The sequence below is a fragment of the Perca fluviatilis genome, chromosome 10 (assembly GCF_010015445.1).
Source record: "Perca fluviatilis chromosome 10, GENO_Pfluv_1.0, whole genome shotgun sequence".
In the NCBI taxonomy this organism is placed as follows: Eukaryota; Metazoa; Chordata; class Actinopteri; order Perciformes; family Percidae; genus Perca; species Perca fluviatilis.
The window spans coordinates 9,821,946-9,894,034 of NC_053121.1; positions in this window are offsets into that span (position 1 = coordinate 9,821,946).

Consider the following 72,089-nt stretch of genomic DNA (forward strand, 5'->3'; position numbering starts at 1 on the left):
TGAAAATTGTGATTCTTACTCATTTGGCTGATATTTATAAATGTGTGCTAGATTCTTCAAATTGAACTGTTTTTTTAAGTTTTGTTTCTGTATTCTCCTCCTGCTGTTATTTCTATGTAGTTGTATGCAGAGTTACAGCGGATTACAAATCAGAACCTGCCCAACACATGAACTTGACCGCCATCTTCCTCGACTGATGACCTTATTCAGACAGAAGGCATAAAAAACTGGGAAGACAGCAGTCTGAAATTTAAAAAATCCACGATGAACAGATAAATAGATTTTTACACATTTCATAGGTTGAACCAGTGGAATATTGAACAGGTTCAATGATTCAAATGAGCTTTGTGAATTTTGCAATTAGTCCACTTTGTGTTTGCCATTTGTCTGATTGCATTAAAGATGTGAACAGATTGTGGACATATGTTCTGATTGGACTGTTTAAAATCAGCTTTGTTCAGTAAACTCTTCAGTATATACAATTCTGTTTTTATCTGAATAGGAAATCCATGACATCCACACCAAGCGCATTACTGTTCTCCACGCCCTTCCTGTGTATCTGCGCGAGGACATCTCTGGACTTTTAAGAACCTGCACAGTGAGTCTCCTTAAGTCACTAACAGATTCTACTGTGTATTATTTAAACCGTTCATCTAAATACTTACTACAAAGGATCTGTATTGGCATTTTATTAAATGTTCAGAATTTTTTTTTCTTGTAAATGTCCTTGGTTTCAGTCACCACTTAGATTCTCTGGTAATTTGGCTGATTCATGTGTGCAGAACATGGTTCTTATGTTTTTGAACTCTTCAACAATGAGACCCAGGTCTCTTTTGTAAAAGAAGTATTGGAGTTCAATGGGACTTGGTTAAAGAAAGGAAAAATGATGTCATCTGTTCTGTTCCATGTGTTTGTGATTAGTATCTCTTTTTCATTCATTCAGGATGAGTCCGATGAGCCAGAGCTTGATGGTGTTGCAATGGGCCTCAATACTTTCATCAGTGACCATGACACAAGTCCAGTTCACTACCACCCTGTGAGAATCACTGTCGTCATTGAAAGGGATGCCGTGGTCAGCCTCCCCAGACTTGGCAATGCCTTCCTGGTAATCTTTGGACTGATCTATGCACTACACCTCAGGTATCCCATAGCACTGACAAACACTTTTGAATTTGCTCAAAAGATTTTACTTGGTCTAGAAACTATGACCAAGGTTGCAGACCCTCAAGAATGACTTCATGATGTAGAAGCTCATCTGAAAAAAGGCTGCAGGGTAAAGCATTATAAAAGGCTAGTTCAAAGTTATCTTTTTCTGTCTAAATAATGCCTCACAAAGTTACTGCACTACTTTGCAGGTGGTCAGCCAATAGGCCCAAACTAAACAATATGCCTTTGTTCTCATTAATATAATAATAATAATTAATACAAAAGTAACGCTAATGTTTTGTATGTTTTAATGTTTTTCTTAACCATTGTGGGCTGCGCAAGATGACCCACATTCCACTGTGCATTTGATATTGGTTATGTAAAACATTTACATTTTAGAGTTTTAAGTGAAAATGTTTCAAAATTTTAACTCAACATATTTGACTGTGTACTTAAACCAATGACAACACAAACTAAACATTGACTTTGGTTAAGAAAGTGGTGTGGTTGTGTATTTTTTAAAGTTCTGTGAACTTATTCCTGTGGTTTGAAAACTCAAAACGTTAAGTCATAACTTGAAAATAATTGAGTTGCCTTAACAGAAAACTGTAAGTCATATTAACTGCAAATTTTTTGAGTTGAGCTAAATGAGCACTTTTTATTTAACTGTTATGGTACAAGTAGCAATTCATCCAACCTTTTAAGTTCTGGAAAATGTTGACTTTTAAGTTAATCAACTTTAAAAAATGTAGGCAATCGATTGCCTACATTTTTTGAGTTCTGGTAACTTATTTGGGTTTACTGTGTACATTCAATTACACTTTTGTAGAGCATGTCAATGTTGATGCAAATGCAATAATTGACAGAAATCTTATTTCTGCATCACATCACAGATTTCTAAATGAGAATGTTGGACCATCTGTCTGTGAGCTGAACCTTAAGCTCAGTTGGGTCATACAGAAAGATAATGATCCCAAACACACAAGCAGTTCTACACCAGAATGGCTGGAAAGAAGCACATTTGAAGTTTTGGACTGACCTGGTCCAGACCTAAAGTCTAGACTGAAGCCCTATTGTGAGGCTCTGGCAGAAACTGAGGTGAGCAATGAATGCTAAAAACTCTGGCTGAATTCAAGAACTTCAACCTGTATGATATGGATGGATTTGGTATCTATATCCTTATCACTTGTTGGAGAAGTTAAACAACAGGACGATTCTGCAAAACCTCAATGTAGCTTCACGATATGAAGAGTGTGAGGTGATACAACCAAACTTGAAGCCTCCAGTTTTAACTCACCTCAAAAAACCCTGCTACTGTTTAGTTCGACCTACCAGTGAGTGTGTGTGTGTGTGTGTGTGTGTGTGTGTGTGTGTGTGTGTGTGTGTGTGTGTGTGTGTGTGTGTGTGTGTGTGTGTGTGTGTGTGTGTGTGTGGAATAGTTTAGCTTGAATGTCAGGGAAGGTGGTAGGCAGGCAGACTCAAAAGACATCTTGAGTTCCCTGAGGTGAATATTTATTAACAGTGCCCTTGATTGCACATGTAATTTAATTTTAATACTAAAACCAAATACTCAACCTGATCTCACAGAATTCCGTGAAATGAACATGGCCTCTTAACTCAAAATCTGTGTCAGTTTCACGGAATCACCAAAAATTCTGTGATGGGCCCACGGAAGAATTACGTGAAATGAACACGGCCCCTTAAGTTAAGGAAAAGGTTGTGGGTGTGCTTACGTTTCCATGACATGCGGGACAACAACGTGACTGTTGGGTTTAGGAAAAGAAGAACGGGACGGTTGGGTTTAGGAACGTGGCACGTGGGACACAATCCCCGGTCTCCTGGGTGAAAGTCCTGTATTGTTTAACCCATCCAACACCCCAACGAACCTCCCTATGCAGATTTTAGGGCTTTCGTACTACTCGCTACCGTAGTCGCTCTTAATATAATAATGTAAAGTCAATAATCTCATTGACTTTAAATTGGCATTGTTTTCCATGGTGGCCACACAGAATTTTCACCACCATGTAATGCGGTGTTAACAGTTTGTGATCATTTCACAGAATTCTGTGAGACCAGGCTGAAATAGTCATGGCAAATGAAACAAACAGCACGTGTTACTGGCAGCACTGGCATCCCCTCTTCATGAGCAAAAGTCCAACTACTTATAGAGGGTAAAGATGATATTTCCACTAGTTGACATCACCATTGTCCTAGTTCAACAAAAGTGAATACTAGTTAACATGTACTCCATTGGTTCAGCTAGTGATGTAATAAAATTGCACTAGTTAACATGTATGACAGTTGCACCACCACAGTAGTAGTAATTAAATCAGTCTTGAAGGAATCAAATCATCAATTAAATCATGTTGTTTTTCTCCAAGGAGAATACTATGTGCCTATTGTGGGAAATATTTAACACTTTGCTTAGGTTAATGGCATATTTAGTACATTGTCAATGAGCAACACTGTCTCATGGCAGTTGATCAAATGGTCATGTTATTTTTAGTCTATTGATTCGTGTTCACGGGGACGTTTTTCTCGCCTCCGGGGTGAAAGTCCTGAATTGTTTGACCCATCCACCACCCCAACCAACCTCCTTATGCGGATTTTCGGCATTTCATACTACTTGCTACCGTAGTCGTGCTGTGACCACGACATATGCTTCCCATTTAAATACATTAGTTTACATTTTGGTGCTGGCCACCACGAAAAAAAACAACAAAAACGTCCCCGTGAACACGAATCAATAGATTAAATGACGTGACCATTTCACAAACTGCTGTGAGACTGGGTTGCAATGAATGGATAGAGGAGTGTTCAGGAGAGTTCCAGGTTGGGATGCACCGATACAGATACTATGCTCACGTACTCATAATCGTAAAACTATCATACAACCTCAACCGATACCACTTTATGAATCACTGCATGTGACGCTACCATTAGCTAATAGCCAGCTTAAGCAAGGTTAAAAAGCTTAAAGCTAAACAATCTACAGTGTGGCTGTATTTCACTCGAAAGGGTGCAACAGTCTGTAGCTAAACACAGCATAGCTTAAAATCCTTCTGTTTTCCTAAAGTCACTAATGTGACAACATTTTGCCTTGCCCATTTGTTATGTAAACACACAATGAACAGTAAGCATGTGGGCACCACAGGACTTCATGGTGTATTTAGGGGCTCCTCTTAAACTCATGGTGGATTCAGGTGCACCTTGTAAACCTTTGAGACATTCTTTCTGCCATCAGTTTGTTTCCAATTGATTAGTAAAATACGTTAGTACATTGTTATGTACTGTTATGGTATTATTAAGTACTCATATCGGTACTCAGTATCGGCAAGTACCCAAATGTATGTACATGTAGTTGCACTTGGTCTAAAGAAAAGTGGCACTGGTGTATCCCTAGTTCCAGGAATATAGGAACCATCTTGATGGGGCATTCCATGAATCAGTACTGTCAAAAATATATTAAAGGGATATTTGACCGCTGGAAAGATGAATATGTATTTAAATTGGGTAATTTATGTAGTAGAAATGTGAAATAATTTTAGAAGTTGCCTTCTAGACTGAGAAAAGCCAGAAAATGTATTTTTGGCTCATGTGGATGAAAGTCAACAACTCCCAAAATACACTTGCTTTGCGTCCCTATGGGGCCACTCCCAAGCCACGCCTACCGGTTACAGAGGGCAGTCAAGTCAAGTGTGTTTTATTGTCATTTCAACCATATACACTGTATATAGTGAAAAGAAACGTTTCACCATGCCTCAAGTGGTTTTCAATTTAAAATATATAAAAACGATATTGTATAAAAACGACATATGAAACAGGCTACATTTAGTGCACACACACATTATAGACTATACATAAAGTGCACTTAAAGTAGAGTATTAAGGACAGACAACAGACAACAAAAGACAGGGCATAAGTAGACTTGTAACAGAGCACTGATTGTTATAAGTTCACCGTGAGGTGAAGGTAGAATATAAGAACTTTCTTGATATATTTTCTTCATATATGCACAGCCCAACTCCACGAGTCTTACCCGACAGAGCAGCATCTCTATCTGCTCGGAAGGCTAGCAGGCCTGGTAGCTGGATAGCGGAGTCCAGTACACTGTTGTTCAGCCATGTTTCCACAAAAACAAAAACACAGTAGTCTCTGAACTCACATTGGGAGTTTCGTTGAAGTTGGATGTAGTCCAGTTTGTTGTCTAATGAGCGGACATTTGCAAGCAGGATGGATCGGACAGGTGGCCGACTAGCGTTAGCTTTCCACCTAGCTCGAACTCTTGCCCTTGTTCCACGTTTTGCTTTCTCGCACACTACATTTGATGTCCACTTCCCCGGCTAGTGGCAACAAGCGACACCGCAGGCTGAGGTGCTGGTCTCCGTAGCAGGCGAAGCTCGCATAGTGTGTTGAGTATTCCGTCTGTAATAAAGTTTCCTGCACACGTGGTACACATGTGCAGTTGTTTGAATGCCCATAATTGCAAGGTTGCTGCTGAAAAGAGAGAGCCTGTTAGCTTAGCTTCAAGATGGCTGGCATCGGGTGGTGACACTCCCACCCCCTATGGGCGGGTTGAAAACACGCGGAACTAGCTGGCTGTAGTCTATAGCATCTGGCTGAGAAAGCCTCCAATGACGTAAAATGACAATTTTTGCGTCATCAGTTATTTTTTTTCAGACACAGAATACAGAGATCTTTCGTCTCAGGGGGACATGAGGGAGGGAAGCACGGCCATTCTATACTACTGGGTTTCTACTGATACAAAGCTTAATGCTAATCAGTGAAGTATCCCTTTAATGGTGTAAAACAAAGATCACATTTTCATGGATTTTTTTACTGTTTTAACAGTAGCGTCTGGTAGCTCGGCAAGCCTTGCTAGTTTTGGTGGCCACGTCTGTAGCTAACCACGGTCCAGTTCTCCTCATGTCCCTGTCTGGAGCTATGCTAACTAACCTTAACTTAGCCTTAGTTGAACAGCTTGTAAAAACACACAGAGATTTACATTACATTACATGTCATTTAGACGTTTTTATCCAAAGCGACTTACAATTGCTATATATCTTAGAGGCCTCTGGAGCAACAATGGGTTAAGTGTCTTGCTCAGGGACACATTGGTTGATGTGTCGCAGTGGAAATTGAACCTAGATCTCCCACACCAAAGGCATGTGTCATATCCACTGCGCCTCCCATCACATAGAGGTATACCTGTCACTAGGCTAAATGTCTATGGGAACAAACCTTAATCACAATGTTTCAATCCTGAAAAGGACCTTATTCAGACAGCAATGCTAAAATCCTGGTAATTCCAACCTACAAAATTATCCACCGCCTTCTGCTCCCTCTTTTCATTACAGCAGAGCTCATTGTTAATAGCCTAAATACTAAAATGAAGCAATTAGAGTTCATTAGTGAATAATAACTCTTTCTGGTTGTAAAAAATGCTCTCCAACCAGCAGTGTGGTGATGATGACATGACTGTTGTACTGATGGAATTAGTTCTGTGGAAATGTACATTATTCTGAATTGGAGTATGTTTTAAGTTAGCAGTAACAGTAATCAGAAAATTTAAATGAGAGCCAATCAAAAAACTAAGAGGTAACTTACTCAATAAAGATATCCTTAAAAAAACATGGAAGGTATAATTGAGGGTCTGATTTACTCTGAGGTAAATGATAACATGCAACTGTTTTGATGATATTTTGAATATATGTAGAAATGCCTGCCTCAAGCACAGCTGACTGTTTAACCACAGCATAATAAATCAAGTGAATAAAATCATGCCTATCCACACTGTCCTTAGATATACATTCACCTCTCTTTCTTTTCCCTCTTCCTCTCTCCAATACCCAATTTTACTGTCTCTCATCCTTTCAAAGTGATATCAATCACTGCCCTCTCTCTTTTCAATCAGTTTTTTTGTCATGCATCTCCTGGCTTTTAGCTTGTCTCTTACCAAATGTCAATCAATCATCAGCTCACATTCTCTTTCTCACTCTAACTTTTTCAATCTTCTTCATTCTCTCCTTTTTACTTTGGCTTATGTATTATCAATCACTCATCCCCCCCCAACATTTCCGCCCCTCTTACACAGTCTCCTGTTATTGATCAATCAATCAGCCTATAGTTCCGCCTCATTGACACCCAAAAGATGGAAAAGCACTTTATATACCTACCTCTCCTACTTCGTACACACATACACACAATACATACAGCATATTAAAGCTTCTCACGTCATGTCAGGTCAGCATATTTTCAAAGATGTGTTCTGGAGCAAAGAAGTTCAGTACAAAAAGGAGTATCTCCATTGGAAAACTGCATTCAGCACAGGGCAAACAAAGACATCCCATGTATAAAAACATCACTAAAAGGTCCACTAAATGTTCACCTTTCTTTCATTTAACTGCTCACAAGTCTGGAGGAGGATTATGAAGGATTTGTAGTACAATGTATACGGTTTTATGAAACAAGTGAACCAATATCCATTTAAAATGTAACAAAACTGAAAAGAGCTGTCTTCTGCAAAAAAAAAAAAAAAGAGCAGACAGACACAGTTAGAGACCAAGTAGAAAACATACTGGAAAATTTAGCAGGAGTTGGTGGAGATCAAAAACAGAGCTAGAATAAATATTGGACTTAATAGGGTGACCGTAACATGTCTCTAAATTAATGATAATGTTGCTTTGCTGGCTATTTAAATTGGCAGTGTTGGGAAGGATACTATCAAAACGTATTCCGTTACAGAATACATGCCCAAAAATGTAATTTGTAACGTATTACTCAATCTGAGTAACGTATTCTGAATACTTGGATTACTTTCACATTGAATTGCATTTTATAAGTGTAGGAATGCAGCCATCACATCCTGCTTTAAACAGGCCTATTCTGTTATGTTCTTCTGTTCCAACTGGCTGAATGTGTACCTAAACAAGCAGATAGTCCATCAGGATTGGGGGTGTGAGAGGACGCTGGCATCGTGTGTTCGCCGCTTCTCAGCCCTCTAAGAACTTGCTAAAAAAAACTGCTATAATTATTTTGTGTATCTGTTCTACTGAAAACAGATATTGAGCCCCTTTTTGCCCTGTATCTTGGATACTAAAACATCTTGACTCGGATGTTTCTTACCTGGAGCTGCCTTTACTGCTGGAACGGCGAGCGATTTGAGTCGTTCATCGCCCTGAGATATAGCTGGGGATCTTGTCAGCCGGACTGGTTTCAGTAAATCGAACATTGATGGAGCAAACCCTTGGACAGTCAAAATTCAGTAGTTGGCTGAAGCTTTCCCGTTCATCGAGCTGCGATTGCCCGTGGCTAGGCTAATCGGCTGCCACTACCAGATACTGTCCTGAAACCAAACCTTTTACAGTCCACATGGGCTCCCCTCATTTCCGACGTATGCCACACTCTTCCCATGGGTTACTATGGGCACTGACAGTTATTCTGGTGTATATAGTCATCATTCAACCACGTTTGCCGGATCCATGGATAGCTGCTAACTGTAGCATCACAACGACTTCTACATCCACCATGCTCCGGTACCTGCCAAACCAACTCTTGGACCTTAACACTCGCCTTGCCCCATCAAACATCTCTGCTCTCAAGCAACTGGGCATTCTTCGCCGACCACGCTACGTCCACAGAGGGTCACGGCGGCGTCTTGTTTACTCCGAGCATCACCGAGCTCAATTCCAAGCCTGTGGACAGCTGCTAGCATCGGCGCGACACCAACGAATCATCATCGGACGCGTCATCAGAGCGCCCATGGTTCAGGACTAAAAAACTACAAGCGACCACATCCAGGCCCCCTGCTGGAGGAACCACGTACTGCGCACATTGGGAAACGCGGAGTGGACTTTACTGTGCTGCGCTCTCTGGTAAAGTGGACTCCATCTTCAACGATTAAAATAGAACTGTTAAACTGTCAATCACTTACCAATAAGGCATCCTTTATCTACAACTATATATTGGATCAGAAACTAGATTTTATGTGCCTCACTGAGACCTGGCACAAACCAGAAGTGTATTCTGCACTTAATGAAGCATGCCCCCCTGCATACACATATCTGGAAAAAGCTAGGGGAAATGGACGTGGAGGGGGCTTGGCGGTTATTTATCGCTCTGATTTGCATCTGTCCTCCGTGACCTTGCCAAAGTTGTCATCATTTGAATGCTTGGCTTTTACGTGTGAAAAACCCATCCCACTTACAACCCTCCTCATATATCGGCCACCGAAACCACACCCACATTTTATTTCAGAATTAACAGAGCTACTCTTGCCACTGTGCACCATATCAAACAATGTGGAAATTCTTGGAGATTTTAATATCCATGTTGATTCTCCCACAAGTCCATATCCTACAGAACTATTACAACTCCTTGATACACTCAATCTCAGACAACTTGTGACAGTCCCCACCCATACAAAAGGGCACATATTGGACCTTATTATAACAAATTTTCCTGTTAACAATGTTCATGTACATGATTTAGGCATATCCGATCACAATGCCATATCATTAAACTTTTCATTCCTGACCTCACTCAATAAGCCTAAACACAAAATCTGCTTTCGCAAAACAAAAGAAATCAACCCTCAACACCTGTCCTACGACCTACAAAACCTGGCCATATTCGACCATCACTCTGCTCCTGACAAGCTTGTTGACCACTATAATTATGGTCTGCAAGAGATACTTGACGCCCATGCGCCCCTCAAGACACGGACTGCAACATTTACACGCTCTGCTCCATGGTACACCGGTGCGCTGCGTAGACAGAAGGCGGCAGGGAGGGTCCTTGAGAGGCGCTTCGTTGCCTCTGGGCTGACTGTCCATAAATCTGCGTATAGAGAGCACCAAAGATCATATTCCAAATCACTCAGCCAGGCACGGTCACCATACTATTCCAACATCATTAACAATAATCCAGGAAACTCGAAACAGCTCTTTAAAACAATAAATTACCTTCTCAGTCCACCAGTCCCAAGGCAAATTAACAGTACTGACGACCAGTGCAATAAATTCCTTGATTCATTCACCACAAAAATATCTACCATCCGTTCTTATTTAATACCCGGCAATGTCATTCCGTCTATTCCCCCAACCTCAGTACCAACATTCTCACATTTCATTCACCCCACACACAGACAGGTTGAGACTCTCATACACAGTATGAGACCCTCAACATGCTCATTGGATCCCTTTCCCACAGCCCTAATTAAATTAAATACGACTTTCTTAAGCCCTCTCATCACCACCATCATAAACTCTTCCCTGCAATCTGGTCATCTTCCAATCTCTCTGAAAACTGCACTCATTAACCCTCGGCTTAAGAAACCCTCTATTGATCCAGATATTTTATCAAATTACCGGCCCATCTCTAACCTTCCATTTCTCTCCAAAGTCATTGAAAAAGTCATTGTCACTCAAATCCACAACCACCTTCATTCACATAGTCTTTATGAAAAATTCCAGTCTGGTTTCCGATCCGCCCATAGTACAGAGACAGCCCTGGTCAGGGTCACAAACGATTTGCTTGTGGCTGCTGACCAGGGCTCTCCATCCCTCCTCCTGCTCTTGGACCTCTCAGCCGCCTTCGACACTGTTGATCACGCCATCCTCCTCCACCGTCTGCAACACTTCATTGGAATCTCACACACAGCACTTCAGTGGTTTCGGTCCTACCTGACTGATAGAGTTGAGTATGTTGCCCTGGGGGGAGCCAGGTCAAGGCCCCACACAGTTACATGTGGAGTGCCTCAGGGTTCGGTCCTTGGTCCCACCCTTTTTTCCATCTATATGCTCCCCCTGGGCAACATCATCAGCAGGCATGAAGTTGCTTTCCACTGCTATGCTGATGATACTCAGCTTTATGTCAGGTTGGACCCCACATCCTCCGCATTATCACTCACCACTCTGAATGCTTGCCTGGAGGAGATAGGGGCATGGATGACTGACAACTTCCTTCAGTTAAACAGCTCCAAAACTGAAGGACTCCTCATTGGGACCCCACACCAACTCCGATCCTCCACTCTGACCGTTTACTCATTTGCTGGCCATGACATTCCTCTTACATCCCCTATAATAAACCTGGGGGTTCGATTTGACCCCCACCTATCATTTAACACTCACATCCAATTCATCTGTAAGACTGCATTCTTTCACCTCCGGAACATCTCAAAACTCCGCCCCTTCCTCTCTCTTTCTGATGCAGAGAAGCTGGTCCATGCCCTTGTCTCCTCCAGACTTGACTACTGCAATGCCCTCCTCATTGGGATCCCTGGCAAGAGCCTGCAGAGATTGCAGTACATCCAGAATTGCGCAGCCAGGGTCCTGATGAGGGTGCGCAAATTTGAGCACATCACACCCATCCTCCATAAACTTCACTGGCTTCCTGTTAGGTTCAGGGTTGAATACAAGATTTGCTTCCCCCCCCCTCCTTTTTTTTCCCCCCCCCCCCCCTCCCCCCAAACCACAAAACCAATAGACATAACCCAACCCGACATCTCCGTTCCTCTGACAGCCACAAACTCCAGGTCCCCAAGTCCAAACTCCGCACTATGGGAGATAGGGCCTTCCAGGCGGCTGCGCCTCGACTGTGGAATGCCCTCCCAAACAACCTGAGGGAACCACAGTCTATAGAGGTTTTTAAAAATAAATTAAAGACCCACTTATTTTGTATTGCATTTTCTTAATATAATTATTGTTTTTTTTGTTGCTGTTTTTAACTGTTTTAAACATTTACTGTTTTTATCTGTGCACCTGTAGCACTTTGAGATGTGTCCTTCACGTGTAAAGTGCAATACAAATAAAATGTATTATTATTATTATTATAGATTGTTGTATTTGTAGTTCCGAACTGCATTCTACAAAAATCTAACCGCAGTCTAAGCTACCACAAGCTAATTTTAGCTAACGTTAGCTAGCATGTCAAACGGGGCTAATCAGTCTTTCAACGGCTCTGGGGCTAGTAAATCAGCACATAGGAGAATGTAAAGTCGCACGTCGACTAAGCAGGTAGCTACCTGATACAACTATAAAATAGCAAGGTGACCAGTAACACTACAGCAGACCCCTGGCTAATTAAAAAAAAAAAAACTTAATTTAAGATGCTTCTTCAGGTTGGAGGTGGAGTAATACCGACGCTGAAAGGAGGTTGGTTGCTGGCAAGCAGAGGTTGCACTGCACAGTTATATTTCGTTCTCCCTTCTCTTTCTTTAATGTGAAATGCTGTTTGAATTTCCAAGATAGAAACGCGTTCCTGCCGTGGCTCTGTTTTGCCAGTTCCGACTCCATTGTGACTAAATAGCTAATTTTTTCGTTTTCATATTGAGGCTTCTGGGAAAAGCATGGAGTTGCCTTAATTTATTTAGAGAGTGAATAAACTTGTGAAACAGAGAAGTATCGTCATGTAATCAATTGATTTCAACAATGTAACTGTATTCTAAATACCAACTATTTAAATTGTAACTGTAACGGAATACAGTTACTCATTATTTGTATTCTGAATATGTAACGCCGATACATGTATTCAGTTACTCCCCAACACTGTAAAAAGGCAACTGTTTACTAAAATGTTCACCATAACAACTTAACACATTTATCAGATAACAGGTCAATGTTATATAGTTTACTAAGATTAGGCTTCTGTTTCTTAACTGCTGCTGTATAGTTATATCTAAAATTCAATAAATTATATTGATGACAATATTTACTTGAGTCATCAGTGTTCTATAAAGGGAATTAGAGAATGATATATCTATATCAATCTGTTCTTCAACTGCTACATACTGCAAATTTAAACAGTCATGCTAGAAGATCTGTGAGGCTGTACTTATGCACAGTCGTGCTTTGAGCTGATGCTAATTTCAGTATGCTAACATACTAAAATGCTTATAGTGATAATGTTAGCATGCTGATGTTTAGTAGGTATAGAGTTTACCATGTTCACCATCTTAATGCAGTGTGTTAGTCATTACAAATGTTCATCAACCATGAATGTTAGTGCCAAATTGTGTGTTAAACCTTTTGATAGTTTTCGAACCATTTTACTGGAAAACCAAATATATATCTATATATTAGGGCTGGGCAAGTTATCGCGTTATTATCGCGTTAACTCATTAATTAATTAACGCAGACAATTATTTTATTGCGCGTTAACGCAGTTTTTATTATTCCTTTTATTATTGTAAAAGTCTGTCGCTCACAGGCTTTTATTTTGAAAAAGTCTGTTGCTGACTGCTGCCGCGCTTACAGGAACCGGAAAAGAAAAGAATTGGCGGATAAACAAAGGCAAGAGAAGCTAACAAATGCCATAGCGAAGTGGATAGCTACAGACTGCAGGCCGATTAGTGTTGTGGAGGACGTCGGTCTGAGAAACATTCTGAGAATCGCAACAAATGACAGCAGGTATGAGATTCCTTCAGGACGCACCATCACAACAGGAATACCCGCTGTTGCTCTCACTGGGGACTACTGGACATCACTGGGTAACCATAATTACCTCAGAGTTACAGTTTTAATGTTATGATTGTGGCTAAGGATGTTTTTTTTTATATAATATATAACATATTTATATTATAATATGTGTATATATATATATATATATATATATGTATATATATATACCAGAGAGAGAGGTGACGAGCAAATGTGTTTTTGAGGGATGAGATATCCTTTCCTCTGAAACGTCACATGAATTCGTCAGCTGTATGGGCGGAGTTAGCAACAGCTTTCAGCTACACAGCTTCCGGGAAGGCTGCTCTCGTGTATCCTCTACATACATATATACACACACACACATATATACACACATATATATATATATATATATATATATATATATATATATATATATATATATATGTGTGTGTCATTGTTTGACATCCAGAAGACGTCCTCACAGGAGCCAGAATGAAAGTTTTTTATACGTCTTTTCTGGACACATTCTGAATAGACGTCAATTAAAGATGTGTTAAAGACGTAATTGTTAGACATCTAGAAGACGTCCTCTGGGGAGCCAGAATTAAAGTTTTTTATACGTCTTTTCTGGATGTTGTATAGACGTCAATAAAAGATGTGTTAAAGACGTAATTGTTAGACATCTAGAAGACGTTAACACAGGAACCAGAAGGTTTTTTTTACGTTAGTAAGTAAACCCCTAAAAACATGGAAAATCCATAATGATAACTAGATAGGCTACTTAACTAGAAAATGATCTCAGATAAGTCCTGTATGCCTAATTTGAAATAAGACAATTCTGTTGCTAAATAATACAACCGGCAACATCGTCAAGAATGAAGAACGCGTCATTCACGTGCATATTAAGTAGCCACATGTATTTGTTTTGGTCTTAAAATACATCCATAGGTTTACGGCTCCAGCGGAGAGGATGGCTCGTTTAGACAGCAGCTACGTTTACAAGAGTTTGTCCAAAGTTCAAGATTGGTTGCAAATTAAGACAAACAGTTAGACTACAAACTGACATCTTTCATTTCAGCTCGTTTGTAAATGGACTGTTTTTATATAGCGCTTTTCTAGTCTTAACGACTACTCAAACGCTTTACAGGAACCATTCACAAATTTTACATTCATACACTGTGGCCGAGGATGCCATGCTCATCAGATAAACATTCACACACATTTACACTCCGATGGCGCAGCATCGGGGGCAACTCGGGGTTCAGGGTCTTGCCCAAGGACACTTCGGCATGGAACTGCAGGGCCAGGGATCGAACCACCAACCTTCCGATTGGCAGGCAACCTTTCTCCCGCTTAGCCACAGCCGCCAGTAAAGTCGCAATTTGCAGAGTAGAGCTGTTTTTGCAGAGCGCGGTGGACGAGAGTGGACAGCACAGACTGAAATATCGGTTTCTACGTGTTTCTGCTTGTAGAACAGGTACGTGGGTTATTGATAAGTATTGACTCTTTAATCATGGAGGTTTTATTGTAGGCTACCTACTTACAGTAACGAGTGTAGCGTTAGTTCATCTGCACCATCGGCGGTAAATAATCCTGTGGTTGCAACCAGTCCGACATACGTTTTTGGGCAATTCTTAGACTATGGGCACTTTCATGTCCTTTGATCATATTTTATGAAAAACATTTCATTTTGAAAATTTCACAATTTCATAGTTAACTTTACAATGAAAGTACTTTAGGAACTTTTTACTGGTAGTCTACGATGATTTTGTCACCTTTTTAAACATCATTATAGATGCAAATATTGCTGTTTTGTGCTTGTCCCACACCCAGACTTCTGATCTTCAATAATGAAAAAGAAGTGTAAAAAAATGATTTATCTATTTTTTTTAATATGACTGAATAAAGTATCAGTAAAATAATCAATACATAATTGTGGTATTTAAGGTCAGACAACTATTAATGTGATTTCATATACAAAATGTAGCTGTCAGATTGCAACTGTTTCACACCAGAAACGGTCAGGTTTCAGCCATGGGATGAAGGTACCCCCACAACCAGTACACTTCCTGTCACATCCCAAGATGGAGGTCTGCAACCAATTTTGGACTTGCATGATGGTCTTATCGGTCAGTGGTGTGCAGTGGTGTATGATGGAGATGTGTACCCAGGTATTATTCAGGATGTTGAGTTATACAGTGGTACTCAAGTGAAAACAATGACCGGTATTAGGATCAATCGCTTTTATTGGCCACTGAGAGATGATGTCATCTGGTACCAACCGATGGATATAATAGGCCTCATCCCTGAGCCCGTACCAGTGACAAAACGGCACAAGGAGATTAAGACGGAAGTTTAGAAAGAAATCTGCAAGATTTGGCCTTGAATCACATTGCCACCCTCTCTCGCTCTCTCTCTCTTTCGCTCTCTCTCTCTCTCACACAAACACTCCCTCTCTCATGAATTGTCTCTCTCTCTCTCTCTCACACACAACCTCACTTTCATGCACATTATCTCTCACACACATACCATCTGGTCACCATAATTGCCCTCTGGACAAACCTACATGCTTACCTGTCTCTCTCTCTCTCTCTCTCTCTCTCTCTCTCATGCACGCACAGCTCTTGATGCTTTACAGTTCATGTTATATGATAATTGATATGATATAGTGTAAGGTGTCTTTTAAATGTTTTCTTCAGAACAGTGTTCATCTAAGAAACTGATTAGAATTTTACAACACCAAACTCACTCACACACAGCGTGTGCATGCTCAAGATGCTTTATAGTTCATGTTACAATGCATTGACATGACTAAAGTTTAGGTGTTTTTTTAAGTATTCCAAAATTCAAAACAGTTTTCATCTAACCAATTGGAATGTTACAATTTTACAATCTGCATGTATGCGTAACTTAAATTTTTTCATGTGATGTGGTTAAAGTTGTTTACAGTAAGACTGTAACTGTTCATCTGGTTATGGAACCAAACAGACTAATGACTAATGATTTGTTAAATGGAATTGTCTGCTTCAGAACGTTTCAAATAAATGTCTTCTGTTTTTCTACATGGACGTCCATTCATTGTCATTTCCACCACCTCATAACTTTTTTAAAAATATTTACAAAATTCTAATCACTCATTAAAAACTTCTGCATAGTTTATGGAATAATGTTCCACTTAATGTAATAACACAAATAGTCATTTTTCTGAAACGTATCTAACCAATCCAATATTATATTTCAGGTTGTGGTGGATATAAACTTTGTGTTTGGGCCTCATGACAATTCATTTACTTAATCCACAAATCTATGGTAATTGCAATATAGGTATAAACTGGTAAAACTATGTGTTAAAGTGATCTTACACTGTTAAGAAATTATGTATATCATAATATTTTTAAATAATAATCAAATATTTACATGTGATGGAAATGACATTTGTTCAGTGCATATTGGAAAATATGTCAAAAATCACCAATTTGTCTTTTATTGTAAGTGTGTTCTCTTATGGATCATCAAACTAGACTAGTTATATTAAACTGTTAGACTGTGACTGTTTTGATTTGAACACTTTTTTTCCCCCTCAAGTTCACAAGGCCAAAGGTGCCTGTAGTTGAAGAAACACCCTTTTACTGGCCCCGGGCCATCGGGCCATTGCTTATGTCGAGCCTGGTCGTCTACGTTAACGGGAGGTCCTCCAGTAGGTGCTCATGCTTCCATGGCGGTTTCAGTTGTGCGTCCTCCTCCTCCTTTAGCAACAAACAAGCGCTGAAATAGAGCGCCCGGCATGCGGAGCGTGCGTAATGCAATCTAGGAGCAGTGATTCGCCAAACCTCCCTTATTGCAGTCGCACACATTTCTTCTAATTTTATTTTTTAGTAACGAGTAACGAAGATGCTTAGTGGAAATATAATGGAGTAAAAGTATACATTTTATCTAGGAAATGTAGTGGAGTAAAAGTGAAAGTTGACATAAATTTAAATAGCGAAGTAAAGTACAGATACGTGAAATTTCTACTTAAGTACAGTAACGAAGTATTTGTACTGTTACATTACAACACTGTACCTAATGAAGTGGGTGGTTAGAGAGAGGTGTAAACAGTTTGTAAAACAGTAATTAAAAAGGTCCCATGGCATGAAGATTTCACTTATGCGGTCCCCCAGCCTGCCTATGGTCCCCCAGTGGCTAGAGATGGCGATAGGTGTAAGCCGAGCCCTGGTTATCCTGCTCTGCCTTTGAGAAAATGAAAGCTCAGATGGGCCGACCTGGAATCTCCTCCTTATGAGGTCATAAGGAGCAAGGTTACCTCCCCTTTCTCTGCTTTGAAACAAGTTAAGACTGGCGGTGCAGGTCCAGATTCTGCGGTAGGCTACTGTCCCCCCCCAACCCGGTCTCACTCGAAAGCGTACAAATAACACGGGTTTACAGCCGTGCAATGTGTACGCCAAAGTGAAATTCTTCGTTCATTACATACGCGGAGCGCTCCAACTGAAGTAAGGGAGACCGGTGCGTTTTATATGCACGCAGCTCGCGTCACCACGTTGTGTGTTATCGCGAGAACAGCATCACACACAAAAACATAAATATGCTTGGGTGATTTGGGTCTCTGATTATCCTGTTGGTTTTTTTCTTACACCACTGGATTTTGAGGTCCCCCATAGATGACAGCTCCATCCTGGTGATGTGCAGATTTAACCACCTTCTGTAGAGCCTTCTGGGTGAGGGTGAAGCAACTGCCATACCAGGCAGTGATGCAGCCGGTCAGGATATTCTCGATAATTGCCTGTAGAAGTTGCAGAGTATCCTGGAGTCGATGTTGAACCTCCTCAGCCTGTGGAGTAGGGCTGCACGATATTTTGTTTCATTGTCTACATCACGATGTGTGCATGCGCGATAGTCACATCGCAGGACATTGCGATGTTGACGCTAAAACTTTTTTGGTGCTTGATAGAAAAGTAAACTTTCACCGTTCTCCTTTTACATGTTACCGGCGACCCTTCCCCTTTAAAACAGGTAGCCATGTTGGCAACGTGTGTATGTGACATATGAGCCTAAACAAGGCGTCTGTCCCAACTAACGTTACGGTTCGGAGCGGCGATGCTGGAGACGTAACACTTAACTACAACAGCAGTCTGTGTCTGATAACGTCATTTACACTGATTTAAGTGTTCTTGGATACACAGTTTGTTGCTAGTGTGTGACATGCAGGCTCTGCATGCACAACCAACCACCAATCACAATTAATGTTGAACAATTTATCAAACAACCAAAGCAGGCCCCGCTAGTCAACCATAACCTGAAATTTAGAGGAAGCAACATGCATGCATTATTATTAATATCATTGACTTTAGCCTGGATTAATAGTAGTATATGAATACAATGGTGTCAAATCAGTCAACTAGTGTATTTCTACCCGATTTCCCTCTCCATAATCTCTTCAAAAGAGTAGTCACAGCGTGTACTTGCTTTGGTTGTTTGTAAAGCATTAAAGTTCAACAAAGAATGGTTCACATTAGAAACTTGCCTTTTTTATTTTCTATGTTGATGCACTCCCCTATGAAATCAGTAGTCAAGAATTATTTATTATTTCCAAATAGAGCTATTTACTGTATGTCATCTTGTAAATATGTGTCTTTTTTTTTTCTTATCGCAGAAAAAATATATATCACAATGTCAGTTTTTTTCCAATATCGTGCAGGCCTACTGTGGAGGGAGAAGAGGTGCTGTCTTGCAGTACAGGTGCATGTAAGGTAGGCAGACCGCCTTGGCATGGGAAATATGTTAAAGCGCTTTGAGTAGTTGTTAAGACTAGAAAGTGCTATATAAGAAACAGTCCAGTCCACTTTAAGACAGCAGCTGCAATAACAAAGAAAAATGTTTTAATAAGCATTTGTTTAATCCTGATTATTGTTACATACACACTTACATCATGGATGGAAACACATGGTGTATAAAAGTTATATACATTATTTTTTCAGTTTCTCAACAGTAATAAGTATCAAGGTCTGATTTAACCCAACCACTGTCTATTCTTAATGGTTTGTTAAATCCCTTTGACATATAAAACACATGAAGTTATATCAGTAATATTATGGTGTAACATTTCAGTGCCTGAGCACACCCTGGTACTGTTAACGTTAGCTACAATTACCCACCCTAGAGACAGTTTAGAACAAATTTTACTGTTGGATAAAAATCTTTGCTCACAGTAAAAGTGACAACTTAGCTACATCATGGTTATAGGCCTGTTGGTACACAGTAGGACACTATTGACGACTTTTTAAGTTAATGTATTAACAAACTTCTTTAAAAGCTTTAAAAACGAGGCCAAAAACACACCACCTACCAGGCTGTCTGTCTGTCTGTGCTTCATTCAAACGGACCAACTTCAAACTACAAACCCAGCTAAAGATTCCAGTTTAACTAGCTAGCTAGCTATAACAATAACATTTACTCAATGCTAACGTTACTTAAGATAACACTGACAAGCTAACTTTGGCTCTAGCATGAGCTGGTAACGAAGTCCAACTAAAGTAAACGTACTTCAGCTTACCTAGCACATTAGTGATGGGTCGTTCGCGAATGAGTCGGCTCTAAGAGCCGGCTCTTGTAGGTGAACGACGGGAGCTGGCTCGCATATCCGAAGAGCCGACTCTATTTTTTAAAATATAGCCTATAGAAGTTAAATCAATATGTAATATATAATAAATAATGAGTGAATTTTATTTTATTTAAAATAATTGACTAATTCAAAGAAAAAAAAAATTATTATATAGGCACACATTAGTTTCGACTGTCTGATCAGCCTCACATTCTGTTCCTGTCAATCATACACAAGGTGTCAACCAATTATACGGCATGAGGGAGTGGCCGAGCCATTACACACACACACACACACACACACACACACACACACACACTGTCAAACTCGAAGGAGAGGACAGAGGAGAGGAAAAACAGCTCTGAAAACAAAACAGAGAGAAAAAAGGGACCAGTTTAATCCTTTCAGTTATTTATTTTTCTTTAATATGGGTTCTATTATGTTGTTCAGATTCAGATTGTATTTGTTTTGAATGTTGTTTCTATACATTAAAAAGTTGTAATTTAAATGCAAATGTTTAATAGTATTCTTTTTTCATAACAAATCAATGCATTTTTAAAGAAATTGTGAGACATTGTGAGTATGATTTCATTTAATAATTTAATTAGAATTGTTTTTCACACCTATCAGTCAAAAGAGCCAGCTCACGAAAAAGAGCCGGAATGCCCATCACTATAGCACATACTATATGGTTAGCTACTGATTAGCTCCACTAAACTTCAGTCAAACCAGTACCCGTCTATTTATTATCTAGCTAAATAAATTATAAATACAAAACTTACCCAGTGTGTCTGCTTCTCTGTCAACCGCTCCTCTGTCCCTCCGCAGTCCGCCTTTTTTCAATTTTGTTAACCCCCACCCTTTTCCTCCTCCACGCCCAATCACCTGCAGCTATTTCGAATTTAGAATTTTTGAGTGACAAGCAACCAAACAAATGCTACAAATGCATTGTGTGTGCCTATGTGTAGTGTGTCATGATCATATACTGTATAATATTAACAGTCTATGGTCATTATGAAGCAGCTTGTATATTTTAATCGAACATTTTACATTGAAGAGTGGCAGTTAGTGGCATGTTTTAAACATATTTTAACTTGTTTTTAAACAGCAGTGAATATGTTTAAACATGTTAAGAAAGACTATATATATAGCTGTGCTACAGCAGCAAGTAGGCCTACACAACATCCATACAGATATACAAGAAATAATAAACAAAATACAAGAAAACTCTACATTTGGGGTCTTCAAGATTTGCTTTGCCTTCTGGCTCAGCTCTCTTTTCGTCACAACGGGGCCGATTCTCCGCTCCATTATCCCCTCACTCGCGAACAAAACCCATAGGTACTTAAACTCCTTCACTTGGGGTAAGGACTCATTCCCCACCTGGAGTAGGCACTCCATCGGTTTCCTGCTGAGAACCATGGCCTCAGATTTAGAGGTGCTGATCCTCATCCCAACTGCTTCACACTCGGCTAAGAACCGATCTAGTGAGTGCTGAAGGTCACAGGCCGATGATGCCATCAGGACCACATCATCTGCAAAGAGCAGTGATGAGATCCCCAACCGACCAAACTGCAACCCCTCCCCACCCCGACTACGCCTTGATATCCTGTCCATAAATATTACAAACAGGATTGGTGACAAAGCGCAGCCCTGGCGGAGGCAAACCCTCACCTGAAACGAGTCTGACTTACTGCCGAGAACCCGGACACAGCTCTCGCTTTGGTTGTACAGAGATTGGATGGCCCTGAGAAGAGACCCCCTCACCCCATACTCCGGCAGCACCCCCCACAGTATCTCCCGGGGGACCCAGTCATATGCCTTTTCCAGATCCATAAAACTCAATAAAAATTCCTCTTCAATCTGAGGTTCGACTATCGGCCGAACCCTCCTTTCCAGCACCTTGGAGTAGCCTTTACCAGGGAGGCTGAGAGGAGGCTAATTGGCACACACCCTCAGGTCCTCCTTTTTAAAAAGGGGAACCACCACCCCGGTCTGCCACTCCTTTGGCACTGTCCCAGACTTCCACGCAATGTTGAAGAGGCGTGTCAACCAGGACAGCCCCTCCACACCCAGAGCCTTGAGCATTTCTGGTCTTTTCAGATTCCCGTTACATTGATATAGCCATGGAAAGATGCGTACACAGACATGCTGTCTCTTAGCCATGCTGTCTCTCCACCACAACTGGCATATTTTTTCTTTGCTATTTTTCTCAGTGTTATTCATCAACTAATTCTGGTTGTCAATGGACATCCAGATTATAGTCAGCGTCAACGTCTATTCTCAACTAGTTCTGGCTGTTAGTGGACGTTTAGATTGTGGCCTGATTGGACATCTTTTCTCAAGTCATTTATCGACTAATTCTGGATGTTAACGGACGTTCAGATTATAGCCAGTATGAACGTCTGTTCTCAACTATTTCTGGCTGTCAGTGGACGTTTAGATTGTGGCCTGATTGGACATCTTTTTTTCACGTCATTTATCGACCTTTTCTGGATGTAAACGGACGTCCACATTATAGCCAGTATGAATGTCTGTTCTCGACTAGTTCTGGCTGTCACTGGACGTTCAGATTGTGGCCTGGATGGACAGACGTGATATCAACCTGTTTTGTACGTCCACAGACGTTGCTTTGCTCAGTGGGTTCAATTGAATTGTGGGGCATTGAAAGCTGCTGCCACTATTGAGTCTTTGGCTGCCTTCTTTCTGGCTGGATTGGGAGCATGAAGTTCTGCCCTCCGTTTGTTCTCTGCCCTGTACCTCTGGCATGAGAGTTTGACATTCCGTACAAGCGATGGGTTGATGGGGCTGTCCTTTGACGGTCTGAAGTAGTGGTGAATTGCTGAGACCTGCATGACCTTCAGCTGATACTTTACAACTTCATAGGCCTCATAGGTCTCCACATTCAGGCTTGTTGTTTTGGCCTGCATGATGTTGGCCATCATACTAAACGAAGACTCTACTTGAGGGCCATGAAAAGGGCATAAAGCAAAGAGTGCTATCTTGACAAGTGTTGGGTACCCCGATGTTTGTCGTACTGCATTCCACCACAGGTCAACTCTTGTGTCATCCGTCATTGGTGGCAACATCATGTCACTTGCATATCTAAGATGAGAAAGAACATGGTCAATTTTAATTTTGCACTCCATGTTCAGTAATCTTTACTGTGATACCCTATGTAAGATAATGTTAAGTTGATAATTATACGGCACAATGACTTAATATGTGCAGTGACTGTTTAAGTAAAACGTACATGTTGTCCAGTAGATGGCGATTCCTACACTTTGGATAGTGTTAAGTTCCATGATATGCTAATGCAGAAGTGTGATCCAGCCAGATAATGGCTCAATATAATTTACTTTCTATGAAGTTTACCATGGAAGATACTAGGTGTTTCTCAATGTCAAGGAAGGATCCTTCGAAGCCAGAATTTCGAGGATGCTACCTCATCAACGTCTGTTGAAGGACCTTTCCAATATCGAGGATCCTCCGAATTCCACCAAGGACTGATTCCTTCGTTCGGAGAATTTCCCATAGACAGTAAAGGATGCATATGTGTAGCCTTCGTGATCCCAAAACACCCACAATCCTATGCGCGCAGCTTTGCCGGCTCATTTAAAAAAATTAAATGGTGGACCTAAGCGGGAGCGGCATCGCTGATTGTTTGTTGTGTTATCACTGTTAATGTTTTACATCAATGTAAGGCTTAACGCTTTAATGCTGGTACAAATTGCTATAGTAATTAGGTAGATACACCCGAGCAAACGTTAAGCTAACTGAACCTATCATTAACATTAGACTGTTAGCTAGCTAGCTAGGTTGCTGTCTTTTTGTGCCATTTGTATTTTTAAACTTTAATGTCCGGTGGCATTTTCATCTCTTTTATATGTTGTTACTCTATATGCGTAACGTTAGCCGAGATTTAGAAATTGGTGTGTTTATCAGTTGTAGCTGCAGGGTGGTAGGTAACGCTGCAACTTATTTACTTCACTATCAACGTTACATGAAGGCTAAAATGTATGAGTAGTTTAAAGTATAACGTTTCATATAACGTTACGTTATAGCATTCATAATGGTAAACATCTTTTTCTTGTGTTTGCTGTCTTTTAACAGGGACAAACGGAGGCGGTCACTGATGATGGGAATGCAAAAGACAAGCAGGGAAACAGAGGCCAAAGAGAGATGAATAGCTAGATTATTTGCTAAAGCCTATTAGAGATTGGCATTCTGAAAATAAATGCATTAAATTAACTGGTTTGTCTGTGTCATTACGTTTTTGGGTGTGTAGCTATATAATATAAACGTTTTTCAATGTCTATTTCTAAGTGAATTTGGTAAAGCTAATAGAACTAGATGTTTCAATCCCTTTAGTAGGAAACTCTTGACACTAGCCGTCGGTGTGGAGTGGTGAAAAGGAGGGTGAGGTATGTCATTGGGGTCATCAGGTGGGCACCCTGCTTCATGGACGTTTCGTTGATTGAAGCCCACAATGTCTCCAGAGGGCTCAACAGTGTACCTAGCGTCCTAGGTACACTCCCCTCTATGCCATACCCTCCATGTCCCTGAAGGACTCTGCATGGCAGGGGCGTCCTTCTCCCTGAGTCAGGCCTAAGCCTGACCACATACCATCTGTCTCTACCTTGCTGCCCAGTTGGGGTCCTTACGCTTGATCCAGAGCCAGTTACTGCTTTTCTCAGCAGCACTTGACATGGACTTGATGGCCTGTTGGAGGGAGCGACCCTTCACCCCTATTTTTCTCAACAAACTGGTGGTAGATGTGGCAACAAATCCTCTGCATCCCACCTCTACTGGGAAGATGCTAGTCTTCCAGCCGGCCTGGGATGCTTCAGCCGCCAGGTCTGAGTATTTGTTCTTTTTCCTCTCATAAGCCTCTTCAACCCCATCTTCCCATGGTACTGTTAATTCCACAACATATGCCAGCTTTGTTGTTGGAGACCACGGGACCATATCTGGCCAGAGTGTTGTAGCTACTATTTCTGGGGGAAACACAAGCTTCTTATCAAGGTCCACTTCCAGTTTCCAATCCCGCGCTGACTGCAGGATGCTTGCATCCTTAGGTGTTGTGTGATGCTCTTGATGTTGGCCAGCTGGTACAAAATTTGACCTGTCCTGCTGATGTTTGTGGAAGGTTGTTTGTGGTGGTTTGCTTCTGTTCCAATATTGATGCCAGCTCTCTGAGTACTTGGTTATGCCGCCAAGTATAGCGCCCTTAGGTGAGACTTGTAATGCACCCTGATAGAATGTGCCTTAGGGATGCAGGTACTTGACACAGGGGACAGGCGGGATCTTCTCCATACCACACTTTCAGATTTTGGGGGGAGGGCAGCAGGTCGTATGTGGCTCTGATGACAAAACTCAGCCGCGCTCCCTCCATCTGCCAGATGTCACGCCAGCTGAGCTTTTTCTTTTCCAGGCCCTCCCAGTTGGTCTATCTCCCCTGCTTGGCCATTGAGACGGCTTTGGCATGTCGCTCTCCCTCCTCCTGTCTCCTGACTTCTTCAACTACTAGCCGTCTCTTCTGCACTGATGTTGCTTTGTGCCACAGAAGAGTTTTTGGGATGAGTTCTAACCCTGCCCTCCCATGCTGTACTTGTCCAATCACATCTCTAAAGTGAAGCGCAGACTTTGCACTCTGAACAGCTTCTGATGGAGTCCACTTCCTTCCTGCTACCACCCGGGGGGCCGCTGTACGAATGACTGCATCCTCAGATTCAGTTAGGGTCATGATGAGCATTGCTTTGGTGCATTTGAACTCTTCCACGAGCCCTGTGATTGGTAATTCCAACTTGCCATGTCCATAAAGTCCGACAGAGCTTAAACAACGTGGAACTCCAAGCCACTGCTTCAGCTGTGTGCTGTTTCAGCCGTTCCAACTTAGATAGGGATCTCATACACAGTTAACGGCCACAAGAGTCTTGGGAGTATGCCAAACTGAAAGCACCACAACTTGAGTTTTCCTGGCAACAAGGTCTTGTTGATGCGCTCAATGTACATGCTGGTATCATTTTTTTGTTGTTCAAACTGATCGGTGTCTTTGAGCTTCGCATCAAGCTCTTCACTGGCATTTCTGAAACAGTTGGGACAGGTGAATAATTATATTCAGATGGTACCTGTTTCAATAACTTGTAAGGTATAGAAGCTTTTATTTATTCAAACATTACTATATACTGTACACAAGTATATTCAACATGAAGCGGCGACCAGACTCAGCTGCTGATGATGGGGTTGCTTCAAGACTGCAGACAGAAGGAGAAAGCTTTAGGTTAGTCCAGTAGTTATCCAACCTGTCCTGGTAAGATTAGAATTGTATCACAAATATATTTAAGCATACTGTAACATTAAGATACGTAATGTAACTGTGTAGTGGTCTTCATCATGGTCTTAACTGACAACTGTTGACCATTTAACATGCACTTACACCTAGCTACCTTTACTGTGTTAGTGGGTGTTTATCAATGGTGTTATGACTTTTTATATGTTGGATGTAGCCTTGTAGCTTGTGTGTTTACAGTACTATTTAAACTTTCTCACTTGCAGTTTACTGCATATCATACTGCCTATGGTAGCTCATTAGCTGGTAGCGTTTACCTTGTAGTTGCTGATCATATTTTGCACCACATTTGTTTGAAAGCTAGAAGCTACTGGTCGACAATGAGCTAATGTTACATACATGCAGTAAACTACGAGCTAATGTAAACTGCTACTGTAAGGTTAATGTAATTAAGATTAATTAATGCAATTATCCTTACTGGTAAGTGTTATGACAACTACAAACATCACAATTTTTGTATTTATTGACATGGGATAAATAAGAGAAAACGGCTATTGCTTACATTAAAGCCTATCAGTGTTGGTAACGTTACCTACCTTAGCACGTTGCGGCAAAGTTGCCGACAGAATATTCTCCTCCTGCAAGCAGACTGACGATGATTCAGCTTCTCCATCTCAACAAAAAAATTGAACAGCACATTTCACAGTTCCACATCCATTTGGTCCAGTGTTTTGAAATGCAGCGCGGAAGTGAAGGTGTTGAAACATTTTCAATGACGCAAGCACGCAATGACGTGCACTTGCTAGCCTGTTCCATTGTACATGCTCTCCGAATGCTCAGGAGGAGCCTGGCCTAGCCTCTGAAGGATCCTTCCTTGGAAGGACTAGTCCTACCAAGGAAGGATCCTTGACATTGAGAAACGGCTACTGTCTCCCCCTCCTTCCTCTACTCCCTCACTGTGGAAATCACCATAGCAACAAGTTCTGACACACACACCTCCTATCATAGACTCTTTACTGTAGGCTGTGTTGTCCTCTCTTTGCAGGACATGTCAAACAGAGGAGAGAAAGAAAGGAGAGAAGATGAAGAAAGGAGAAGAGGTGTTATTTGTCAGCTAACTTGATGTCATGATGGACTAACTGACCAACTGACTGACTCCTAACTGACTTCAGGCCTCAACACCAACAGCTGTTTTCACAAAGACAAGACTTGAAGAGAGGAGAGGAAGGAAGGAGAAGTGTTATTTGTCAGCTAACATGATGTCATGATGGACCAAACCCACCAGACTCCATGTAAATAAACAATAATTTTAACATTGTAAAACACACTTCATTCAAAGTCGACAGAAACCAAATAAAACTATGAAAAGCCATTTTTGGTATTCTCTACACTTTTCAAACCATCACAACTTTAGTGTTGGTTGAAATAAACACATAGTTTACCGATTTACATGTGAAAATATATGTTGGCTCTATACACGCTAAAGTACTTTTTTTTTAATGGAGTCTGGTGGGTTTAGCGCCAGCTACTTCATAGCTGTTTCTGGTAAACAGAAAGGTCTTAAATAGGTTTTAAAAAGGTCTATCTCTGAAGGGTTAAGATACTTAACACTTCACTGTTAAAACAACAATTTATTTACAATTTAAGCAAAACTGGGGTATTATATATATATATATATTGTATTGCTAAGGCTCGCGTTGCTAAAACCACCAGACTCCATGTAAATAATCAGTACTTTAAGCATTCTAAACCCACCAGACTCCATGTAAATAAACAGTACTTTAAGCATCCTAAAACCACCAGACTCCATGTAAATAAACAATACTTTAAGCATCCTAAACCCACCAGACTCCATGTAAATAATCAGTACTTTAAGCATCCTAAACCCACCAGACTGCATGTAAATAATCAGTACTTTAAGCATCCTAAATCCACCAGACTCTATGTAAATAATCAGTACTCTAAGCATCCTAAACCCACCAGACTCAAAGTATGGAAGTATACATTGTGAGAAAAAATCAAAAGAAACGGTAAGTGGTACTACGATGTACTCTGGTCTTGACCTGTATGCATTTGTTTGAAGGATTAATTCAAGCCTGTTAATTAATCCTAAACCTAAACTAAATTATAACTTGTTTGAGAGTCTTGTTCTTAATCTTCAACATCCTAAATGGAAAACATTACAGCCAATTATATTCCTTGTTATATACAGGGCTCCAGGTCCGTATTCTGAATTTTTATCTGAATTCTCAGAGTTTTTATCATGTTTAGTCCTTAAATCAGACAAAGTACTTATTGTAGGTGATTTTAATATCCATGTGGACGTTGACAATGATAGCTTTAGTACTGCTTTCAACTCTTTATTAGATTCAATCGGTTTCAGTCAGAGTGTGCACAAGGCGACGCACTGTTTTAACCACACCCTCGACCTCATGCTGGCATATGGTATTGAAATTGAGGATTTAATAATATTTCCGCAGAATTCGGTATTATCAGATCATTCTTTAATTACTTTCAAATTCTTACTACCTGACTATACTAAATTAGATAAAAGCTTCTACACTAGATGCCTATCTGACAGTGCTATAGCTAAATTTAAGGAAGATATTCCAACAGCATTTGACTCTATGTCATGCCTTAACATAGCAGAGGACCTTTACATTAACCTCAGTCCCTCTCAAATTGATACATTTGTAGACGGTGCTACGACCTGCCTACGGACGTCTTTAGACTCTGTTGCTCCCCTCAAAAAGAAGACGATGAAGCAAAGGAAACTAGCACCTTGGTATAACTCCCAAACTCGCAAATTAAAACAAATCTCGCAAAACCTCGAAAGTAAATGGCATTCCACCAAAGTGGAAGAATCTCGTTTGGATTGGCAAGAATGTCTCAAAACCTATAGGAAGGCCCTAAGAAAGGCCAGATCAGACTATTACTCATCACTAATAAAAGAAAATAAGAACAACCCAAGGTTTCTTTTCAGCACTGTAGCCAGGCTGACAGAGAGTCACAGCTCTACTGAGCCATCTATTCCTCTAGCTCTGAGTAGTGATGACTTCATGAGCTTCTTTAATGATAAAATTATAACAATTAGAGATAAAATCTCTCAAGTTTTGCCCTCAACTTCTAATGGTTCACCTTTAAACGCAGGACCGCTAGAAAGAACGACTATTCCCGACATATACTTAGACTGCTTTTGTCCTATAGACCTTCAACAATTAATGTTAAAGATATCCTCGGCTAAGCCATCTACCTGTCTCTTTGACCCAATCCCAACGAGACTACTCAAAGAAGCGTTACCCGTGGTTAACACTTCATTACTAGATATGATCAATATGTCCTTATTAACAGGTTATGTACCGCAGTCATTTAAAATAGCTGTGATTAAACCTCTTCTGAAAAAACCCACCCTCGATCCTGAGGTCTTAGCAAACTATAGACCTATATCTAACCTTCCCTTTCTATCCAAGATCCTTGAGAAGGTAGTTGCTAATCAGTTATGTGATTTTCTACATAGCAATAGTTTATTTGATGACTTTCAATCAGGATTTAGAAAGAATCATACCACAGAGACGGCACTGGTGAAAATTACTAACGACCTTCTAACTGCTGCAGACAAAGGACTTGTCTCCATTCTTGTTTTACTAGATCTTAGTGCTGCATTTGACACTATTGACCATACAATCCTGTTACAGAGATTGGAACATTTAGTTGGCATTAAAGGAATCGCTCTAAGCTGGTTTAAGTCCTATTTCTCTGATCGATCTCAATTTGTTAATGTTAATGATAAATCCTCCAAGTACGCTAAAGTTAGCCATGGCGTTCCACAAGGCTCAGTGCTTGGACCAATTCTATTCTCCTTATATATGCTTCCTCTTGGTAATATTATTAGGAAACACTCAAATAACTTTTGTTATGCAGATGACACCCAATTATACTTGTCAATCAAACCAGACGAAACCAGTCAGCTAGCTAAACTTCAAGCGTGCATTAAAGATATAAAATCCTAGATGACCTATAATTTTCTGATGTTAAACTCTAACAAAACTGAAGTTATTGTGCTGGGCCCTAAACACCTCCGAACCTCATTATCTAAAGACATAGCTGCTCTGGATGGTATTGCCCTGGCCTCCAGCACTACTGTCAGAAATCTAGGGGTTATTTTTGATCAGGATATATCCTTTAACGCCCATCTAAAACAAACCTCAAGAACAGCCTTTTTTCATCTTTTTAACATTGCCAAAATTAGGAATATCCTGTCTCAAAACGACGCTGAAAAACTAGTCCATGCATTCGTTACTTCCAGGCTGGACTATTGTAATTCCCTACCATCAGGTTACTCAAATAAGTCCCTTAAGACTCTCCAGCTGATCCAGAATGCTGCAGCGCGTGTTCTCACAAGAACTAAGAAAAGAGATCATATTTCTCCTGTATTAGCTTCTATGCCGAGCGTCTGGTGGCCGGGTTTGCCACGGAGCCCGGTCGGGCACAGCCCGAAAAAGCTACGTGGCCCCCATCTCTCCAGCCCATGGGCCCACCACCTGTGGGAGGAACCGCTGGGGTCGGGTGCGCTGCCACAAGGGGGGCAGTAAAGGTCAGGGGCCTCGACGGACCAGACCCGGGCAGCAGACGCTGGCTCTGGGGACGTGGATCGTCACCTCTCTGTGGGGGAGGGAGCCGGAACTGGTGCGGGAGGTGGAGCGCTACCCGTTAGATCTGGTGGGGCTTACCTCTACGCACAGTCTCGGTTCTGGAACCATACTCCTGGATAGGGGTTGGACTCTATTCTTCTCCAGAGTTGCCCAGGGTGTGAGGTGCCGGGCGGGTGTGGGGATACTCACAAGCCCCCGGCTGAGCGCCGCTACGTTGGAGTTTACCCCGGTGGACGAGAGGGTCGCCTCCCTACGCCTGCGGGTGGTGGGGGGGAAAACTCTGACTGTTGTTTGTGCATATGCACCAAACAGGAGTTTGGAGTTTTCGGCCTTCTTGGAGACCTTGAGTGGAGTCCTGCATGGGGCTCCAGTGGGGGACTCCATTGTTCTGCTGGGGGACTTCAACGCGCACGTGGGCAATGATGGAGACACATGGAGAGGCGTGATTGGGAGGAACGGCCTCCCTGATCTAAACCAGAGTGGTTGTTTGTTGTTGGACTTCTGTGGTGGTCATGGATTGTCTATAACAAACACCATGTTCGAACATAGGGATGGTCATAAGCGTACTTGGTGCTAGAGCACCCTAGGGCAATGGTCAATAATCGATTTTATAATCGTTTCATCAGATCTGAGGCCGTATGTTTTGGACACTCGGGTGAAGAGAGGGGCGGAGCTGTCAACCGATCACCATCTGGTGGTAAGTTGGGTCAGGGGGTGGGGGAAGACTCTGGACAGACCTGGTAAGCCCAAACGGGTAGTGCGGGTAAATTGGGAACGTCTGGAGGAGGCCCCTGTCCGACAGACTTTCAACTCACACCTCCGGCGGAGCTTTTCGTGCATCCCTGTGGAGGCTGGGGGCATTGAACCCGAGTGGACAATGTTCAAAGTTTCCATCGCTGAAGCTGCGGCGAGGAGCTGTGGTCTTAGGGTCTTAGGTGCCTCAAGGGGCGGTAACCCACGAACACCATGGTGGACACCGGTGGTCAGGGAAGCCGCCTGACTGAAGGAGTCTTTCCGGGATATGTTATCCCAGAGGACTCCGGAGGCAGTTGCAGGGTACCGAAGGGCCCGAAGTGCTGCAGCCTCTGCCGTGAAAGAGGCAAAGCAGCGGGTGTGGGAGAAGTTTGGAGAAGACATGGAGAAAGACTTTCGGTCGGCACCAAAGTGCTTCTGGAAAACTGTTCGCCACCTCAGGAGGGGGAAGCGGGGAACCATCCAAGCTGTGTACAGTAAGGAGGGGACACTGTTGACCTCAACTGAGGAGGTAATAGGGCGGTGGAAGGAGCACTTTGAGGAACTCCTGAATCCGACTAATACACCCTCTATGTTAGAGGCAGAGCTGGAGGATGATGGGGGATTGTCGTCAATTTCCCAGGCGCAAGTCACTGTCAAACAACTCCACAGTGGCAAAGCCCCGGGGATTGATCTGTCCAGAAATGCTCAAGGCTCTGGGTGTGGAGGGGCTGTCCTGGTTGACAAGTCTCTTCAACATTGTGTGGAAGTCTGGGACAGTGCCAAAGGAGTGGCAGACTGGGGTGGTGGTTCCCCTTTTTAAAAAGGGGGACCAGAGGGTGTGTTCCAATTACAGGGGTATCACACTTCTCAGCCTCCCTGGTAAAGTCTACTCCAAGGTGCTGGAAAGGAGGGTTCGAACGATAGTCGAACCTCGGGTTGAAGAGGAACAATGCGGATTCCGTCCTGGTCGTGGAACAACAGACCAGGTCTTTACTCTCGCAAGGATCCTGGAGGGAGCCTGGGAGTATGCCCAACCAGTCTACATATGTTTTGTGGATCTGGAGAAGACGTATGACCGGGTCCCCCGGGAGATACTGTGGGAGGTGCTGCGGGAGTATGGGGTGAGGGGGTCTCTTCTCAGGGCCATCCAATCTCTGTACGACCAAAGTGAGAGCTCTGTCCGGGTTCTCGGCAGTAAGTCGGACTCGTTTCAGGTGAGGGTTGGCCTCCGCCAGGGCTGCGCTCTGTCACTAATCCTGTTTGTAATATTTATGGACAGGATATCAAGGCGTAGTCGGGGTGGGGAGGGGTTGCAGTTCGGTGGGCTGGGGATCTCATCGCTGCTCTTTGCAGATGACGTCGTCCTGATGGCATCATCGGCCTATGACCTTCAGCACTGGATCGGTTCGCAGCCGAGTGTGAAGCGGCTGGGATGAGGATCAGCACCTCTAAATCTGAGGCCATGGTTCTCAGCAGGAAACCGATGGAATGCCTTCTCCAGGTAGGGAATGAGTCCTTACCCCAAGTGAAGGAGTTGAAGTACCTTGGGGTTTTGTTCGCGAATGAGGGGACAATGGAGCAGGAGATTGGTCGGCGAATCGGCGCAGTGGGTGCGGTATTACATTCAATCTATCGCACCGTTGTGACGAAAAGAGAGCTAAGCCAGAAGGCAAAGCTCTCGATCTACCGGTCAGTTTTCGTTCCTACCCTCACCTATGGTCATGAAGGCTGGGTCATGACCGAAAGAACGAGATCCAGGGTACAAGCGGCCGAAATGTGTTTCCTCAGGAGGGTGGCTGGCGTCTCCCTTAGAGATAGGGTGAGAAGCTCAGTCATCCGTGAGGAGCTCGGAGTAGAGCCGCTGCTCCTTTGCGTCGAAAGGAGCCAGTTGAGGTGGTTCGGGCATCTGGTAAGGATGCCCCCTGGGCACCTCCCTAGGGAGGTGTTCCAGGCACGTCCAGCTGGGAGGAGGCCTCGGGGAAGACCCAGGACTAGGTGGAGGGATTATATCTCCAACCTGGCCTGGGAACCCGAGACCGGATAAGCGGAAGAAGATGGATGGATGGCATTGGCTTCCTGTAAAGTCCAGGATTGAATTTAAAATCCTTCTCCTGACCTACAAAGCTCTAAATGGTCAAGCACCATCATATCTAGAAGAGCTCCTAATACCTTATTGTCCCACTAGAGCACTGCGCTCCCAGAATGCAGAGTTACTTGTGGTACATAGAGTCTCTAAAAGCAGAATGGGAACCAGAGCCTTCAGTTATCAGGCTCCTCTCCTATGGAACCAGCTCCCAATCTGGGTTCGGGGTCACCACATTTAAGAATGAACTTAAAACTCTCCTATTTGATAAAGCTTATAGTTAAGGAGTGAGGAGTTGCAGCATCCGCCTAACCCGGCCCACCTGCTTCTCTTCATAGTCATCAGATTAATAATATAACAAAAGTAGAGGGAGACAGGCCAGCACAGCCCGATCCGGCAGGGGAGAGTTCCAAGCCCGAACAGGCTACCTCTCCTTTTGACCTGTCTCTCTTAGTTACGCTGTTATAGTTCTAGACTGCCAGGGGAATTCCTTCCTTTGACACACTGAGCTGCTCTCTCCTCTCCCTTTCTATTACCATTTGTGTGCATCCCGTCCCAGAAATGCTTGTTCTTAATCCTAGCTTCCTTAGTCCTTACCCAGCATATTTCCTTGGAGAACGTTGGCACCAAGATCCTGGTTGCAGCTGTTACCGTGGTCCTGCTGCACTTCCTGCTAAGCTCTGCGGTGCCCTGCAGTGTCATGCTGCGTCCTGCTGAACCCTGCTGCTTCCTGCTACATCCATCCATGCTCTGCTGGGCCACGCTACATCCTGTAACGCCCTGCAGCACCGATATGACATTAACTACTAAGACTACCATTTGAAGTCACTGTTCCATTATTAATGTTACTATTATTGCTACTGTTCATCACATCCCCAACCGTCAGACACCGCCTACCAAGAGCCTGGGTCTGTCCGAGGTTTCTTCCCAAGAGGGAGTTTTTCCTCGCCACTGCTTGCTCTTGAGGGAATTACTGTAATTGTTGGGGCTTTGTAAATTATAGAGTGTGGTCTAGACCTACTCTATCTGTAAAGTGTCTCGAGATAACTTGTGTTATGATTTGATACTATAAATAAAATTGAATTGAAATTGAATTGAATTTGTGGTGTCTTGTAAGCCCATCCATCCATTCCCTATTGCTATTGTTAAACAATTGTATTCTCTCTCTCTCTCAGTGACAGTGTGACCTATGTATGTCAATACAGCTACTGCTATTAATACTTAGCTAGTTTTATTTGGAAGAAAAAAAAGTTGAAGAAAATTGAAGTGGAAAGATGCTGCCTCAGTCTCCCACTGGATAAGGGATGTGTTGTCTAATCTGAAGCTTGAAAAATATCAGATGTATGCTGCGGGGCTCTGAAAAGAAATGTATCAAAGCGTGGAGATCTTTATTAACCCCTCCACACTGGTACAGGAAAAAAGTTCAAATGATCATGTCTGACCATTAATACGCACCTGGATGTGACGCTTGACATTCGGGGACTCGGCATGTTGCCTCTGTTTCACCGCCACACATTTCAACTTCACTGTGCAACACTAAGTGGCCTTCGTTATGCCTTTGCATTGTGTACGCTGTGATATTTTTGAATACTATATGGCACATTCCTATATTCACCAGAGTCTCATTCTTGAGTGACAGCAGGGGGGTTGGATATGTTTGATTTGGGGTGGGAATGTTTTTGTTGTTGTTGTTGTTGTTGTGTGCTTAATCTATGTATATTGTAAAATTCAATAAAAAAAACTATGAAGACATTAACACCAACAAGTTGACAATAACAGTATCACTGTCTGTCTAGGACACTAACCATTACAGCAGGGCTGCAGATGGGTTTGACAAACTGTCTAAATTAATCTGCTTAAATTATGCACTCTGCTGTATCATCAACAATTAACAATCACCCTATACTTCAATCCCACAGGGCAGGCCCTGAATGCCTCAGCATTAAGATTTCAGGCAGCATGGTTTCTTAATAATATCTGTGCTGTTGATGGAAGTGCACTGCAAAAACCCAATCGCATGCCATAATAGGAGACAATTCCATTCAGTAATACTAATTGGGTTGTGTGACAATCAAAGGCAGTCGTGTCATGTTGGTGTGGGCGACCCTTACTGGCTTGCATCATGCTCGAGCATTTTGGCTGTCGCAGGTTAGACGACTGCTGGGAGGAGATCCTTAGTCCTTAGACGTGAGGTAACATGACACCTGAGCATACTCTAAAACCTTTGCACAAATCTAATCTACTCAAAAGGCATCAGAAATAAAGACTTCTTTCAAAGACCTTTACCAAAATGCAACTCAGTAGTAGAGATGCACCGATTACAACTTTCTAGGCCGATTCCGATTTTCTTTGAGTTAGGCCAGCCAATACCGATTTAGCCGATTCCAATTTCAATTTTTCTAACCACTTTACAGCACACACAAATATTTATTTTCTGTCTTTTCTTTAATAGAACATTTTGCACAGAACATAGATTTTTTTTTAACAGATAATGGATCACTATAAAATAGAACTATATAAATTACTCCTGATGTGGGAAATTCACACACATCTAAAGTGCAATGTTAGAACCATTTCCTTCTTTTCACATCCAATATCCAACTAAAAAAATTGTATTTTGGGTTTTTGGTGTGGTCTCTCCACGCCCTGCTTTTTCCTTGCAGGTGTTGCATATTGCAAACTTGTTATCTTCTGCACACACGCTGAAGAATTTCGAAACAGCTGACATGTTGCAGGTAAATTCACAAGGTTCCCACTTCACACCGCGAGCGGGTACACGCGACACACGGTGGAAAAGTTGAGGGAAAGGAAAAGGAGACTATGCTGTCGTGTCAGTGTGTGCATGTGTCCTTGAGAACTGTAACTCGTATAACTTATGTTGTCAGTTAATTCTAGCATTGACCGGCATGAAATCGGCATTTGTCAGACTGACGTGTCGGTCGCCAGTCATGGCCGAGCATGTGGCCGGTCTATCTCTATCTCTACTCAGTAGACTTGATGGAGTTCAGATCAGATAACAAAACAACACCACCTCTGACATGCTGCATATTGCAGCACAGTTTATGGATTGTGTTTGAGATGGGTATCTATTCACTTTCTACTAGAGACACTGCTGTCTCCTTCATCTTTGTACTGCAGACATTGTTGGGAACAATTATGTTGGATTGTTGTTGTAACAACAATCAATAACCATGTCTGAATGGCCAGTTCTCCCTAACACAGGGTTTTACCTCCAAACTTGCGGTGGGCGGATCGATCCAAATATCGATAATATCAATACCAATGTTGGTATTGATATTGATCAATACTAGTGTAATGAGTGTCATGATTGTGGGTTTCGGTTATGTTCTGTTTCCTGTTTTATTGTGAAATAAAGTTTTCTGTCTTGTCTTGTCGGTTTTACTTCCTATGTTTTCCCTCCCTTGTGATTGCCCTGATTTGTTTCACCTGTTGTATCACCTGTCCCTTATTAGTCCTCGTTACCTCTTGTATTTAGTCTCTGTGTCTCCCTTGTCTTTTGTCGGATTATTGTATTCTGTTGCTGTATCTTCTGTGAGTGTGTTCGTGTCTGGAGTCTACTGGTTATCTCTGAGTTCCAGTTTTGTATTCCTGTTCTGCTTTTCTGGAATTAGTTTTGCCTGTTGCTTTCTGGATTTCTTTTGGTATGTACTTCATTTTTGTTAATAAATCATCTTAAACTGCATTTGGGTCCAAGCCTTCCTGATAAACCGTGACAGAATAATCCGACCAAACATGGACCCAGCAGAGATGATTTCTGATGAATTTTATGACCTTTTGTATGAACTGATGGAACTGAAAGTCTGGTGGAGGAAGGCTAATGATGAATGCCAGAAGGAGGCAATTTTGGCATTGGCTCATAGGAAGGTTTTGGAAAAACCTTGGTTAACCCTTTAAGCGCCAAAGTCGCAAAATTGCGGCAGGACGCGGTACTGAATAAAACAGCTGTTTTCTCTGAATAGAGTGTTATATGTCATTCATACTCCCCTCCACTAGTTGTTCGACTAAATCCCATCCAAACTTGACTTTTTTGTCAAAAGCGACTAGCGACTTTTTCTGGTGTTATTGGAAACTTTTGTGGGGTTTGGAGACTCATGAAAGCACATATCACTCTACATTTACTGTGCTCAACGAGCAGCAGGTGCTGCCGTGAGCCCCTCCCCCCTCCAAAATCACAAAAAAAAAAAAAATTATAAATAAAAAACGCCTACTGTTTACATGAGTTTTGTGGTGTAGTAATAGTTCTAGTTTATGACTGTTGACTTACAATTTACTTTTTCCCTGTACATGTGATATGTGGACAATATAACAAATGGATGGAAGGGGGTAAATCTGATGAAATAAGTTCAACAAATTTCAAAATATTAGGTATTTCATGGAAATTACATAATCCAATATGGCCACCGCCATAGGACGTCATAATATGCAAATTAGATGGAAAAATGTACTCCCTAGATAAACGTTAGGTCATTCTCAATATTTCTCAAATATTTCATTTACACGTTGTCTCTATCTCAAACCACTTTCAAGCCAGAGCCTTCTGAAATTTAGGTGTCAATATCTAGTATTTTTACAAATAAAACCCGGCGCCTAAAGGGTTAAAGGACTCCATTCCAAACTACTCCACTTACTAAAGGATTGTGTTCAGTCAAGCCTGTTAACTCCACCAATGCTTCACTCAGTGAAGTACCAGCTCCTCATCAGACTCCGAGCCAGCTAGCATCTACTAGCCTGCCTGCTTCTAGTCCTGCTAGCATTGTGGCTACAGGTTCTCTGTTTTTCAGCTAGCCTGCTCCTCTGGCCACTATGCCTAGTCCTGTCTTGTCTCCACCTGGTAGTGAGCCAGAGACTTATATAACTGTTTTCCAGTACCTAGCTATGTGTGCTAGAAGGACAGAGGAGGCCGAAGCAGCCAGCCTTCTAGCTGGTAGGGCGAAGTCCAGTACAGCGACTAACAACTCCCCTGACCTCCTGTCTGTCAGCTCTAGTGCTGTGGACAACCCCAGCAACAAGCAGTCCTTTGAGGGCACCCGCCTGGCCATATTTTCTGGGAACCGTGGAGGCTGCAAGAGAGGACGTGGTCGACATGGTCCCCAACGCCATGCACTAGTTCAACCGCTCCCCAGCGGACCGGAGTCACACTCGTCAAACGGACCTAAGCACGTGTTTTCCAGCAATCCCAAGCGGTGCGGCAGTCCAGAGCCAGAGCGGACCAGCGTTCCAAAGCGGACCAGCGTTCCAGTGCCAGAGCGGACCAATGTTCCAGAGCGGACCGTTCTCCCAGAATCTACGCTGAACAGTCATCTAGACCCTCAGATGACCAGTCTCCCTATGCCTGTGCCAGTGCTTCTAACCTTTGGGATTGTGCCGTTGCCCGGCACTTCAGAGACTGTGCCGTTGCTCGGCACTTCAGAGACATTACCTTGGTCAGGCCCCCCAGAGACTTTGCCGGTCCCCGGCGCCCCAGAGACTTTGCCGGTCCCCGGCGCCCCAGAGACTTTGCCGGTCCCCGGCGCCCCAGAGACTTTTCCGGTGGCCCGGCCGACTCCTGTCCCCCGGGTTTTGTTGGCGGTCCGGCCGACTCCTGCCCCCCGGGTTTTGTTGGCGGTCCGTCCGACCCTCTGCTCCAGATACCCTGTCGGCGGATTTGCCGACTCCTGTTCCTGTGACCTTATTGGCTGACTCGTCGCCTGTCTCCTGCCCAGCTGACTCGTCGCCTGTCATCAGCCCAGCTGACTCGTCGCCTGTCTTCAGCCCAGCTGACCCGTCGCCTGTCTTCAGCCCAGCTGACCCGTCGCCTGTCTTCAGCCCAGCTGACCCATCGCCTGTCTTCAGCCCAGCTGTTCCTTTGCCTACCTGGCCCCCAGAACAGTTCTGCTTCCGCCACCGGCGTCCAGAGGGATATCTCCTTCGCAGACGGCCTCCGGAGGGATATCGCCTTCGCCGCCGGCTGCCGGAGGGGTATCGCCTTCGCCGACGGCCGCCTGAGGGGTATCGTCTTCGCCGACGCCCGCCTGAGAGTCTTCCTCGTCCTGTTCGGCAGAAAGGATTCGCCTTCACGGACAGCCTCCTGAGGGGTTTCGCATTCACCGCCGGCCTTCTAAAGGGATTCGCCTTCGCAGACGGCCTCCAGAGGGGTTTTGCCTTCATGGACGGCCTCCAGAGGGGTTTCGCCTTCGTGGACAGCCTCCTGTGTGGATTCGCCTTCGTGGACAGCCTCCTGTGGGGATTCGCCTTCACCGCCGGTCTTCTGATGGGTTTCGCCTTCGCAGCCGGCCTTCAGAGGGGATTCGCCTTCAACGTGGGCCTCCAGAGGGATTTCGCCTTCGCCGCCAGCCGCCTGAAGGGTTCTGCCTTCGCCGCCGGCCGCCTGAAGGACATCGCTTTCACCACCGGCCACCTGAAGGGTTCTGCCTTTGCCATCGTCTGCCTGAAGGATTCTGCCTTCGCCGCCGGCCGCCTGAAGGACATCGCTTTTGCCGCTGGCTGCCTGAGGTGTCCCATCTGTGCTGGCCTCTCTATTCCCTGTCCCGAGTGGCCCCTCTGCTTCCCCTAGTGGCCCTCTGTTTCCCCCAGGCCTCTCCGGTCCTCTGTTTCCCCCGGGCCTCTTTACCCACTAGTTCCCGAGTGCCCATGGTCCCCAGTTCCCGCTATCCTCTGTTCCCTAGCCCCGTTTGACTTTTTGTTCCTCCGTTCGGTTTTAAGACAGGATTTAAAAACAGACAGAGAAGAGGCCTGTTTAATGGGCAGAGGCAGATCATTCCATAATTTAGGAGCCAAAGGCACAGTCCCCTCTGAGCTTCCGCTTAGTTTTAGGCACACTCAGGAGCCATTTACCCCCACATAAAGTGCATTACAGTAATCCAGCCGTGTGGTAACAAAGGCATGGATTACCATCTCAAAGTGCTGTCTTGAGAGTATTGGCTTTATTCTGCCTTAAGTGGAAGAAGCTTGATTTGACAACAGCCTTGATCTGACTGCTAAACTTAAGCTCCGGGTCCACTTTAACCCCTAAGTTTTTGATACTAAGTTTAATATACTGGGCCAAGGAACCCAGATCTACAGGGTTGGTCCCAGTGGTGCCACCAAAAACCATCACTTTCATCTTTTCATCATTCAAATTTAAAAAGTTCAGAGCCATCCAGGCCTTTTTGTCGTTGAGGCACTTAAGTAGCAATCTGACAGAGTATGAATCTTTCTTTTTGAGAGGCACATAAATCTGACTGTCATCTGCATAACAGTCAGTGTTGTAATGTAACGGAGTACAAATACTTCGTTACTGTACTTAAGTAGAAATTTCACGTATCTGTACTTTACTTCGCTATTTAAATTTATGTAATATTTCACTTTTACTCCACTACATTTCCTAGATAAAATGTATACTTTTACTCCGTTATATTTCCACTAAGCATCTTCGTTACTCGTTACTAAAAAATAAAATTAGAAGAAATGTGTGTTCGACTGCAATAAGGGACGTTTGGCGAATCACTGCTCCTAGATTGCATTACGCACGCTCCGCACCGCGCGCTCTATTTCAGCGCTTGTTTGTTGCAAACCGCCATGGAAGCATGAGCACCTACTGGAGCACCTACTGGAGGACCTCCTTCATCGTAGACCACCAGGCTCGACATAAGCAATGGCCCGATGGCCCGCCGGAATTCGTAAAAAGCGTGTCGGGCTGGTTGCAGCCACAGTCACTGGTGTGTGCGTTACTTCACGCAGCACATGTAGCCTACTGACTGGAAACGTTACCGAGGATTATTTACCGCCGATGGCGCAGATGAACTAACGCTACACTCGTTACTGTAAGTAGGTAGCCTACAATAAAACCTCCATGATTAAAGAGTCAATACTTATCAATAACCCACGTACCTGTTCTACAGGCAGAAACACGTAGAAACCGATATTACAGTCTGCTATGTCTGCGCTGTCCACTCTCGTCCACAGCGCTGTGCAAACACAGCTCTACTCTGCAAACAGCGACTTTACAAACGAGCTAAAATGAAAGATGTCAGTTTGTAGTCTAACTGTTTGTCTTAATTTGCAACCAATCTTGAACTTTGGACAAACTATTGTAAACGTAGCTGATTTCTAAACGAGCCATCCTCTCGCTGGAGCGGTAAACCTATGGATGTAGGCTATTTTAAGACCAAAACAAATACACGTGGCTACTTAATATGCACGTGAATGACGCGTTCTTCATTGTTGACGATGTTGCCAGTTGTATTATTTAGCAACAGAATCGTCTTATTTCAAATTAGGCATACAGGACTAATCTGAGATCATTTTCTAGTTAAGTAGCCTATCTAGTTATCATTAGGCTATGGATTTTCCATGTTTTTAGGGGTTTGCTTACTAATGTAAAAAATATAGCATTAATTTAGTAAGAAAGTGAAAATATCAAGATGACAAGATGATGCGTATTAGGTATAATTTTCTTTTCTTTATTTGAATGTAGTTGATGACCCCTGGTCTAGCTTTGCTGCTAATGGCACAACATCCAGTGGCAGTGGCTATCTTTTTTCCTGCTTTTTTGTCCTTTTCCAATCACAGCTATGATATTTGTTTCAGGGCCAGTAAAAATGTAGAAGGGGCCAGCAAAACTCTGATCTACTGGCCCCTGGGGCCAGTGGGGATTTTTTTTAATGTTGCGACCACCCCGACAATAGTGGTGAACTCGGTGAACAGGGTAGTGGTGAAGATAACGTCTTACAGCCGTGTTGCAAGAAATGTTTCTGTACATTGATGTCAGCTCTAAACATATGCTGTTTGTTCTTTGAACTTAAGAGAATTGTGTCTGAAAAGTCCCTGAATATGCTTTATGCTTTACTATAAGAAAGCCACAATAAAAGTTCTAACCGCTTGCTGTTAAAAATAACAACTTTTACTTTTACTTTTGATACTTAAGTACATTAAATATCAGAAAATTACTTTTGATACTTAGTGCAGTATATATCAGATACTTTAAGACTTTTACTTAAGTAATATTCTAAAAGGTAACTTTCACTTCTACCAAAGTCTTTTTCTATTACGATACTTGCACTTTTACTCAAGTATTGCTTTCTAGTACTTTATACAACACTGATAACAGTGGAATGAAATACTGTGCTTCCTAACCAAGTGGAACCAAGTGGGAGCAAACGGAGAGAGAAAAGGAGAGGGCCAAGAACTGAGCCCTGTGGGACCCCAAACGAGAGAGGAGCTGTGGAGCATACACAGTCACCAAGGCTAACACAGAAAGTTCGGTCAGCCAAGTACGACCTGAACCACTCCAGTGCTATGCCCCTGATGCCCACCCATTGCTTCAAACGTGAGATCAATATTTCATGATCCACTTTGTCAAATGCAGCAGTTAAATCTAAAAGCACAAGGATAGCACAGTCACCAGAGTCAGTAGCTAAAAACATCATTACAGGCAATAGAGACAATGTGAATGTATGGGAACTGTAGGCAATTGTTTCAGAAATAAACGAGCCGTGAGCAACATGCTAACGTCTGTGCTCTCTATTGATTCACAGAGTCACAATTTCCAGTTTTATTAGGCTACGCAGTGCTTCCTAGCCTGTGTAACTATTGCTGCCGGTCCAGATTCCCCCTAGGTCTGGTGTCAGTAACATATGTCATTGCATTTTGCAATGCCCAGTTTCTTAAAATGCCTTCACAATGCACTCTGAACTTTAAAATAATCTTTCACCTCACAAAAATGTCTGCACTTGACATGAATGTGCTCCCTTCAAAAATATCGTCCTTTTCTTCTAAAAAAATGCCAACACTAAAATATGTTCCCTTTGCAAAAAATGGCCACATGTATTATGAAATGTCCTCTCTTCTTCCTTTTGTGAAAAATGCCAAAAGTCCTCATAATATAAGAATGCTTTAATTTCACAGAAATACTCACACAGAAGGCTTAAGTGGCAGCCTCACACATGCACACGCACTAATTACTGTCTCTGATACCGGAAAAAAAATAGCTTCTCCTCACAGCAAGACATTCAGTCTCTTCATGTCTTTCCCTCTATTCACTTCGTTTATTACAGTACAAATCTCTGGTTGTCTCTTTCTGTCGATCTGTGGCTTGTTCCATGTTGCTCAAAGATGTTTGACCGTCAAACATCGTTATCATTACCCAATCTGCTTTCACTTCCAGTGTTAAAAGTGGAGAAACCGCATACAGGATCTTCTCCTCACTTCTCTCCAGTGGTGGCCGGCCCATAGAGGGCGCTACTGCGCCATCCCTCCTGCTCTACCTCAAAATTAATTCATTTTTATTCGTTCATTTTATTTAAAAAAATGTCATTCCTCTCGTGAAGTTGCAGGGATGGGACAGGATTTAGGGCACTCCGGCTGAGCGTCCAACACTTCCACATACACGCACATTAACAGGTTGCGCGCACAGCTTTCTTAGTCTATGGGATAAATAGATAGGAGTCAGGGGGCAGATCCTCTCCACCCTGAATCTCGCCCGTAGTGTTTTGATTAGTGATGGCCAAATTAAGCCTCATTATGCTTCATGAACCATTTACTTTTTATTTTCTCTGAGCCCACTAGATGGCGCTCTTGGTTTAAAGAAAAAGGCTCAAAGAATGACAATTTAGTGTGCTTTTAACCTTTTATTGAACAGAGAGCCCCATCTACAGGGCTCACTAGTTTTAATGGGTTATTGAGAGCCTACGCGTTAACTAAAACGAGACTTGAGGCACCCAAAAGCCAACACTGTTTGCTAACTGTCAAATCTCTCAAAACAAAAGGTCACTATCGAATAAAGTTGTTGTCAAACAGATCAGCTTGACGTTACAATTCACCAATAACCAGAGACAGAGGTAAAGAATACTATTGATCATGGACCAAGTGGTTTGTAGAAATGTCACGGCTAACTGCCTAACTGTTTCCTTGCCTCCTTTCCCAAATCAAAGGAACAGACCAAGCCTGGATAAATACTGGTAAAATGAACTAAAGCACCTTTCTGAAATAATAATAATAATAATAATAATTAAAGCTGCGAGCAGCGATGGACGGGCCCTCGCGCCTCTGCGCGCGTCAGGGTTACCGGCGGACGCCGCTCCTTGCGACTGCACATTCGCACAGCAGTCAGACGCCGCAAATCGGCACCAATGAAAAGGGAACTCCCTGCCGAGTTCAACAATACCTCACACAAGACTCTACGTCATACGGTTCATTAGCTGTGAAAAGGGGCGTGGCTAAATCTTAGGGGGCGGGTAAAACCATCACCAATGAAGAATGAAGTCTCTGCTGAGTTCAATGATACCTCACACAAGGTTATACCTTAGATGGGTCAGCATGTATGAAAGGGGGCGTGGCTTGAACATAGGGGGAGGGCCAAACCATCACCAATGAAGAATGAAGTCTCTGCTGAGTTCAATGATACCTCACACAAGGGTCTACATCAAACGGGTCATTAGTTATAAAAGGGGGCGTGTCTAAATCTTAGGGGGCGGGTAAAACCATCACCAATGAAGAATGAAGTCTCTGCTGAGTTCAATGATACCTCACACAAGGTTATACCTTAGATGGGTCAGCATGTATGAAAGGGGGCGTGGCTTGAACATAGGGGGAGGGCCAAACCATCACCAATGAAGAATGAAGTCTCTGCTGAGTTCAATGATACCTCACACCAGGGTATACATTAAACGGATCATTAGTTATGAAAGGGGGCGTGGCTTAAACATAGGGGGGCGAGCCAAACCATCACCAATGAAGAAGGAAGTCTCTGCTGAGTTCAATTATACCTCACACAAGGGCATACCTTAAACGGTTGAAATGTTATGAAAGGGGGCGTGGCTTAAACATAGGGGGCGGGCCAAACCATCACCAATGAATAAGGCAGTCTCTGCTGAATTCAATGACACCTCACACAAGACTCTACCTTAAACGGTTCAAATGTCATAAAAGGGGGCGTGGCCTGAGTAAGTGGGCGTGGTCATATTATAGGGGCCGGCTCAGTATCACATGTAGACCACACATTCTAAGTTTCATGTAAATCGGATGATATAAGGCGCATTTCCTGTTGCCAGCGGGGGGCGCTATCACCAAAAGTCAATTTTGGCCTGTAGGTGTCCTCAGGCCTGGACCCTTGTTATTCGTGAGAAATAACAGATACAACAACGTACACTCAAGTTGCAACAACTTCTTTGTTCATCGCTAAACGCTCAAAATGGCCGCCACGCCACTCCCACATCGTTTGACGAAAAGTTTTTCTTTTAATAACTTTTCATCGTTAAGGTGTTGGGATGGTACAGACCAAGTTTGAAGTCCATCGGATGAAATCTCTAGGAGGAGTTCGTTAAAGTATAGCACCTTGACTTTTAGGCCTACTTCCTGTTGCCACTAGGGGCGTTATGACTTTAAGTAAATATCGGCCTTTGTATGTCCTCAGGGTTGGACTCTTATGAATCCTGAAAAGTTTCGAGGTAATCGGACAATGTACACTCGAGTTACACCCACTTCCTGTTTCGGCGGCGAAACGCACAAAATGGCCGCCCCGCCACGGCCACACCCTATGACGAAAAGTTTTTCTTTTAACAACTTTTCATCTTTAACGTCTTACGATGGCACAGACCGAGTTTGAAGTTGATCGGATGAAATCTCTAGGAGGAGTTCGTTAAAGTACGACATGTGGAAATGGCCAAAATCGCACAAATTTTGAACTTTGAAATCAAAATGGCGGACTTCCTGTTGGGTTTAGCGTATGGCTCTAATGAAGTTTTTTGTACGTCTTGACATGTCACATATGTGTACCAAGTTTCGTGAGTCTATGTTAAACGCACTGCAGGGGCTCAATTTATTTAACTTTCTAGGGGGCGCTAGCGAGCCATTTTTGTGCGCCTATTCCCGAAACCCTTAAAATATGTAAATTTTCACCAGACTTGATGCGACCGCCAAATTTGGTGAGTTTTTGAATATGTTAAGCCCCTCAAAAAGGCAATTCATTTGACGGGAAAAGAATAGAAAGAAAGAAACAATAATTCCTTCAGTTTCAATAGGGCCTTCGCCACTGTCGGCGCTTGGGCCCTAATAACTAGAACTGCAAGCAGTTATGACGGGGCCCAAGCCTCCGATGCCAGTCGCCTCCGATGCCAGTCGTCCTCGACGCCCCGGGGAGCTGCGCCAGTCGGCCCCGATGACCTGGGAAGCTGCGCCAATGCTGGACTTGGTGAATATCGAGAGGTTTGATGCACAAGGTCTGCGGTACTCTGCCGTTGCAAATGTAGTGGTTAACAGTTCGTCTCCATGCATGTACAGACTACCTTTAACAATTCTCTACTATAAACAAACTTCTTAACCCCCCTGACCACAGGGGACAGCAGAGAGAAATGAGAGAGTGACTGAGAGGGTGGAAGGGGTTAGGCAGGTGTGGTGGTTGAAAGAGCAGGGGAGGTGGTCAGGTTGTTTTAAATGGTGTCATAGGCGCCAATTGATGTTTTCCTCCGAGGGTGCTCACAGGCGCACGTCGTTTAAAAAAAATAAAGTAGTCAAAAGTTGTTTGTATTTCAGAACCTTAGGAAATGGACAGCGGCCGACACAAGCACACACAGCTATTAACTCGATAATAAAGCCGTAAAGTAGGCTTTCAACTCAGGACAGAGCCACTTCTCACAAATACAGATAGGATTGGAGATGAGAAGTTTAACTGACACGTGACCGCGATCAACTTCGTGGGAAATTAAGAATCAATGCCACCGACATAACCAATCACACTATGACAGACTCTCCACTTAGCACCAACTGCAATGTTTAATTGCATGGTATCAGGGTATATGAATGGTGTTGATTTTGGATTGAAAAAGTGGGAAAAAAGAGTTACGTTTTGTCCACTGTGAAGATTGAAGAAACTTTGTCAGGTGGGTTAAGAAGTTTCTTTATTGTAGAACACCAGGGGAGCACGCAAAAGCGAAAACCCAAGACCTAACGGTAGGAGGGTAAACATCAGTAAATATTGAGACGTGTGAGCTGCAAGGTCTTTGATACATTCCCATTGCAAATATTCCATTAACATTGATTAACAGGGCAAAACACTTATATGTTGATTATAGCGCCCCCTAATGGCCAAATTTGGTACTGTGCCTCAGAGCGGCATGCCGAATGAGCTTTACAAGTTTTGTGTTGATTGCTTTTACTTTGCATTGAGTTAGTGGGCGAAACAAATAAACGTTGCTTATAGCGCCCCCTAAAGGCCGATCTTCGCCAAATTTGGTACAGAGTATCGTCGTCAGATGTTGAACAAGGACCTCAAGTTATTTGCTGATAACATTTAATTTGGCCGAGATATGATATGATATGTGTGTGGTAGCTAGCTAGGAAAATTTGTTTTGTCGTCAAATGCGCATACTTTAACGTAGCAAAATTCCTTCAATAACTTTTTGTCAGGTCCATCAGGAGATGCTATCTACCAGGTTTCGTGCAGATTGGTCACACGGCCTAGGACGAGTTCGAAAAAGTTGGTTTTGCACATTGTGCGATATTGCGAAAAAGACTTTTGCGCGGAAATGGTAAACATCAGTAAATATTGAGAAGTGTGAACTGCAAGGTCTTTGATACATTCCCATTGCAAATATTCCATTAACATTGATTAACAGGGCAAAACACTTTCATGTTGATTATAGCGCCCACTAATGGCCGATTTTTGTGTTGATTGCTTTTACTGTGGCAGAGATATTGCAATTGAAATTTCCCATTGAAATGCATTGAGAAAATTGGCGGGAAACAAATAAACGTTGCTTATAGCGCCCCCTAAAGACTGATCTTTGCCAAATTTGGTACAGAGCATTGCAGTGGAAAATTGAACAAGCACCTCAAGTTGTTTGCTGATAACATTAAATTTAACCGAGATATGATTTGATATGTGTGTGGTAGCTAGCTAGGAAAATTTGTTTTGTCGTCAAATGCGCATACTGTAACGTAGCAAAATTCCTTCAATAACTTTTTGTCAGGTCCATCTGGAGATGCTATCTACCAGGTTTCGTGCAGATCGGTCGCACGGCCTAGGACGAGTTCGAAAAAGTTGGTTTTGCACATTGCGCGATATTGCGAAAAGACTTTTGCGCGGAAATGGGCGTAGCCTATATCAGGTAATTCAGCATAATTCAAGGAACACGTGGATGTAAGAATTTCTAATGTGCAATGTGTATTGTGGGAGTTAATGACAAAAAAACATTATAGCACCACCTAGTGGTCCACATGTGTAATTTTTGGTAGGTGTGATCCATGGCCCATTATCCATCTACCCTGTAAATTTAAAGTTGTTCACATTAGTGTAAGTGGTGAATCTAGAGTTGGGTCACATTGGGTCCCATAGGCCACGCCCACTTTGACCCCTCGGTACTCCATTCTAGGGATGGCCTCAGGATTGGCCCCAGATGGTACGCATCAAATTTCGTATAAATCGGATGAGCCGTTCATGAGATATAAACTTTTTGTAGTTGTAGCGCCCCCTAGTGACCAATTTTCGTAAAACGCATGGGGTACCTCCAGAGGGTCATGGCAAAGAATAATCTAAAGTTTGGGGTTGATAGCATTTATTTTGGCTGAGATATGGCAAAGTTGGTGTTTTCATAGTTAGCTACACAAATTAGTTTGTGCGTTATATGCACAATTTTTATCGTACAAAAATTCCTTGTCAGTCTGGGGATGCTAGATTCCAATTTTTGTGCAGATCGGTCGCACGGTCTAGGAGGAGTTCGAAAAGGTAGGTTTTTGATAAATCACGATTTTTCATGCGTAAAAGTCTAGGCGGAAATGGGCGTGGCCTATATCACATGATTCAGTTGGATCCAGGGAACGCGTAGATGTATTGCTTTTGAATGTCGGGTGTACGGTGTGGGAGTTATAGGGCCAAACGCGTTGTTTTCTGCTATAGCGCCACCTAGTGGTGGAAATGGGTCAATTTTTGCGCCTGAGGTCCTTGCGGGGTTTTGGACCAGTCCTGAAAATGGCAACCCCCCACCATGTACGGTTTAGGCTGCAGTCTGAGTTTTAGGCGGAGAAGAATAATAATAATCCTTAGAAAAACAATAGGGTTCCACGCTCCGCTGGAGACGTGAACCGCGTTGCCTTGCAACACGCGGTTCCCTTGCCCCCTCGGGCTTGTACCCCTAAAAAATAAGTAAGAAGAAGAAAAATCCTTAGAAAAACAATAGGGTTCCACGCTCCGTTGGAGATGTGAACCGCATTGCCTTGCAACACGCGGTTCCCTTGCCCCCCCTAATAAAAATCTGTAGAAAAACAATAGGGTTCCACAGTCCTGCTGTGCGAACGGCGTAGCTTTGCTACTGCCGGTTCTTCCAGACTCGGGCTTGGACCCCTAAAAATAATCTAAAAATAAATCTTTTCTGTTAAAGGAGACCATTAAAGGGGTGATAGATTGCAAAACCGATTTTACCCTGTCATAGTTGAATAACGACAGTTCGGTGGGTAAATAGTACATACATAGAAGCTCAAAATCCCACTGACACCCCTTTACTATGAAAATCTCATATTTTGAAACTGCCGCTGAAAACGGGCGAATCTCAACAAAGCTGGAAGTTGACGTCAACCTCCCAAGACCTGTAACTTTGTCACGCCCATGGGTGTATTAAGAGAACGGTCACGCCCCAACATTTACATAGGCTACACAACTGACCTGAGATCAGGTAGTCTTCTGAATCTAGGTTGCGCAGATCTCTGCTATTCCATTACAAAATTCACTTCTGAAACTTTTTTATGCGAGAAATCAACTACATAAAGCTTTACAAAAATGGATGGCTAATTGCAAATTTTGTCCGACTGTGTGTCGGAGTTCAGTGGCCGGTGCTGCCTGTGTTATTGCCTCGCCCACCTGGCCTGCCTTCCTTCACAGACCCCAGCCTGCCTTCCTTCACAGACCCCGGCCTGCTATGAGGTACTTGGAGCTCCATCACGGCTGGCAGCCCACAGCTCTCCATACCCGCGCAAAGTCACCGTCTTTTGGGCTAATGGACAACCAAACGCCGCTGCTCTGACAGAGCTCCAGGGCCTGCAAGTCCTCTCTTCCTGCTAGCTAAATGCGCGGTCAGCGAGCTTGTTACGCCAGCAATCTCTTACCACATTTTCAGTTAATCTATTAATGTGTGTAATTATAATGTGTTGAGTTATTTAAACAAACGATTGGGGAAATAAATGCCGCTTGTCCGCGAGTCTCATTGATAGAGCCTGCGGCTGAATGTAGCTCTATCAATGAGAGCTTTATAAGACATTTAGCTAGAGGTTGTATACGTGGCGTGACGAAATTCAAACTGTAAATATACTCGAATTACGCCGAAAATGAAGCTAACTATCCGTGATTTGTAGCTACACAGGTAGCTAGGATTGAAGGGACAGTTGCAGCTAACGAAAGCCGTAATCTTCACAAATATTCATTAACTTGAAATCGGACACAGTTGTTAGCTTTATAAGACATTTAGCTAGAGGTTGTATACGTGGCGTGACGAAATTCAAACTGTAAATATACTCAAATTACGCCGAAAATGAAGCTAACTATCCGTGATTTGTAGCTATACAGGTAGATAGGATGGAAGGGACAGTTGCAGCTAACGAAAGACCTGCTGTCGAATCTCCCATATGTTTCTATGTAGTTTGCTCAAACCAATCAGCACGTAGCTCATTCTGAATATTCATGAGCATACCATATTTGGAAGAAAAGCTCTTGTTCCAAATAGAGCCATATTCACAGGGTAGTTAAGGGCCTAATAAAATAGCATTCGGGCAATTTTCAGCCCAACCAATGTTACGTACCCTATTAGGAGACCTTAAGGAACAGTGTAAAATACCCTATATAATCATTCTATCACCCCTTTAAACCTGTTTGTTCCTATAGATACTGGTACATACCTGGCACACAGAGATCTTTTACTTGTGGTTAAAGTTTGCTTCACATACTCTATAGTGTCGTTGTTTTCCATGATATATTATGTTAGTAGTTAAGATTTGTACCAGATATCAACCATATATACTTATACATTAATGAATATTAATCTGTAATCTGAGACAAATGTTAAACTTGTTTAGTTAAATCACAAAGTGGCTATAATGTATAAATACAGGTGGATGTTAACTTGTCTGTCTGTGAAGAAGTGATAACAAGACAGCAGTGTACCAATACCTGTTGTACTGTTTTTTTTTTAGTTACTCACTACTAATGTATTTTATTTTTCAGGAAAAACTTTTGTGCTCTCACGCAGTTGTTTTGATTGCTTTTCCACTTGAATCTGGGGATAATCTTTTATTTTATAAATTAGTTAAACTTTATTAAGTTAACTTCAGTATCACAATAATCTCTTGATAGTTGTCTGGACATCCATGGGTACATTGCAAACTGCTAATTGCTTCAGCATATTTGTAATGGTGCCAGTTTGCCACAATGTGGAAGTTGTATTATGTTTCTCTCCTTTAGTCTTCCCTTATAACAACAAGCCATTTTCCTTTTCTCTGCATCATCCCATCTCTCTCGTCCATTATTGTCTACCCAGCCCTGTGTCTCTCTTTCGCCATTTATTTCCATCGTTTGTTCCTCTCGTGTTTCTTTCTTGTTGCAGCTCTGCACACACACACACACACACACACACACACACACACACACACACACACACACACACACACACACACACACACACACACACACACACACACCAGTTGGAGAGCTCATTTGGAGGATGGAGGTGTCGTGTTGCTCTGTCATGATCAGGATAATGCCTTTGGTATCACTTACCATTAATCACATTCTAGGGGGAATGGATGGGTTACAAACACACACTCTCTTTATCTCCCTCTCTCTCTCTCTCTCCCCCACACCCCCCCACACACACACACACACACACACACACACACACACACCCACACACACACACACACACACACACACACACACACACACACACACACACACACACACACACAGACTCAAATATGGATAGATGAGACCAACTGGCTGGAGTTCTTCCAAAACCACTAGAGAGGGGGAAATATAGGGAAGCTGAGTACCCTGCAGAAAGGGTAACAATGACAAATATACTCGCGCGCGCACACACACACACACACACACACACACACACACACACACACACACACACACACACACACACACACACACACATTTGTACAGCCACCTTTCTTTGTAGCTATTAAGACTAAGAGAGAGACAGTTTCTTATGTCTAAATTATACCGGTTTTAACCCTTTTTTTTTTTTTTTTACATACATTCAGTTCAAACTTGGATCCAGTATCACACTAGTAGAACTGTGGGACCACAGTGAGCCATCTCTCTAAAAGGTTTTACTTGCCTTTTTAAGGAGGCAGAGGCTGTAAGATACAGCAGAATTAATTAGACCCCCGTAGAATATTATTCATTACATTTGCAAGCAGTTTAATTTCACATTAAACCTACTGAGGGACAATATTTCTATCACAATACTCACTTTTATTTGTCATCAAACTATAAATGAACTGTTCATTTTGCTAACATAGGGTGACCAGACATCCTGTTTTGACCTGGACAGTCCTGATTTTAAGATGCTTGTCCCGAGTCCCGAAAAAAGCCTGTCGGGACGCTAAAATGTCCCGGTTTACACCAGCCACTATGAAATTGTCCCAGTTAAACCGTTAAAATGCTGACAGCTAAACAGTGTAAAAGTGTGACCGTATTGTAGAGGATTTCAACAGCGGGACGTACAACAGTCTGCCGCTAAAGCTATGAGCTAAAAGACACAAACTAGCTAGCACTTGGTCACTGCTGTTGTCGGAAAAACAAGACAGACGTGAATAAAGGTTGCGTTTACTTAAAACTGGTCAAACTTGTGGTGCATTCATAGTTATTGTAAAATACCCTTTTCTCATCTGTTTTTGTCGTTTAACAGCAATTTACTGGTGAAATAAGTAATTGTTAAAAGTTATTGTTATTACATTTTTAATAAATCATTTAAATTCCCCCTTTTTTGTGCTGATCCGAAAATTTATCCGATTTGTGACTCATAACTGTGATCCAATCCAACTGTGAGTTTTGTGTGAGTGGGAGTAATGTGGTATTACTGAACTGTTATTTTCATGCTTTTATGTCATTTCAAGGTATGCATTACTTACCTGTGTGTATGTTAAAAAGAGTAATTTGACACTAAAAAGAGACTATTTTGTAGCTATGGCCACTTGCTAAATACTTACTTGTAGTCCCTGTAAGAGTAAGTAAACATTATATTGTATTTGGGTACTTAACATGAGTATTGACACAAAGTAACAGTGGAAGCAAAAGTGAGTATGGTACCAAGAGTAGCATGTTTGTTTAGTGTATGAGTTATGTGTATTATGAAGTGTTTTGTTATTGATAGTAATTGAGTAAGAGTTATGAAAGTATATGCTATGAACCAGTAGCGTAGAAGTAGAAGTCAGTACGTGATGAACGAGTTTAAGTGTACATGCTACAGCTCCTGACCTGAACTGTGTTTTCATATTTCCTACAGGAAATAAATGTGTTATTCCAAGAGTGAGCGTCGCCTCATTCTTAAAGGTGTAACACGTCTTTTGTGACAAGTGCAACATCCACTTGTGCTTTGTGCCACACCGAAACTGCTTCAAGGCTGCTCATCGAAAATGAGTATACATGAAAACATCCACAAACTGATGTCTTCTCAAGTTCACGTTCCAGTTCCATTCCAAGTAAACGTGCTATCAGTTCATTAGCCTACTATAAAAAGTATGATTATGTGTTGGAATTTCCACGATAGTTTACTGAAGGAAAAACAGATTTTTTTTTAGGTAATCTTATCTACAATCATACATCTATTGTGTTCATGTGCATGTTCAGATTGCATAATTTCTCTATCTTCTTGCAAGCAGATGTTTAGGTCATACCTGATGGATTACTATGTGGAAAAACTCTTTTTTTTATGACGGAGAGGAGTCAGAATCAGTTAAAACAATTTTTTTTACCCAGTCAAAAAAATGCGGGTCTGAAGGGGATGGTGCTCCTGTGACGCAGCAAACTTTGCCTGTAGGATTTACTGTAGCAGGAACATTGATATTGGAAAACAGATGACCCAGGTACAGGTGAGTTTGTGAGCAGGGTTATGATATGAACTAAATAAAGATTAGATAAGCCTAGTGTTCACAAGAGGAATAATTCAGGTATTGCAAGACAAATTAAGAATAATTCAATTAAGCAATTAAGGTAAAGTTATGAAGTAGTAGCAAGCATAAAGTGATGTATTATCAATAGTAGGGAGTCAAGTCAACAATGTACACCAGAATAATATATACTGTGATTAAGTAATGATACTTAGTGTTGTCTGTAGCCTAATATAACAAAACAGAAAAATAATATAGTGTATGATGCAGTATGGAGAACAACCGAGTCCCATATACCCCAAGAGACTTTAAGTGCAGTTGTTGATGATGTTCATTACAAACAAAACTTGCAGATGGCATACAAGTCATACAGTAGGTAGATCTGGAGCAGCATTGTGACTTCTAGCTTTCATGGGTTGGTGATAAGACACTGTGCAGCTATGATGCAGCAGCTCAACAGTGGTCGAGCCCTTTAGCCCCAACAGGAAGAAAAGAAAGTAAAACAAAATAACCGCTATTTAAGGAGCAAATAAAAAATCATATGTTTTTATTATAGTGGTGAAATTGTACTTAACATTACAACGTTTTATACAGAACCTTAACCATAATCGGACACTTAAGAGTAAACAACCTGAGCGTAGGTGGCAAAAAACAGCACTTTTAGTGGACGGAAACTGAATCCATAATTTTCAGACTAATGTTAAATGAAGGAATGAAGACTAAATTCTGATGAACAACACATAACATTGATGCAAAACTGACACAAACAATCCAGTTTCTTGCGTTCTTTTAAGTTATATTACAGTTTAGGTTTTACTATTGGCTCTAACATGAAATGAGCCAAATCCCCAATCCCGTTTAACCAAACGAGAAAAAAACACAAAGTGGGGTCATTAAATACACACATACTGTCCATCATATGTCGTTCACTCTAGTGCTACGTTTACACGTGGCCGGCTATTTTCATAAATGGACATTTCAACCTCTCAGTTTTCAGAAAAGTGTTCGTTTATATGTACCCGTGTATATATGCCGTCAATGCCGTCAAGAGCATGCCAGACCTGTAGGTGGCAGTGTAACGAGAAGATCAAGCCCACGTTAGCCAATCAGAATCCCGACAATAGCAACAACAGCAACCAATCACGTCCTCTTTCTCTCTCTCGGCTGCCTAAACCTCCGTTTGTCTCAGTTTACATGCAAACGTGCAAACAAAGTTTTCCAAAATCTCCACTTTGACCGGAGTTTTTAGAAATAATCGTTTTCTGTGATAAAAACAGGGTTTTCGTGTAAATGAGAGGTCTGAGTGCGCGGAGAAAGGCCAAAGCTGAGAGCAGGAAATCTATCCAAGCAACAACATATCTGAGTCCAAGCAAGAAGTTTGAGCACAAGCAGAGCAAATCCAAGCGCGAGCAGTGGCAATTTGAGTGTGAGAGCAAGGTTTTGAGGGAAATTATTACAAAATCTGAACGTAATATCAGCGAGAAATTCTCTCAAATTGAAAGAATGCGCTCTTGAATAAAGATAGGAATATAACTGTGATGGTTGGGGTCGGCTGGCTGTGAGTCTCTGTTTATTTTTCTCTGCTGTTAGTATTTTTCTGTTTGCTCTCTCTCTCTCTCTCTCTCTCTCTCTCTCTCTCTCTCTCTCTCCCTGTGTCTCTTTTTTTGCTTTCCCTCCGGCCTACTGCCTGCCAGCTGACTACACACACCTGCTGCAAATCAACCATCACTGCCCCCCCTCACACACACCTGCCAGCCATCTACAATCAAGCACAGTACTTCAACCCCGGCCCAACAGATCATCTCCTCTGAATTGTTGCCTCAGCTTCACTGGTGACACTCGCTGCTAGAGTTCTCGATTTGCCTTCAGCATTTACTGTCCCTGTGAGTTTGTTTTACAGAGTTCACTTCCATCCCCTCCAGATCCAGTCAGCTGGCCTCCCCATTCAGTCCTCCTCCCGCGGCACTCTACCTCACCGTGCCTCTGCCTCCATGTTCCAGCCAGTCCTCCCTCGGCTCCTCTGTTCCCCCGCTCCAGTGTTTCCTCCGCGAATCTTCAGCCCCGGTTTCCCCGCGCTTCCCTGAGCTCCCTGGTCATCCTAGGTTTTTCCCTTGATTCCCTCTCCATCATAGGTTTTCTCCCTGAGTCCCTGCCCTGCTAGGTTTTGCTCCTGTGTACCTCGCCATCCTAGGTGTTCCCCTTGAGTCCCTCGCCCTCATAGTTTTCTCACGAGTTCCTCGTCACTCTTTGTTTTGTTCAATAAACTTATTTGCTTTTGTTGAGCCTTGCATTTGAGTCCGTTCTGTCCCTCATAACAATAACTCCATACAGCAGCAGCTGTAGCCAAGCTCAGTATGTGTTGTTTTATAATTGATGTGTAAGCCACTCATTAACAAACAACAGGGAGTGTGTGTGCAAAGCATAGCAAGCAGACAGGTCCGCTGTCAGGAGGTGACAACCAGGACGGATGTACCATGTCTCCTATAATTTTCAACTTAGCTTTTTTATTTTGAATTTTACCAGTGTTTCTGTCTTCACTCAAACAGCAACCCACTGTGACCAAACAGTTTGATATTTGTATTAAAACTGAAAGAACTGTCATTTGTCATATTTCACCATGATATGTGATCAGTGCAGTGGAACAGGGGTTCTTAACTGCATCATGACAAGATCACGTTATCTTGGCGACGTTTAATAACAAAGATGTTGCTGACACTTGCTGGTTTGGGAATTTTCATTTTAAGTTTGTTGCTTTCCACATGGCCAAGGCAAAGGAGACGGCTGCATGATTCCACATTATTTCAAGCTCTTGTTTTACAGGCTGGAAAACAGGTTGGTCTGTTCCGTGGCTGTGTGTCATGCTGTTGTTTACCTTTGTAATTTCCGTATTTCCCTATGGTCTCCGCAGTAAACGTCACAACGCTTTGAACTGTGGCTAATTCCCTTTGGTGAAGTCTGCATCGATGCAGACTCACGGAAAGAGCTCGGTAAGTATGTACTCAAACCCTCACACCCTTTGAAATTTGACATTGGGACAACCCTAAGCCCTTACGAATTTCGCGAGAATGCGCACCTGAGTCTGTGAGTCCGGACTTTGGGATTGGGCCTAAATCTCATCAAAAGGCCATAATAAGGTAGCCTGGTCCTACCACACTCTTGTACATTTCATTTGTACAGAGAGTCTGACCTCTCTCCATTGACAAGTGTTAACTTCCTTGAAGGCAGGTACTTTGTTGAAGTTTAAAACTATTGGATCTGCCCAGAGCCACTCTGGATCTGCCATAACCAATCGCTAAAGTTTGGTTGTGACGTATGTCATGCGTAGTGCAACAAGACGGGAGACCATCAAGGCTTACATTTAGCATTAGCATTGCTAGCTTTAGCCTTAGCGAACTCCTTCACCACTAACGGAGCGAGCTGTAAAATCAAACTTTTCCCGAAACCTGTGGGGAGGAGGGCCACAACATTATGGCCACCAACAATACTCAGCAAAGATTGTTCTTGCTCAGGCTTTAACTTCTGGATATTCAGCGACGTTGCCACAACGGCCTCAACGTCATCGTTCTCAGCTACTCCCTCTGTTCGCTGATTGGACTGGCAAAAATTTTGAAGGAGAAAACCCAAGATTATACCGCGAACCCAGACGTAGTACTGAAGGGAAATGAAAATTGAGCGTAAGTACGTAGGAGGGCGGAGCCAGGCTAATAATAAGGGTCTGTCTGGTTGTAATATTAAGGCGAGACACGGCAGGCAAAAACGTCTTTTTTTTTCACTAGTCAATTTTGAGATTTTGGGCTATTTGTCTTCAATAACATGTATTCTTTCAGACTTGTGGTGAAAAAAAGGAAAAACGTCTGTAGATTTCTCCTAAATTCAACAAAAGTTGGCGTTCTAAATCATCCCGCTGCTGCTCCACGATTGCTGTCTGCACCCTGTCATCACATATACCGTTGGAAAGCTCTCTCTCTCCTCTACAATGCTGTCTGATCCAAATATGGTCATTTCCTTTTCATCGGCAACCAATCGTGAAAGTAAAAGGGGGGATTTAACTCTAAATGCGCAATCTCATTGGTTAATGCCAATTTCTGAAAACGTGATGTGCTTTGACATTTCCGCAGTAGTTCAGAATGTCGAAAGAAATGCGTCAAACGGTCGAAAATCATCTCAGAGGACAAAAACAGTTGTTATTAGCAAGAAGATACAGGGGATTACAAGAGAGAGAGAGAGCATCTGATTACCTCCGCTGTCTGAAGTTTTCAGACAGCGGAGGTAATCAGATGGCGCTCTCTCTCTCTCTCTCTCTCTCTCTCTCTCTCCCAAGCAGTTTACAGAAATTCATAGCCTACATTATATTAAATATGTAGGTGTCACATCTATACTATTCTAATCTAATTACTATACAATACTAAACAAATCTGTAATTTTGGGATACTAAGTGGTTGTGAGTCCCTCAGGCTGTAGCAGGCAGATCCATATTTAGCTGTCATATTTAGTGGATCTGCTGTCCCCTCTCCTAGAATAACTACCAGCTTCTTTTCTGGTGTTAACTTTTTTTGGCTATTTTTCCAAGGTGTAAATCTCTTAGTGAAGATACTTTTTCCCATTGGAGGAGGAAGTGCATCTCTGTCTGACCCAGTTGGTGGTCACTGAGCCTGTATTTAGTCAGGATCCGTCTCTTCTTCGTATCTCTGACAGTGTGAAGATAATGTGTCTAATAACAATTAGTCTACTTTGTTTGCTTTCTCCAATGTTCTAAATATTGGTCTTTTGAATGATTCAGAAGAAGCTCATCCCTGTGTATCACCGGATGTCCAGTGACAGTGCAGCATGGAGGCACTCAGAATGCCAACGCATGCCTCAACTTGGTTATATGGGCCCAGTGTCCAAAAACTGCAGCCATGAAGGCTATTTCTACATTCAATGAGGGTGCCTTTGCCATGCTGGCTGTGATGGAGAAATTGTGGCTTCAGAGCACAGAGTATCAATGCAATGAAGGATGACGACATGGTTAGGATCTCAAAAGCCAACAGTGTCAATTCCACCAGTGCAAAGCGGAGCTGTAAAAGTGTAAGCACAGCCAAAAAAGTGAAAAGACATCAGCAGGAGATTGAGGAGGGCCCTACATATGGTACTGACATGGATATGTAGACTGTAAACTAATTTGGGGGAACTAGGCTGTGTAATGGTTGTTTTCTGTCAGTTCGAAGTTTGTGACGTAATGGTCTTCAGTTGAAGGCCATGTTGATGTGTTGTTTTGGATGTTATGATCAGTGATGGATGAAGCAATAATGAGTTTTGGATGTTAAATAGTGTGATACATGGATCTTACTTGGACCTGAAGGGATATGTGTCTGTAATTCATGGCTTTCATTATAAATTAGTGGAATTTTGCTATAAAAATCTTTAAAGCCCGTTTTCTCAAAATGACTTTTCTCTCATACTCCAAGTCCGAAATCTCCACTTCAGTAGCACCTTTATACACCAAACTTTCCATTCTTGTACCTAGTTATATTATGAAGACAATTACAGAGGGATTTGTAAATATATTATTCCTAGCCAGATTTATATAACATTTTATTCCATTTTTTTTTAAGGCTATTGACAGTATATTCTGATTTACAGGATAACAAAAGTAGATATCCATAAATCCCTCTGTAATTTTTTTCTTCTCAACTTAATGTAAGTAATCAACTGGGAGAGTTTCATGGTGATATCTGCTAGTTAAAAATGTTACCCTATTCACCTGTAGTGTCTTGCCTTAAGATATTGTAGGACCACCAGTCAAAGATCATCTTTCATGAGGCTGGGTGATATGGTGTCATGCAATTTCCCTTGCCTTCGCGCTGGGGCCCATGCAGATCTGTGAAGGAACCCCACTGAGACTTTGGGTGTTTGGCTGAAATGAGATCCCAACCATTTGCAATGGTTTATCTATCTACCAGGAGGAGCTGTGATTATGGGTTTACTGCACCTGAAATCAGCTATTTTTTTGATTTTCGCCATGCTTCCTATACAGAGTATATTTCTAAGTATTATTACCATGATCTGGGGTCTCATTCATAAAACTGTGCATAGGATCCTTACCAAAAGCCAAAAATGGCGTATGCCAAAAAAAAAAATCTGATTTATAAAACCATGCATACGCACATCTGTAAGCAATGTTCCCTTTATAAATCACAGATTACCCACAAGTGTGTGTATGTGAATCAGCCTCTTATCCCACCATGTACACACCCATTTTAACCATAAATAGCCAATGCAAAGCACCTCATGAATGCTGATCAAATTGCCAGTTGTTCTTTTGTTACGCTGAATCATGACGACTGGCTGGGAAAAAGCAAAAAACTCTCGACGCTCGGGAATTGCTGCAAATTGAATTATAATTTCGGCCTGTTTTCGCAGTGTAGGGAAATCTGATCTATAGAATACCTATATTTACTGTCCAAAACAGCAGGCACTTGGGGACTGGGCACCCCTAGATTTAACAGAACTATATATTATATCCAAACAATCCTTAGTGATAAAGGTGAAGATTACATATAGTACAGCCGGTTGCCCCCAGAGTGGCGAGGACCTGTATTTGGACCAGGATGGCACGGTTCCAACGCGTTGTCCTCTCTACTGGATCCAATTCAGTACATGGATCCAAGAGCACAGCTTTAGGGAATTTAAATCTGCATATTAGCCATTGTCATGGTCCCTGAAGTCTCTTTCTCTCCTGTTTCTTCCATTGGCGTAGTCCTCCTGCAGTGCCGCATGCGGGGGTCACCGCATTATATGTTTACAACAATTTGTGATTGTTAACACCTTGCCAAAATCACAGCATCAACTAGTGGTATCCCCCACCCCGAGATACAATTTAAAGACGAAAGTGTAATAGGCAAACACATTTTTTTTTTCATGCAGGTTTTGTCACGAACAGTATTTAAGTTTGGACCGATAACGAGGACATTAAGTGTAATGATTGTGCGAGAGCTTAACGGCTGAATTTCCAGACTTTGACATTTGATGATATATGCACCATATTATTATATATGACAGATATTTGACCTATACCTGACCTGAGCTAAAACTCATCCAATATTCACCAACCTGAAAGGGATGTGGATTAAAGTTGCCAGGATGTTTAAATTTTACCCTTTTTTGAATGTATGCTCTAGTATCTGGTTGATTCCAAAAATACGTGTTAACAAATCCCCCATTTAGTGGAAGGATTGGATTGAGAGGGGCATTGTTACTCTGGGAGATCTTTATTAAAACAATACTATGAAATCCTTTGATGACCTTGTGCAACAATTTGGATTCCCCAAGTCACAATTTTATAGATACTTACAATTATATCACATGCTTTTGGGGATCGTACAACAGCTGGGTTCGTAGAAGAGATATTAAGGTGCTATAGTCAAGGATTCAAGGCTTCTGTGTATTACTCCATGTTGATTCAGACAGCAGGGGATGGGGCCATACTATCTCTTAAGAGCATATGGGAGAGGGACCTAAGTCTGACACTGGAGGAGGATGAGTGGATAAAGATATGTACAAACATAAAAACCATGTCAAGGGATGCAAGAGTATGTTTAATATAATTTAAGAAATTGCAGCGCTTTTATTGGACCCCGTCTAGACTGTTTAGGTCTGATCACAAATCCAAACTGTGGGCGATGTAAAAGATGACCCTCTGAAGAGGGTCATCTTTTACATGCCTTATGGTCCTGTGACAAAGTGCAAGAATTTTGGACATGGATACACAGTCTCCTTATTGAGATATCAGGGATTCCAGTAGACTTCTGTCCCAGACTATTTGTCTTAGGGGATGATTCAGTATTAACCAAAGTGAGTAAGTACATACATTTTTTTATCCAAACCAGCATCATGATAGGCAGACAAATACTTCTTAGAGGGTGGAAAACCGAGGGAGTTCCTTCGGTCTAAGAGTGGACTGTTGAATTGGCAAGAGTGGCAGCATTTGAAAAGATGTCTTATAAGACATTTGGAAAACTAGAATTCTATGACAAAAAAATGGGGCAAATATTTGTCATTCAATGAAGGAAGAAAAGAGACTGTTTACTGATATAATTCCTTGAGAGAGGCATCCACGGTATTTTGTTTTGGCCATGTATTTTTTTTTGTGCATGTGGTATGTTACTGAATAATTGTACCTTCTATTTGTTATTGTTGATAGGTTAATTTTGTTTCTTCCTAACATGCACAAGAAATCTTGTATATGGGGTCTAAATCTATGTGCAACCAAGGCAAATCTGTTGGTTGTGAGGTGTTCTGTTTTGTTTTTGGGTGGGAGGTGGTGTTGTTTATGTATCTGTATGTACGCTTTATTCAAAAAAATAAAAAACTGTTAATCACAAAAAAGAATGATTTCTGTGCCGTTCTTTGTTCTTTTCTAAAAGAAAAGCTTAACTCCAAGTCTTCCAGAAGACCGCTGTTCCCAGCAGCAGCAGCAGCCATAAGCCCACCCACCAACACTATACACAATGTGATTAACCTGACCAGAGTTTGGTTTTTCCATCTCGCAAGGTAACAGAGAGTGCTTAGACCCCCCTGGCTGCAAAATAATTTTGCTGCCACTAGAGTCTAGATTTCTAGGCTACTAAATTAGGCCTGAAAATGGCCTGGTTGATATTTTATTGGCCCTCATGCATCCCTGTGTTTTGGCCCTATTTGTAACAAGAGCTTTTCTTCCAAATATGGTATGCTCATGAATATTTAGATGAGCTGCGCGCTGATTGGTTGAGCGAATCCCCAATACACACACATTAGAGACGCAACAGGATCTCATATTCCGGACACTGCAATGTTTTGTTACCAAATTGACTTCTGAGACTTTTTATGCGAGAAATCAACTATATAAAGCTCAAATTGTTTTCTCGTTTTACGAAAATGTATGGCTAATTGCAAATTTGGTAAGACGTGTTGGACTTTAGGAGCTCCACACAGTCTAACGAGAAAGCAGCAGCCTGCTGGGCTCCATACACAGGCAAAGTCACCCTTTGTGGATTATTGCACTACGGGCTCCGCGGCCGGCTGCCGGCATAACTATAATATATTTAGGGCCCGAGCACCGACAGCGGCGAAGGCCCTATTGAAACTGAAGGAATTATTATTAGGGCCCGAGTGCTGACAGCGGCGAAGGCCCTTTTGGAACTGAAGGAATTATTATTTTCTGCAAAGTTATTGGCTTTTTGAGGGGCTTAACATATTCAAAAAGTCACCAAATTTGGCGGTCGCATCAAGACTGGGAACAATTTATGTATTTTAAGGGTTTCGGGAATAGGTGCACAAAAATGGCTCGCTTAGCGCCCCCTACAAAATTAAAACAATTTAGCCCCTGCAGTGCGTTTAACGTAGACTCACGAATCTTGGTAGAGATATGTAACATGTCAATATGTACAAAAAACTTCATTAGAGCCCTACCCGAAACCCAACAGGAAGTCCGGCATTTTGATTTCAAAGTTCGAAATATGTGCGATTTTGGCCATTTCCACGTCGTACTTTAACGAACTCCTCCTAGAGATTTCATCCGATCAACTTCAAACTCGGTCTGTGGCATCTTAAGATGGTAAAGATGAAAAGTTTTTAAAAGAAAAACTTTTCGTCATAGGACGTGGCCGTGGCGGGGCGACTATTTTGTGCTTTTCGCCATCAAAACAGGAAGTGGGTGTAACTCGAGTCTACATTGTCCAACTGGCTCAAAACTTTTCAGGATTCATAAGAGTCCAACCCTGAGGACAAATAAAGGCCGATATTTACTTAAAGTCATAGCGCCCCCTAATGGCAACAGGAAGTAGGCCTAAAAGTCAAGGTGCTATACTTTAACAAACTCATCCATCCATCCATCTTCATCCGCTTATCCAGTGTCGGGTTGCGGGGGGAGCAGCTCCAGCAGGGGACCCCAAACTTCCCTTTCCCGAGCCACATTAACCAGCTCCGACTGGGGGATCCCGAGGCGTTCCCAGGCCAGGTTGGAGATATAATCCCTCCACCTAGTCCTGGGTCTTCCCCGAGGCCTCCTCCCAGCTGGACGTGCCTGGAACACCTCCCTAGGGAGGCGCCCAGGGGCATCCTTACCAGATGCCCGAACCACCTCAACTGGCTCCCTTTCGCACAGGAGCAGCGGCTCTCTCTCGAAGCTCCTCACGGATGACTGAGCTTCTCACCCTATCTCTAAGGGGAGACGCCAGCCACCCTCCTGAGGAAACACATTTCGGCCGCTTGTACCCTGGATCTCGTTCTTTCGGTCATGACCCAGCCTTCATGACCATAGGTGAGGGTAGGAACGAAAACTGACCGGTAGATCGAGAGCTTTGCCTTCTGGCTCAGCTCTCTTTTCGTCACAACGGTGCGATAAATTGAATGTAATACCGCACCTGCTGCGCCGATTCTCCGACCAATCTCCCGCTCCATTATCCCCTCAATCGCGAACAAAACCCCAAGGTACTTAAACTCCTTCACTTGGGGTAAGGACTCATTCCCTACCTGGAGTAGGCACTCCATCAGTTTCCTGCTGAGAACCATGGCCTCAGATTTAGAGGTGCTGATCCTCATCCCAACTGCTTCACACTCGGCTGCGAACCGATCTAGTGAGTGCTGAAGGTCACAGGCCGATGATGCCATCAGGACCACATCATCTGCAAAGAGCAGCGATGAGATCCCCAACCCACCGAACTGCAAACCCTCCCCACCCCGACTACGCCTTGATATCCTGTCCATAAATATTACAAACAGGATTGGTGACAAAGCGCAGCCCTGGCGGAGGCCAACCCTCACCTGAAACGAGTCCGACTTACTGCCGAGAACCCGGACACAGCTCTCTGGCTGTCGCATAGTACATTGGATGGCCCTGAGAAGAGACCCCCTCACCCCATACTCCGGCAGCACCCCCCACAGTATCTCCCGGGGGACACGGTCATACGCCTTTTCCAGATCCACAAAACACATGTAGACCGGTTGGGCATACTCCCAGGCTCCCTCCAGGATCCTTACGAGAGTGAACAGCTGGTCCGTTGTTCCACGACCAGGACGGAATCCGCATTGTTCCTCTTCAATCTGAGGTTCAACTATCTTTCTATTTCTTACGAGTGACAAGGGTCCAGGCCTGAGGACACCTACAGGCCAAAATTGACCTGGAAATGCGCCTTATATGACAAACATCATCCAATTTACATGAAACTTAGAATGTGTGGTCTACATGTTATACTGAGCCCCCCCCATATACTTTAACCACGCCCACGTACACAGGCCACGCCCCCTTTCATAACATTTGAACTGTTTAAGGTAGACCCTTGTGTAAGGTATCATTGAACTCAGCAGAGACTTCCGTTTTAATTGGTGATGGTTTGGCCCGCCCCCTTTCATAATTGGTGACCCGTTTAAGGTAGAGTCTTATGTGACGTATCCACGAACTCAGCAGAGACTTCCTTCTTCATTGGTGATGGTTTGGCCCGCCCCCTATGTTTAAGCCACGCCCCCTTTCATAAATGCTGACCCATCTAAGGTAGAGTCTTGTGTGAGATATCATTGAACTCAGCAGAGACTTCCTTCTTCATTGGTGATGGTTTGACCACGCCCCTATATTTAAGCCACGCCCCCTTTTATAACTAATGACCCGTTTGATGTAGACTCTCGTGTGACATATCATTGAACTCAGCAGAGAGTTCCTTTTTAATTGGTGATGGTTTGACCCGCCCCCTATGCTTTAGCCACGCCCCTTTTCACAGCTAAATAACCGTATGACGCAGAGTCTTGTGTGAGGTATCGCTGAACTCAGCAGAGACTTCCTTCTTCATTGGTGATGGTTTGACCACGCCCCTATATTTAAGCCACGCCCCCTTTTATAACTAATGACCCGTTTGATGTAGACTCTTGTGTGACATATCATTGAACTCAGCAGAGAGTTCCTTTTTAATTGGTGATGGTTTGACCCGCCCCCTATGCTTTAGCCACGCCCCTTTTCACAGCTAAATAACCGTATGACGCAGAGTCTTGTGTGAGGTATCGCTGAACTCAACAGGGAGTTCCCTTGTCATTGGTGATGATTTGCGGTGTCTGAGTGCCAAATTTTGCACGGTCGCAAGGAGTGGCGTCCGCCGGTAACCCCGACGTGCGCAGAGGCGCGAGGGCCCGTCCATTGCTGCTCGCAGCTTTAATTACAGTTTGAATTTCGTCACGCCACTTATATAACATCTAGCCCAAGGTCTTACAAAGCTAACTGTTGTGTCCGATTTGAATTTAAGGTATTTTTATGAACTCAGGGTCTTGTTAGGAGGAGCAGCTAGCTAGCTAGCTATATGTCCCATTCAATACAATGGGGAAATATCGCAGCTAGCTAGCTACGCTTTCGGCATAACTATAGCATATTTACAGTTTGAATTCCGTCACGGCATGTATATTACAGGTTCCCCAAGGTCTTACAAAGCTTAGCTAACACTTGTCCGATTTCGGATTTCAATTGAATGCATTTTTGTGAATGTCATAGTTAGGAGGAGGCTAGCTAGCTCTCATTGATGGCTCTCATTGATGGACTGCTTACCGCAGCTCTATCAATGAGACTCGCCGACAAGAGGCGTTTACTTCCCCGATTCAGTCAGTCAGTCACTCACCGGCCGGGTGGTAGCAGGAAGAGGGGAGGGAGAACAGCGAGCTGCAGGCCCTGAAGCTCTGTCAGGGCAGCGCCGTGTGGTAGTCCAGTCACCCAGAAAAGGGTAAGTTTGCGCGGGTATTGAGCACCGGGATGCCAGCCAAGCTCAATCGAGCTCCCAGCAGGCCGGGGTCTGTGACGGAGGACAGGCAGGGCGGTGATGTAGCAACCCAGGCAGCACTGGCCGCTGAACTCCGACACACAGTCTGACAACATTTGCAATTAGCCATCCATTTTCATAAAACGGCCCATATTTGAGCTTTTACATATCCTTTACCGACATGTTGCTTGCTTGCTGAGCTAACGAGCTATGATTTGCCTGCAGCAGCAGGGTCTTGTGGTTGTATTTTCATATGCTTCATTGATCTGATTGGTTGATTTGGCCCGTCTATCATAGATAGATAGACAGATGGTTTATCCAGTCAGCTATTTCGGTTCCGCCCGAAAATCCAAGTAAATCTCAAAGAACTACGAGGGGCCGAGTGAACGTCGAAGCGCAAGATGAAGGCTCCGGTGCAGGTGGCTACTACTCACAGCTAGTTCAGGAAGTTACTGAGAGCATCGGCAAGTTATTAGAGGAGAACCTGGCCAAATTCACGGATGCACTGGAAGTTATGACAACCCAGGTGGACGGCAACAGTGAAAGACTGGACAGGGCTAAGGGCTGAGTGTCCACACTGTAGGACATGCTAGCTACCACTGAAAACAAGCTCCAGAAGCTGTACATTCAGCAGGATTTCTCAGTTGCAGTGAAGGAGAAGTGGTGCAGCTTCAACAAGGTGTGTGAACGTCTGATCAGATGTAACATCCGCTTCTCCATGCGCTTTTCCGCCATCCCACATGCTTTCCAGTCCCCCCGAGCTGCGCAGGCATTTGTGGATGGACTGCTATGAACAGCCTGGTCTCACTGAATTCCGTAAAATGGGCACGGCCTGATAACAGCTCATTCCGTGGTGGTGGTACGGAATGTGTGAAAATTCCGTGTGGCCACCACGGAAAACAATACCAATGTAAAGTCAATGAGAAGATGACGTAGCACGGTAGTGAGTAGTATGTAAGGCCGGAATTCTGCGCAAGGAGGTTGGTTGGGGTGGTGGATGGGTAAAACACAGGACTTTCATCCAAGAGAGCGGAGTTCGTGTCCCGCGGGTGGCGTGCGTTTGTCAGTTGTTTTTTGTTTTTGTTTTTTTAAGCATGTCCCGCGTATGGCACGGAACCATAAGCCCACCCACGACCTTTTCCTGAACCCAACCGTCCCGTTCTTGTCGCGTGTCACTGAACCGTAAGCCCACCCACGACCTTTTCCTGAACCCAACCGCTCCGTTCTTCTCGCGTGTCACGTAAGCCCGTGTTTCTTTTTCGGCGATCCGTGTTCATTTCACGGAATTCTTCCGTGGGCCCATCACGGAATTTGGCGATCCGTTGGCGATCCGTGTTCATTTAATGGAATTATTCCGTGGGAGTTTCACGGATTTTGTTGCAATTCCGTGAAACTGCCACGGATTTTGAGTTAAGGGCCCGTGTTCATTTCATGGAATTCTGTGAGATCAGGTTGGCTGTGAACTGTGCAACGATTACCGCTGGGTAAATATACAGTATATTTTGTGATGAGATGTCACTCGGTAATTTTAGTTTGAACTGCTGTATTAAAGTCTAAATTCAGCTGTGCACATTAAGCTTGAAAAAAAAAAAAAGTTCAGCTAATATAGCCATTCTGCACTTATATGATAAGTCAGGGCTGTAACGGCTGTGATGTTAACCCAAAAGGTTAAAAGTTGAATTAAGCTTAATCTGATAAAAAAATGATGTCTGTAATTTGGAGCTGTGGCTAGAGCATCATAACCCCTGAGGAGCTTTAATTATTATTTTTGGGCTCTAAAGGGATGTGAATCTATCTGGGTCGTGGGGGCGGGAGTTTCTTGAAGAGATTGAGGCTATTGGTCTTCTTCGTTGTTACCGGCACTTTCAGCGTCATACAACCACTTGTAACTGTTACACAAACCTGGTTATTATGGCTGTGTTTTTAGTTTTTTCTTAGGTCTGTTGAGGCCCATAACGTGAAAAAGCTTAAAGTGGTTTAATGTATCTAAACAACGATGATCATCACCAGATTTATCATGGTTATATCTTGTCATGAACACTTAAGCCTGTCAAGAAAACTAAATCGAAATCCAACGATTATAGAAGTTATCTCACGTTAATATTTTCTTCATCAGTGGCCGTATTAATATTATTTGCTCTGAAAAAGGAGAGAATGGGGAATCTCAATTACAAGAATCCTGTGTCTGTGCATAAGACAAGTGTGATCAACAAGGAAATGACTACAGATAGAGAGGGGAACCAAACAGAAGACGTGAACACGCTATGTCCCTTACATAAAAAAACCACACGCACTTAACAAGTGCAAGAGCTTTCGAGCTATGCTCTTGGATGACAGGAAGAAATTCCTCAGGGACAAGGGAGTGTGTTTTCGCTGCTGTGCTTCAGTCTCCCACCAGGCCAAGGACTGTGACGCTTCAATCGAGTGTGCAGAGTGTGGAAGTGAACGTTATGTGGCTGCACTGCACTTTGGTCCTGCTCCAAGAGAGTCAAAGGAGCTGGTCTCTTACAAGGGTCAAAAATGCTCCAAAGAGCAGAGCCCTCCCGAGGTTCATGGCGGGGAGCCAGTCACTGCCAGTCACTGAACTTCCTACAGCTGATGGACAAGGGGTTTATTAAGGATGAAAGTGGCAGCTGGGTGGCACCCTTGCCCTTTCGAAACCCAAGGAAGCGTCTCCCTAACAACAGGCAGCAGGCACACCAACGGCTTATGTCATTGCAGCGAGCCTTTCAGAAGAGACCCAGTATGAAAGAAGTCTTCCAGGAGTTCATGCAAGGGATTTTGGATAACAACCATGCAGAGTTGGCACCACCGCCAGAGGGAAGGGAGGTGTGGTACCTTCCCATTTTTGGAGTCTACCACCCGCACAAACCCGGTAAAATCAGGGTGGTTTTTGACTCCAGTGTTCGCTTTGAGGGTGTCTCGCTGAATGAGGTCTTGCTTCAGGGGCCCAATCTCAACAACGGTCTTCTGGAAGTTCTTCTTAGGTTCAGGAAGGAACCGGTTGCCATAACTGCGGACGTTGGGCAAATGTTTTATTGCTTTCTGGTCCAGGAAGAACATTGAGATGTTTTGCGCTCTTTGTGGTTCAAGGACAACAATCCTGAAAGTGAAGTGGTGGATTACCGGATGAGGGTCCACGTGTTTGGAAACTCCCCATCACCTGCTGTGGCAACCTACGGGTTGAGGAGAGCAGCACAGGAGGGAGAGAAGGAGTTTGGCAGGGATGTTTGTGAATTCATTAAGAAAGACTTCTATGTGGATGACGCCTTGCGGTCCTTTCCGACTGAAGTCGAAGCAGTTGATGTTCTAAAGAGAGCCCAAAATCTGCTGGCAGGTTACAACATAAAGCTCAACAAGATCACCTCGAACAAGGTCGATGTTATAAATGCCTTTCCCAAGGAAGATCGAGCCAAGGGTGTGGAAACTCTGGACCTTGCAGTTGACGACTTACCCACCCAGCGCAGTCTGGGAGTGGCCTGGGATATGACAAGGGATACATTCACCTTTAACATTCCCAAGCCCCAGAAACCCTTCACGCGCAGAGGGGTGCTCTCGACCATCAACAGCTTGTTCGATCCTTTGGGTTTCTTGGCACCTGTGACGGTCGAGGGCAGACTCCTTCTACGAGAACTGGTCTCTCAAGGTACAGATTGGGACACACCTCTGCCTCTGGAGAAATTTGAGAAGTGGCAACGGTGGCAGGACTCACTGCAAGAGCTTAATGATCTGAACATCTGTCGCACCTATGCTACATGTTCACTGATTAGGGCCAAAGGCACAGAGCTGTGCATTTTTTCTGACGCCTCGGTAAAGGCAATTGCAGCAGTTGCCTACTTAAAGGTGGAAACTGACGAAGGTCGCACAGAAGTCAGCTTCGTACTCGGCAAAGCCAAACTGGCACCTCTGGCAGAGCTTACTATCCCAAGACTAGAACTCTGCGCCGCAGTGTTGGCCACAGAAATTGCGGACCAGATCAGGGAGGAAATAGGGCTTAAGCTGGACAGGATCACGTTCTTCACGGACAGTAAGGTTGTGTTGGGTTATATAAGTAATGAATCTCGAAGGTTCTACGTATATGTGAATAACCGCGTGCAGCGCATCAGACAGTCCAGTCATCCGAGTCAGTGGAAATATGTAGCCACGGAAAGCAATCCAGCTGATCTCGGCTCAAGATCTGTGCCTGCAAGCCAATTGAAAGGAACCAGTTGGTTGGTGGGACCAAGATTTTTGATGGAACCTGAGAAGTCGTCATCAGACATTACGGCCTTTGAACTGGTTGATCCAGACTCGGACGTGGAACTTCGTCC